This window comes from Phoenix dactylifera, unplaced genomic scaffold (genome assembly GCF_009389715.1).
Source record: "Phoenix dactylifera cultivar Barhee BC4 unplaced genomic scaffold, palm_55x_up_171113_PBpolish2nd_filt_p 000849F, whole genome shotgun sequence".
Lineage (NCBI taxonomy): Eukaryota > Viridiplantae > Streptophyta > Magnoliopsida > Arecales > Arecaceae > Phoenix > Phoenix dactylifera.
In genome coordinates, this window is record NW_024068213.1 from 20,973 (window position 1) to 93,061 (window position 72,089).

General features: G+C 43.5%; 4 protein-coding genes across 4 annotated transcripts; all 4 read right to left on the reverse strand.

The window, feature by feature from the left end:
• Window positions 1–27,903: 27,903 nt before the first annotated feature.
• LOC120107396 (tetraspanin-7-like) lies at window positions 27,904–35,250 on the reverse strand. The gene is made up of 2 exons (XM_039120665.1): window positions 35,014–35,250; window positions 27,904–28,300 (listed from the first exon to the last, which is right to left on the reverse strand). Exons 1-2 carry the CDS (start codon window positions 35,027–35,029, stop codon window positions 27,981–27,983), a joined length of 336 nt encoding a protein of 111 aa, XP_038976593.1. The 5' UTR covers window positions 35,030–35,250; the 3' UTR covers window positions 27,904–27,980.
• Window positions 35,251–38,572: 3,322 nt separating this feature from the next.
• LOC103701184 (tetraspanin-8) lies at window positions 38,573–41,762 on the reverse strand. The gene is made up of 2 exons (XM_008783156.4): window positions 41,135–41,762; window positions 38,573–39,123 (listed from the first exon to the last, which is right to left on the reverse strand). The coding sequence occupies exons 1-2, from the start codon at window positions 41,633–41,635 to the stop codon at window positions 38,812–38,814; spliced, it is 813 nt and encodes a 270-aa protein (XP_008781378.2). The 5' UTR covers window positions 41,636–41,762; the 3' UTR covers window positions 38,573–38,811.
• A 13,817-nt stretch (window positions 41,763–55,579) lies between these two features.
• Window positions 55,580–56,386, reverse strand: LOC120107395. The gene has a single exon (XM_039120664.1). The coding sequence runs from the start codon at window positions 56,384–56,386 to the stop codon at window positions 55,580–55,582; it is 807 nt and encodes a 268-aa protein (XP_038976592.1).
• Window positions 56,387–58,980: 2,594 nt separating this feature from the next.
• LOC103701185 (cytochrome c oxidase subunit 6b-2-like) lies at window positions 58,981–68,726 on the reverse strand. Its single transcript, XM_008783157.4, has 4 exons — window positions 68,563–68,726; window positions 67,493–67,581; window positions 67,277–67,358; window positions 58,981–59,335 (listed from the first exon to the last, which is right to left on the reverse strand). Exons 1-4 carry the CDS (start codon window positions 68,569–68,571, stop codon window positions 59,282–59,284), a joined length of 234 nt encoding a protein of 77 aa, XP_008781379.2. The 5' UTR covers window positions 68,572–68,726; the 3' UTR covers window positions 58,981–59,281.
• Window positions 68,727–72,089: the final 3,363 nt, after the last annotated feature.

Consider the following 72,089-nt stretch of genomic DNA (forward strand, 5'->3'; position numbering starts at 1 on the left):
GAGCCGACCTTAATACTCGAGAGTCATATGTAAATCCCTCCCAGCATGTGCTATTATATAGTGAAATAAAAACTTAAAAGAAATTGCTGCCATAACATCTTCTGAAGTGCATATATTAGAAGAATATCATTGGTCGTCCTTTCTGATTATTGCAAGTAAACGTATTCCATCAATATTTCCAAGACACTCCTATGAAACAATAAAACAGAATAACTATAACAAACTAAAATAACCTATGAAGACTAATACTAATGAATCATACTCAAACATTTTGCCTCAAAAGGTTCTTGGAGTTGAATGAATTTCAATTTAAAATATTCTATTATAGTCAATACTTTGTAAAAGTGTTGATTGATAATTTCTCCCGAGTGTTAGAAGCTCTTGTAAAACCTGACTTCGAACATTATGACTAATGAAATGTGAAAAATGGCCGATAGTTCTTTAACTTGAACATAGTTGTATCACAAAGCAAGACTCTCTCATGCAGGATTTCAACTAATCTAAGAAATGTTGGCTGGCCTTGATAAGTGAAATTGCTTATAACATTGTTCCTCATGCTCATTGAGCACTTCATTTACATATGCAACACAAGTGAGTGCTGAATCATGCAATGGTCTAGCCCTATAATAGTTACCTAAAAAATAAAATAAAAAAAGATATTAGAAGAAAATAAAGTTGCTACAGTATCAAACACTCTCTCTAGAGCCAGAAAAAAAGGAGTTCCTATAGCTACTCATCTTTGTTAAAAGTAATATTTATTTGATAATAAAATAATAGTAGAACAATTTAAGTAAATATGAATGAAAAATTACATATGTAAATAGAAGAAATCACTTAGCATTTGTCCAGTATTACTTATAATTTGGCATACATAAGGATATTTAACTAAAAATATTATAATTTGGAATACAAATGACATCTATCTTACTATAATAAAATAGCATAAAAAACAAAGGGGCTTACGAAAGTTGATTCACTCATTTACTAACTCCTTCACAGTACACTTTTTTCATTTCATAAGTTCCATTACCCAACCAACAAAAGAGATTCTATCCATTGATTCTTGGATTACCAAACATAGATCTTAGTAAACAAACTTATGCCAAATAAAGCACAATAGGAGAAAGAGGCTACATAATCATGACAACAAAATTTTTGCACATCAAAATTTGAGAATAGTCACTTGTCACTAAACTCCTGAAAAGAGAAGAATAATCTTTTCTTTGGAAAGACTAGCTATAGACGATATAATGTCATAGAGACAACCGATATGCTCATTTTTCATCAAAATATTTTAGTTTGTATCACTAGACTATAAAAGTAAAATCATTATAGATCAATATCTCTAGTCATCACCCATGACCATCGGAAACTTCTCTCCTCTTTGGTCTAAAGAAGTAGTATTCCATGTGCTCATCATTAATGTCTTTCATGTTATCAAGTTCCATCAAGCAATTATCAATTAGTTTTCCTTTTTTTACTATCTTCTTCCCTCATCCATGCCCACTACAGGAAAAAAGGGCAATGCCGACGTATAGATGGTGACGCTCGGTAGAAGTGTTGGCAATTTTGGCTCCAGCGCCAAAATTTGGCAACGCTTCTAAGTTGTGTCGGTAGAAAACGATGCGGAATTGAAAAGCATGCCATATGACGATGCTTTTAAGTGTCGTTGGAGGCAAAAAAAAAAAAAACATAGACAATGCCTTTAAAAGCGTCATCGGAGGCCAGAAGTGGGTGGGGAGACGACGTTTAAAAGCGTCGTCGGACTCCCCACGACGCTCAACAACCCCATTATAAAAAAAAAACCCCAATCCCATGGAAACCTAGCCGCTCAGAGAGAGAGAGAGAGGATCCCACTGTCTCTGAGGCCGCAGAGGCGATCCATGCCCCAGAAGTCGATCCCTCGCCACCTAACCACTCAGAGAGAGAGAGAGGATCCCGCCGTCTCTGAGGTTGCAGAGGCGATCCATGCCTCGGAAGTCGATCCCTCGCCACTTAGCCGCTCAGAGAGAGAGAGAGAGAGGATCCCGCCGTCTCCGAGGCCGCAGATGTGATCCACGCCCCGAAGGCCGATCCCGCCTACGAGGAACATAACCAGGTCATCCAGATCCAGTCGGACGCACATCCGACGGTGGGGGAGGCGTCGGTGAAGCCGATCGCGAAGATAAAGAAATCGGTAAGCAACAAGTCAATATTCGCGCACATCGAGGCCAAGGATGCGGAGGTGGTTCCTCGGCCGGCGACGATGAGGCCGAGGATCGGGCGGCAGGAGGCGAAGGTGGAGGAGGAGGATGCCCGTGTCGATGACTTCATCAATCGTTTCTAGCATGAGCTCGAGATGGGGTTGGGGATAGGGCAAAGCATGATGGAAGGTAAATCCGGGGCATCTTTTTGTTGGATGGGTTGTTTTTGTTTGTATTGTGCCTTTTTGTTTGATGGGGTTCTTTTTATTCGAGTTGCATGTTTGGGGAGGGGAGGGGATCTTTTTGTTGGTAACTTGTAAATGGAACTAGATACAGTTTATTGTAATTTGTAAAAGAAATATCATTGATTAGATTATTGTTATTTGTAAAAAAAATATCATTAGCATCTAGATGAGATAATTGTTCTTTTGTTGATGGAGTTTGTAAAAAAAATATTTTCAAGCTTGAATTTTTTGAGTATGATCATGTTACTTCATCGATTGCAGACCCCTAATATTTGAAAAAATATTAGATATGCTGCTTCATCAACAACAGACCCCCAATATTTGAAAGAATATTAGACAGGAGGTTGCTCGGCAAAGGTGAACGCTTATAAGCGTCGGCGGAACCAAGGGAGCCCGATGCTTAAAAGTGTCGGCAAATCTTTCATTTTTGCCGATGCTTTTTAGAAGCGTCGGCAAAAAAAATTTTCACCCCCTCCTACCGACACTTTTACGACGCTTTCAGAAGCGTCAACGTCAAAATTACCAAGCTTCGGTATTGGCTCTAAAAAGTGTCGGAAAAGATAATTTTTTTTGTAGTAGCCCTTTTCTAGAGGCTTCACCAATTTCCTTCAGTGCCAATCAAAGGGTATCATCCGATTGATGTCAAGATTTTTTAGCACTTTTTCTTATAGTATGAAACTCGACATGTATTGGCACATTTTACCTTAAGAATATAATTGAGCAATTTTTCAAGTCCATCATTGGATCCATCAATCAGTTTATTTGTTTATTGTGTCTTCACAAACGGATTCAAATAAGCTAGCACCATCTAAAGACTCCATGCTCACATTTCTTTCAACCTCTAGAATCTTAGAGGAGGTTGCACCATCACCTTTTGCAATTGATGTAAAATATATGGTCCCTAACTCCCTAAAAATATGATACAGATTTTACCTATTGATACAATAGAAGAGAAAGAAGAATTTTCTCAACCCACTGAACTTGAATCTCCAGAAATAAATTTAGAAAAAGATAAAAAAATAGCAAAAGTAGGGTTTAGGTTTGGTTTTCTTTCATTGATTATACAAAAACTGAAGTAGACAGTCTCTATTTATAATGGTGAGGTCTAACCCTGCATAATTTAAGTCGGATTCATCTTTTAGTTCGAATAAAACTAGATTTCAAAAAATAGACATAACTAATAAAAATAAACATGAAAAGCTAAAATTCTATAAGAGGTACTTTACACGAGGTAGATCTCGATTTCTACATGAACTTTGCCTTTATCGCTCTGCCTAATTTTTTCTACATTTGGAGATACGCCTAGGGTCAAATTTATTTGTAAAAAAAAATTATTTGACTAACCTATTTTAGAGCTTAAATGATGGAATTTAGGCTTGATCATAGGGGCATGGCCTTCCTTAGGAGGTAGAACCATATCTTAGATCTCAAAAAGTTATCCGATTTGAAAAAAAAGAAGATCATTCGTTCAAGGATCGTATGACCAAACTATAGCATTTAAAAGTTTGGCGTGCAATTCGGCTTTTTGATGTGACAGATCTTGCTCCTAGACCTCATCTAGCCTTACTTGTAGGAGCCAAAATGGTTCACATCGAGTTTGGTGATTCTCTTGAATTACCCATTAACTCTTTACTTCTAGATTATTCTTGTTCGTCCTTTCCTGTCTATCTAAAAATACGCTAGACAGATCGTTGTTAGAACCGACGAACAAAAGTTAATTTAATTTTACTCTTACCTTTCCTACTCGAAGAATAGTGGTTGTAAGAGGTCGATCCACAGGGAGGCGATTGGAGTTGCATAAAAATCAGAACGTTCACTCGGATTTGAAATCGATTTTTGAATGATAAAGAAAAACATTATTATGAGGATGTTGATGGATTCTCTAGTCTACCGAAGAATTTTCTTTATTTAAAAATAATAAAAAGACAAGTATTTAGAAATCAAAGAACATTTATAAATTCATGAAATGTTTAACTATTCAAAGGGAAATTTTGGCATGAATTGAAAAGGATGAAACTAAGAGGATTGAAGCAAACATAAATTTCATAAAAGAAGATTTAATGTATTGCATAAAAGAAATTAAAATTTCAGCATAAATAAAATCTTAAAAGTAAAATTCTCTACCAAAATAAAATTCTCTAAATTTAAAACTTAAAACATTGTTCTCAATACAAACTCAAAACACATTGCTCTCAATTAAAATTCAGAATCAAACAACACATTGCTCGTAATTAAAATAAAACTAAACAATAAACATTGCTCTTAAAAATAAAACTAAACATGAAAAGAAAAAGAAAAGGAATAAAAAAAACAAAACAAAACACTATGCTCTGTTTGAAAACAGAGCATGAACACTCTTTTCTTCTTCCCCGAACCAGCCGATGGCCTCTTTCCTTCTTCTTCTTTGGACCCGATCCCAGCCGAGCTCCTCCTTTGGTTCCCACCCCAACTGAGCACACCCTTCTTCTCTTCCTCCTTCTCCTTTTATAGCCGCGGACGGGCGCTTGATGCGGAAGGGAGAAGATGCAGTGGGCGGACGGGATGCTTGCAGCGCGTGAAGAACGCGGGCGTTGCTGGCACGGTGGCTGGCAGACGCGGTGCGGGATCGACGGGGTGACTTGGAGGGATCACGGAATGCTTGATTTGTGGAGAAGATTAGACGCTAATCCGCTCTGTGAACGCGGATGGATGAAGCCGGAGGGAGCTAATTGATGGCTCACGGACGGCTGGGATTGGGACCGGACGCGTCATGGGCGGAAGCAGAGGCGGAGGAGCTCCCAACGGACGCTGGGATTCCGGGATTAATGGCATGAATGGAATAAGATGAGATGGATTTCCTTCTTTGGGTGCCGGATTGGGGCATTCGTGGCACGGGAGAGCTGGCAGCGACGCTTGGATGCGGAGGAGAAGATCACGGAAGAGCTGCGGATGCTGCGTCATTGGAGCTTGATGCGTTTGCTGGCGTGGAGGATGCCACGGCATGGATGCGGTGGAGACGCGGTGAGGACGCGGTGAAGGCTGCAGTGGCAGGATCGACGGGGAGGAGGTGGTGTCGATGGCGTGGCGGATTTGGAAGCGGGATCGACGGGGAGGAGGATCTGCGGCTTGGATCCTGGCTGGAGCTGGGATTCTGCTGATGGGCGTTGCTGTCATGCGGGATCGACGGGGTTCCGGGCGTTGCTGGCACGGTGGCTGGCACGCAGAAGGACTTCCTTCTTTGGTTGCTGGGAAGGAGCGGAAGGTGTGGCTGGCTGGCGGGCTGAGGCGTTGAAGACGGGAGAGGAAAATGGATGCGTGATGCTGGGGATCCAACGGGAGCTGGCACGCAGAATCAAGATGCGCGCGATTGGGAGCTGGAATCAAAGTTGGGCTGAGACAACGGTGGGTGGCAGCCAGTAGTGACTTGACTCCATCAGGGTGATGCCCGTGGGAATTAAGACAAGTCAGATGCAGTTGGGCTCGGTTGAACCTGGACATGGAATGTGGGATGCTTGCACAAATAAAACATTAGTTAGTTAATTTTATTTTAAATGATTAGCTAAAATACTAATTAAAATGGCCTGCCGATTGCACTTTTGTGCTCTCATCACACCCCCCAACCAGCTTATTGCTAGTCTCTAGCAATTTAGTGCGACAATGATAAAATGAGAGTGCAAAAGTGTTATTTATTATATAAATATACTAAGATAAATACTCACTTTCGTAGAGCATTACGATTGCACTTAGCATGTGCAACAAGCCTTTAAACCCCTAGGTTACCCTAGTGGACGAGTGTTGTCTCGTGAGGGTTTGCAGTGAAGTTACCCACAAACTTCATTAGTCAGGGATTTCCAAATTTTAACTCGAAATTTGAACAAGTATTACTGTATGAAACTAGGATTGCAAGGACAATAGAGACTTGTTGTTATCATATTTAAACAGACTCTAACTCAAATTTCATTATACCCCATCTATCTGCTAACAAGTCAAGAATGTAGTGAGGTGCAAGATAGTATCATATAAATGAGTGGCTTTTACTTTACTTCCAACATGATTACTTTAGTTTTCAAGACTTTCTAGAGTTAAATGGTAATGAACACCCCGGATTTATTGATTCATTTTTTTTTTTTTTTTTTTTTTTAGACTGAGTGCTAAGAAGAATGACTTGTGCAATATCTAGCCTTATTAAGCTTTCTAGCTAACCCATGTAGCGAGTGTTAGACCAATGACTCCCGATCCAGATGGCTCAGGGCACTAGGTGTAGAGACACCCTAACAGGCTTAATAACTCAGGTTAACTAGGCTTCAAGGCCAAATTAGTCACTCAGAGTTTAATCTCAATCATCCTCACCTTTTTACGCGAACACTCGCTGCTTGCCAGGCAGGAGGCTCGGTTACTCAGTGAGAAGACTTAAATTAAACTCATTATTTTATTTTATTTTATCTCTTTTTTTTTTCTTTTTCTTTTTTTTTTTTGGTTAGGCTAGGGTGTTCATCGCACATATAACTCTAAATTATCCCGAAGATTAAAAGTATTCATATTAGTCGTAAGTTTACATACCCCACTATTCATGTGCTTATGTGTAGGTGCTAACTCATCTTGTATTATGTTAGCAGAAGATAGGTGGGATGACAACTCAAGCTAAAACTGCTATCATATTCCTTAACTCAAAGCTATTGTCAAAGCAATTCCTACTTTATACAGCCAAAAAGATTAGATTTTGAGTTAAAAATTTGAAATCCCCCTTTTTTTATTATTTTTTTTAATTTTAATATATATATATATTTTTTAATTGCATCAAAAATATTCTCTCCCCCACACCTAAATCTAACATTGTCCTCAATGTAAAAGAAAATTTTAAAACAGTAATAGGATAGAGGAGAAGTTACCTGATATAGGTAGGTAAAGTGACAATAGGGGCAAAAATCACAAACCTGCAATTTTTTTTTTTTTTTGAAAATATTTACATGTTGGGTTGCCTCCCAAGAGCGCTAAGTTTTATGTCTTCAGCCAGACAAAATGTAAATCCCCATTTTTTCAACCATTATCTAAGAATGGTTTTGGAAGAGTCCAAGGAAGAACAGTTGGCTGGTGACGATCTATGCTTATAAGAGGAACAGAACTAAGGGGTGCATGCTCGACCACTTCCTCAGAATGGGCAAGGTAAGTTTCTAAAGGGTCCTTATTATAAGTTTGTAAGAAAGTCTCCTGAACCAGACTTTCAATCATGTCAACTTCATTGATTTTTTTGTCGTCTGGTGGTTGTTTACTTATATTAAAGACATTAAGTTCGACTTTCATATTGCCAAAAGATAACTTTAGCATCCCATTTCGACAATTGATCACAGCATTTGCTGTGGCTAAGAATGGTCTACCTAAAATTATAGGTGTGTGATTGTTTGGATGTATTATAGGTTCGGTCTCAAGGATAACGAAGTCCACAGGATAGTAAAACTCGTTTACCTTCACTATTACATCCTCTACAATCCCTTTGGGGTACTTCACCGTCCTATCTGCTAAGGAAAGGGTAATATTTGTGGGCTTTAATTCCCCCAAACCTAATTTTTGGTACACATAGTAGGGAAGTAGGTTTACACTGGCTCCTAAATCTAATAGAGCTCTCTGGATGATCGTCTCTCCTATTTTTATTTCAATAGTTGGGCAACCAGGGTCTTTGAATTTCGGGGCAATCTGTTGTTGAATGAGAGATGAGGCTTGTGCAGCCATAACAGCTTGCCTAGGAATACTGGTTTTTCTTTTGACCGTGGTGAGGTCTTTCAAGAATTTTGTATAGGAGGGAATTTGTCTTATGGCATCGAGAAAAGGTATATTTATTTGAACAGTTTTAAAGACTTCCATGATTTCATCAAAGTTAGATTGTTTCTTGGAGTCCTGAAGTCTACTGGGAAAGGGAACCTTGGGTTTGTATGTTTCTATGGGTTCTTCCCTCTTTTCCGGTTTGTCCTGTTCTTGACCCCTCTTCTGAATAGGGTTCTTATCGGATTCAGTTTTATTTTCTTTTTCATGTTCAGGAAGTTGGACTTTATTGTCCACTTGCTTGCCAGACCTTAAAGTGGTAATTTCCTGGACTTCATAGGTCGGATTTCCATTAGAATTGATTTGATACTGACCTATCTGACCTTGATTTTGTTGTCTACTAGGGTTAGGCACTGGTTGACTAGGTAGTTCACCTTTCTTCCTATCCCCTAGAGAGTTAGCTATTTGGCTCAGACTAACCTCAAGTTTTGCAATTGCTTGCGCATGGAATTGGTTAGTCTGGGCTTGGGCTGTATTGGTCTGTTGTTGTTGCTTGATAAAATCTTGTTGTTGTTTCATCATATTAGCCATCATGGTTTCTAATTGTGAAGGTTGCTGTGGGATAGGGGCATTATAAGGCAGTATAGATGGAACCAAAGGTTGGTTCATTTGTGGTGGACCTATCCTAGGGAAGTTGTTCTGAAAACCTGGTGGACCACCTTGATGCTGAATAGGTTCATTTTGCTTGTATGAGAAATTTGGATGGAACCTATTATCAGGGTGGTAGACTGGGCTGAATGAATTGGGAGTGGGCTTCTTGAAGGCACTATATGAGTTTAGAGCATTTGCCTGCTCAGCCTTAATGTTGGGTAAACTAGGACAACACTCCACTAGATGCTCAGAACTGTTACACAGGATACATAAACTATGTGACTCGTGATCCACTTTCATGATGGGATTTAACTCTTTATATGAACTCGAGCTAGTGGAAACAGTGAAAGCATCAAACTTTTTGCTTAAGTTGTTCATTCCAGTCACCAGATTGGACATGACATTTTTGAGTCTGGGTCTGCTTTCATTTCATAATTACCTGGTTTTCTAGACCCGAACTCATCTCTATTTACTTCCTCACCATAGCTACTCCAATTTTGGGCGTTCTCGGCTAAGTCAACAAGAAATTCATAGGCTTGATCCGGGGTTTGGTCCATGAACCTACCCTTGTGCATGGACTCAATCATGTTTCTATGTGCCGGAGGTAGTCCTTTGTAAAAGAAATGTACTAGATCAGCCTTATCAAGCCCATGGTGTGGGCATTTGACCAACAAGTCATGGAATCTTTCCCAAAGTTGGGAAAATTCCTCCTCAGCTTTTCCTCTAAAAGTTCTTATAGCATCCTTAATTTTTTCTGTTTTAATCATGGGGTAAAATTTTGCCATGAACTTCCTAGATAGTTGTTCCCATGATGTGATAGAATTTGAAGCAAGGGAATACAACTATGCAGCAGCACGATCCTCTAAAGTCATTGGAAACAATCTTAATTTAATACCCTCTTCATCTAAGTTTTGATTTCTAAACGTTTGACAGATTGTCAAAAATTTGTTTAGATGAATGTAGGGTTGTTCACTCTCGAACCCATGAAACTTGGGTAACATATTTATTGTTGCAGCCCGAATCTCAAATTGGGCTGCATTATTAATTGGTAAAACTATGCAAGTAGGGGGACTAGCAGATGCGGGTGCAAACAACTCATTCAAAGTTCTAATATGTTCGCCCATTGTAGAGATTGATGGTTGGTTTACAGTTCGCAAGTTGTGATGAAAAGTTCTTTCAATCTCAGGATCAAATGGGGTTAACTTATCCCTTAATGACCTTCTACCATGCATACATTTTCCACAACTTAATTAGATTCGACTCCTACAATGAACGAAATCCTAAAAGAAGAGAAGGGCTAGACACAGATGACCGCAACCAACACCACACAACAATTTGACCCTATTAGTCTTAGAACTAAGTGAGGTTTAGTAGCTTCTTAAATCTAGTTGCACAGAGATGTATCAGCTTAAAAAGTTCCTGAAATTCTCTCCTAGATTAGACAGCTCCTAATCTCCCTTTCAGATTAAGCTTGAGCTTACCAGTTAAGCAATCCAGTAATCAGTGACCAGGAAAGTCCCGGGGTGTGTGGTGGTGCCAGAAGGGATACACCGATACCACAATACCCGTAACAGTTCTCACTGTTGTAAAACTTTCCTAGACATCACCAATTACTAAATTCTCACTGGAGTGGCTTTCAGCCGCTTCTTTCCAAGAGCCTAATTGAGCTCGAAAACCCTAAGGCCAACGTTTAATTTGATTTTAATTTAATTTGGCTTAGGATAAGTATGCAATGTGGTGATTTTTGGGCTAAGGATAGGTAATGACTTCCCGACCTTATCTTTTTAGTGGGTTTTGCCCTTAAATTATTTTATGCAAATGCTTGATGCAACAAATAATCAATAATTTTTTTTTTTAAAGTTTATGCAATGTCATTAGGTTGTATTGATTAAATGAGCAAGCAAAATATTTTTTTTTACTTTTACTTTTTTTTATTTTTTTTTATTTTATTTTTTTTAATTTTTTTTTATTTTTTTTTTAGCAATAACTTGAATGTAAACTAAAACTAATCCTTATGCGTCACTCAATCTCCGAATGCCCGTTGAATAAGCTCTGGAGATTACTCCGTGAGGAGTCCCAATAAAGGTATGATAACCTCGGGGGATTGCACCTTATCAATTACTAGCAAAAATAATATTTTTTTGAATTTTTTAATTTAATTAATTTTTTTTAAAAACTTTTTTTTTGAATTTCAAATTTCGAATCACAGAATTCAAATTTTGAATTTAAATTTTTGAATTTTTGAATTTTTTTTTAAAAAATTTTTTTTTCAATTTTTTTTTTACCTTTTTTTTTAGAAAACTTTAATTTCGAATTTCAAATTTCAGAATTTAATAACTACGAAATTACTAACTGAAAATAATCAAAATAAGGAAAATTAATAAAAATAAAAACTTACTACCGGAGTGCGTTCACTCCGGGCATCCAAAATCTGATTTGATCTTCGTGATCGTTCTTGCTTCTCGATTTGCCTCCCCGGCAACGGCGCCAAAATTCTGTTCGTCCTTTCCTGTCTACCTAAAAATACGCTAGACAGATCGTTGTTAGAACCGACGAACAAAAGTTAATTTAATTTTACTCTTACCTTTCCTACTCGAAGAATAGTGGTTGTAAGAGGTCGATCCACAGGGAGGCGATTGGAGTTGCATAAAAATCAGAACGTTCACTCGGATTTGAAATCGATTTTTGAATGATAAAGAAAAACATTATTATGAGGATGTTGATGGATTCTCTAGTCTACCGAAGAATTTTCTTTATTTAAAAATAATAAAAAGACAAGTATTTAGAAATCAAAGAACATTTATAAATTCATGAAATGTTTAACTATTCAAAGGGAAATTTTGGCATGAATTGAAAAGGATGAAACTAAGAGGATTGAAGCAAACATAAATTTCATAAAAGAAGATTTAATGTATTGCATAAAAGAAATTAAAATTTCAGCATAAATAAAATCTTAAAAGTAAAATTCTCTACCAAAATAAAATTCTCTAAATTTAAAACTTAAAACATTGTTCTCAATACAAACTCAAAACACATTGCTCTCAATTAAAATTCAGAATCAAACAACACATTGCTCGTAATTAAAATAAAACTAAACAATAAACATTGCTCTTAAAAATAAAACTAAACATGAAAAGAAAAAGAAAAGGAATAAAAAAAAAACAAAACAAAACACTATGCTCTGTTTGAAAACAGAGCATGAACACTCTTTTCTTCTTCCCCGAACCAGCCGATGGCCTCTTTCCTTCTTCTTCTTTGGACCCGATCCCAGCCGAGCTCCTCCTTTGGTTCCCACCCCAACTGAGCACACCCTTCTTCTCTTCCTCCTTCTCCTTTTATAGCCGCGGACGGGCGCTTGATGCGGAAGGGAGAAGATGCAGTGGGCGGACGGGATGCTTGCAGCGCGTGAAGAACGCGGGCGTTGCTGGCACGGTGGCTGGCAGACGCGGTGCGGGATCGACGGGGTGACTTGGAGGGATCACGGAATGCTTGATTTGTGGAGAAGATTAGACGCTAATCCGCTCTGTGAACGCGGATGGATGAAGCCGGAGGGAGCTAATCGATGGCTCACGGACGGCTGGGATTGGGACCGGACGCGTCATGGGCGGAAGCAGAGGCGGAGGAGCTCCCAACGGACGCTGGGATTCCGGGATTAATGGCATGAATGGAATAAGATGAGATGGATTTCCTTCTTTGGGTGCCGGATTGGGGCATTCGTGGCACGGGAGAGCTGGCAGCGACGCTTGGATGCGGAGGAGAAGATCACGGAAGAGCTGCGGATGCTGCGTCGTTGGAGCTTGATGCGTTTGCTGGCGTGGAGGATGCCACGGCATGGATGCGGTGGAGACGCGGTGAGGACGCGGTGAAGGCTGCAGTGGCAGGATCGACGGGGAGGAGGTGGTGTCGATGGCGTGGCAGATTTGGAAGCGGGATCGACGGGGAGGAGGATCTGCGGCTTGGATCCTGGCTGGAGCTGGGATTCTGCTGATGGGCGTTGCTGTCATGCGGGATCGACGGGGTTCCGGGCGTTGCTGGCACGGTGGCTGGCACGCAGAAGGACTTCCTTCTTTGGTTGCTGGGAAGGAGCGGAAGGTGTGGCTGGCTGGCGGGCTGAGGCGTTGAAGACGGGAGAGGAAAATGGATGCGTGATGCTGGGGATCCAACGGGAGCTGGCACGCAGAATCAAGATGCGCGCGATTGGGAGCTGGAATCAAAGTTGGGCTGAGACAACGGTGGGTGGCAGCCAGTAGTGACTTGACTCCATCAGGGTGATGCCCGTGGGAATTAAGACAAGTCAGATGCAGTTGGGCTCGGTTGAACCTGGACATGGAATGTGGGATGCTTGCACAAATAAAACATTAGTTAGTTAATTTTATTTTAAATGATTAGCTAAAATACTAATTAAAATGGCCTGCCGATTGCACTTTTGTGCTCTCATCAGTCCCGCTCGGCCGGGGCCTCGGCGCGTCCCTCCTCGTATCATCCGGAGCCGACCGAGTCAAAGGCTGGGCTGGGGACCGATCACGTCCGACCCGTCCATCTCGGCCGCGCCCGGGTGATGCCTCCGGAGAAACGGTAGTCTCGGCATCGAAGGGCTGATACAGCGTCAACTCCCGGTCCGCGCCCGCGGCGTCCCCCTGATCGGTGGGTCCGGACCCGTCTGTCGGCGTCGGAGTCGCCCGGCGGGACTTCTTCGCCGGTGGGGCCCCGCTCGGAGGAGCTCGTTTCTTCCTCCGGACTGCTTCCAGTAGGGACGTCCTACCAACAGCCGTTGCCTTGTCCGACCGCATGACGTCGTCGATCTCTGCAAAAAGGACGTGGTGGTCGGAGGTTGAGAAACTGAAGAAAAGAACGAGACGAAAGAGGAGAAAAGAGCTAAAAAAGAAATGGTGGCGGGCTCACGGTCAGTGGGGACCGAGCTCAGACCAACGTTCACCAAGGTATCCTCGGAAATAAGGCAAGCCACCGAGGGGAGCCGGCCCTCGGCAATCAACCCCTTCAAGACGGCGACGCCATCGGATTCCTCCCTCGACAACCTCGATAGGCCAATCGGGGACTTCATCGGCGTCTCCCAGGTTGCCCTGATTCCCCAAGAGGGATCTACGTCAATGAAAAAGAAACGCTCCTTCCAGCCGTGAATGGAGGAAGGAGCCTCCTTGACGAGGCCGCACCCTCGCCGCGCCGCAAAGCACCACCACCCTTTGTCCTGGGGTGGCCGCTCAGGCCGTAGCATTCCCAAAAGACATTCAGGGTGGCGGGAACCTCGTGCATGCGGCAGAGAACCTGGAAGGCCGTCAGGGCGCGCCATGAGTTCGGCACCAGTTGCGTCGGCGCCACTCTTAAACCCCGAAGCACCTGCACAACTAAGTCCGAGGAGGGAAAGCGAAGCCCAGCCTGAAGAATGCCCTCATTGATGGCGACCTTCCCTGGAGGAGGATGGGACATCCTCTCCTCAGGCCCCGGGAGCGTAACATTGCAGGCCTCGGGAAGGTGGTATCGAGCCACGAACCTATCTAGGTCTTCAGCGACCAGCTCCGTCTTAATGCGGTCTGCTCTCACTTCGCCCATCCCTAATGGCCAGTGAATCTACGGTCAGGACGGGGTCAAGAAGGGGGAAAGGACCGGAACGACTGGAGTACCCTAATACAAAAGGAGAAAGTATGGAGAGCCTTAAATTGAAGAATGGGGCAACTCACCGGAAGAAAAGGAAGAACGGCTCCGAGAGCGTCAAAGGAGGAGCAAGCGAACAGTCCGACGGCAATGGCGGCAGCGCAAAGGAGAAACTCGAAGATGTCTGTAAAGAGAAAGGCGAACGGAGGAGGGCCCCCGGTTAAATAGGCGGAAAGGTGGGTGACGCCTCGGTGACGCCAGAGGACGTCTGGCTGCCGAAGGGTCGCTCGCGCCCCAAAGGCGAATCGACGCCATTAAGGAGGGATGTCCGCCGAAATCCTCAGACTGCCAGGTCAGCAACAACCGCCGTACGCCATAAAGAAGGCGGGGAGCTCGAAGCGCGCGCGCCTCTCCGAGGGATGGCGGCAATCTCGAAGCATCACTCCCTTCACCCGTTCCCCTTCTGGTTTCAGGCTCGGAAGTGGGGGGCTACTGTTACGGGGGAACTTAGCCACCATGCCCCACGTGACCGGCACGCGCGCCCAGGAAGACTGCGGCAGCCCCTTGATCCAGCAATCCGACCCCGAGTCGGACATCTTCAGCTCCGCAATCCGACCCCGAGTCGGCAGCCCCTTGATCCAGCAATCCGACCCCGAGTCGGACATCTTCAGCTCCGCAGCCCGACCCCGAGTCGGCTGCCCCTTGATCCAGCAATCCGACCCCGAGTCGGACATCTTCGGCTCCGCAGCCCGACCCCGAGTCGGCTGCCCCTTGATCCAGCAATCCGACCCCGAGTCGGACATCTTCGGCTCCGCAGCCCGACCCCGAGTCGGCTGCCCCTTGATCCAGCAATCCGACCCCGAGTCGGACATCTTCGTCTCCGCAGCCCGACCCCGAGTCGGACATCTCTCGACAACGACAGGCTATTTCCCAGAGGCACGCCGCGGCCCTCTGCTCCACTACTCCCTGCAACGGTCGTATCCGGCGCTGCTCCACGATCCCCTGTAACAGCCGTACAAAGCGGAGCTCCACTACGCCCTGTCATGGCCGTACCCAGCGCTGCCCCACGACGCCCTGTAACGGCCATGTCAGTGGCAGCTCCATCGTGCTACACGATGACCAACCCCCCAAAAGGGCCCCCCAGCCTGGTATATATGCGGCTGAGGGGAGAAGGGGGAGGGTAAGCAAGAACTTCCAGAGCATTCTCCTACTTGCTACTATTATCTTTCCTTCTTCTCCAATCTCCTCTGACTTGATCGTCGGAGGGCCCCCACTACCCCAGTGGTGGTGCGAGGCTTGCTTGCAGGTTTTCCGGTGGAAAGTAGAGTGCAATCAACACCAACCAAGGCAACCCAAACGGAACCCCGTTCACACCGCTGTGCCAATCGTTCTCGGTTTGGACCACCAGCAACACTTATGATTATGAATCATTAGGAACTTGTGAATCTTGTCTTATGGGTAAAATGACTAAGGCCCTGTTTGGGGGAGCTTTTGGAGGGCCAAAAAGCACTTTCTGGCCCTCCAAAAGTACTTTTAGCTAAAAAATGGTGTTTGGTAAATTTTTTGAAAAGTTGTTTCAGCTTTTGCGGGAAGCTGAAAACAGCTTTTGGAAGGAAGCTCCAATTTGGAGCTTTCCGAAAATGCTGTTTTCAGCTTTTTCGGAAAGCTGTATTTTTGACCAAAATACCCCCAGGTAAAAAAAAAAATTCCTCCCCAAAAAAGGTTCCTCACCGCCTGTTCCTCTCCCAACCGACCCGCCCCCCCTCCCCCCGGCCCTGTTCCTCTCCCAAACCACCTCCCAACCCACCCGCACCCCCACCCCTCCCCCCCGCATCACCGCCGCCGCTGCCGCTGCTGTGCCTCCCTCTCCCCCGCCGCCGCACCCCGTCCCTCTCCCCCGCCGCCGCACCCCCTCCCTCTTCCCCGCCGCTGCAGTGCCCCGCCGCCGCACCCCCTCCCTCTCCCCCGCCGCCGCCGCCGCCGCACCCCCTCCCTCTCCCCCGCCGCTGCAGTGTCTCCCCGCTGCAGTGCCGCACCCCCTCCCTCTCCCCCGCCGCCGCACCCCCTCCCTCTCCCCTGCCGCTGCACCTCGTCCCTCTCCCCCGCCGCCGTAGGGCCGCACCCCCTCCGGCGCCGTCGGCCACCGAGACTGCCGCCGGCCACGGCCCGGCCCTTGGCCTGGCCCCCTTCCGGTGCTGCCGGGTGCGCGGGAGGAGAAGAACGGAGAAGGGGGCAGAGGAAGGAAGGAGAAGAAGAGAAGAAAAAAAGAAAAGGAAAAAAAAGAAGAAAAGGAAATAAAATAAAAGAAAAAAAAAGGAAAAAAAGAATAAATAAATAAATAAATAAATGCATAAATAAATATTTATATAAATGAATGAATGAATGAATAAATAAATAAGATAATAAATAAATATATTTCAATGGATAAAATAATAAATAAATAAATGCATAAATAAAAATATATATACGAATGAACGTATAAATAAATAAATATAAAAAAATAATGAGTGAGTGGCAAATAATCTGATCCTTATGATATTGATAAGTACGGTGAATTTGTCGCCATTGCAAATAGTTAAGTAAAAAGATAATCTATTAAACAGATAAATAGTTATTTATTATTGTATTATACTATAAATATATTATTATATTACATTATATCATAATACATTAATATGTAATGTTAAATAATTTAATATTATGTTATATTATGAAAAATTAATTTATACTAATAATATATTATTTTATACCTTTATTATTGTATTATACTATACATATTATATTATATTACCTTATATCATAATACATTAATATGTTATTTTAAATAATTTAATATTATGTTATATTATGAGAAATTAATTAATACTAATAATTATATTACCATTATGCTATGCTATGCAATATCATATTACTATATTATAATAATAATATTTTATATTACAGTAATATTATACTATATCGTATATTATGTATTAATATATGTTATGTTTTATCATGCTCTATTGTATAATACTATGCAATGTCCTTTATGGTAATTTTGTCATATAAAAGTACTTTCTCAGTTTGTTTACCAAACATATGTTAAAGTGCCACAGCACTTTAAAAATATAGTTACCAAACAACAAACAGCTTTTTATAACAGCTCTACTTCAGACAGCTCTACTTCCAACAGCTCTACTTCCAACAGCTCTACTGCCAACAGCTCCCCCAAACAGGGCCTAAGTCTCCATTCATTGGACATGGAGAAAGGACAAGAGAGTTATTAGGACTTGTGCATACAGATATATGTGGTCCTATGCTAGAGGTGGATACTTTTATTTCATCACATTTACTGATGATTTATCAAGATTCGGATATATGTATCTTATGAAACATAAATCCGAAACCTTTGATAAATTTAAAGAGTATCAAAGTATAGTTGAAAAACAAACTGGAAAATGTATTAAAATCCTTCGATCTGATCGAGGAGGTGAATACCTTTCTAGTGAGTTTTTAAATCATTTTAAAGAAAAGGGCATTCTCTCTGAATGGACACCTCCGTATACGCCACAATTAAATGGTGTAGCTGAACGGAGAAATCGTACTCTATTAGATATGGTACGGTCCATGATGTGTTTTTTACAGATCTTCCTATTTCCTTCTGGGGTTTTGTCCTAGAAACTGCTGCACTTATATTAAATAGGGTACCATCAAAATCTGTATCTAGTACCCCATATGAGATATGGAGAGGAAAAAAGCCTAATCTTAAGTATCTTAAGATATGGGGCTGTAAAGCTTATGTCAAAAGAAATTTTGGACATAAGCTAAGTGCTAAATCAGATAAATATATTTTTGTAGGTTATCCTAAAGATAGTATAGGATACATCTTCTATCATCCACCGAATAAAAGATCTTTGTAGGTAGACATGCCACTTTCTTAGAGCAAGAGTTTATCTTAGAAAAAGGTAAGGATAGGAGAATTGAAGTTGAAGAAGTTCAAGACCTACAAATGGAAACACAAGATATTCCTCAACCAGATGTACCCATTGATGAAGTACAACTACAGCACACATCTCCTCTCCAAAGGTCAGATAGAGTGCGAAATGCACCTAAGAGGTATGGGTTTATCATTGAGAATGATGAAGCCCACATCGTTAAAAATGATGATCCTCTGACCTATTCGGAAGCTATCATGAGTAATGACTCTAACAAATGGTTAGAAACTATGAAATCCGAAGTAGACTCTATGTATATCAATCAAGTATGGACTTTGGTTGATGCACCAGAAGGTGTAAACCCTATAGGTTGCAAATGGGTCTATAAGAAGAAGATTGGAGCAGATGGCCAAGTAGAAATCTACAAGGCTAGATTGGTGGCAAAAGGTTTCAGGCAAAAGCAAGGAATTGACTATGATGAAACTTTTTCACCAGTTGCCATGCTTAAATCTATTCGAATTTTGCTTGCAATAGCTGCATACTATGATTATGAAATTTGGCAGATGGATGTCAAAACCGCCTTCCTTAATGGTTATCTTGAGGAAGAGGTTTACATGACACAGCTAGAAGGATTTGTCTCAAGTGGGAGAGCAAATCAAGTATGCAAGCTTAAGAGATCCATTTATGGATTAAAGCAAGCATCGAGGAGTTGAAACATCCGTTTTGATACAACAGTCAAAGAGTTTGGTTTTATCAAAAATGTGGATGAACCATGTGTGTACAAAAAGACTAGTGGGAGTGCCGTTGTCTTCTTAATATTGTATGTAGATGACATACTAATCATTGGAAATGATATTCCAATGTTACAATCGGTCAAGACTTGGCTATCAAAAAGCTTTTTCATGAAAGACTTGGGAGAAGCATCCTATATACTTGGTATAAAGATCTATAGGGATAGATCTAAAAGGATGCTAGGCTTGTCCCAGTCTAAGTACATAGATCGTGTGCTGGAAAGATTCAGCATGGAAGGAAGTAAAAGAGGTTACTTACCTATGAGTCATGGCATACGTCTCTCTAAGAAAATGTCTCCTAAGACATCTGAAGAGAGGAATAGAATGAATTCTATTCCCTATGCTTCGGCAGTAGGATCAATTATGTATGCTATGCTATGTACTAGGCCTGATGTTGCTTATGCCTTAGGCATAACAAGCAGATTCCAGGCTGATCCAGGAGAGAATCATTGGATAGCTGTGAAAAATATTCTTAAGTACTTAAGAAGGACTAAAGATATTTTTCTAGTTTATGGAGGATCTAAGTTAAAACTAGAAGGATTTTCTGATTCTAATTTTCAATCAGACCCAGATGATAGCAAGTCCACTTCAGGGTATGTCTTTATCCTAAATGGTGGTGCAGTGAGCTAGAAGAGTTCCAAGCAGCAAACTGTAGCTGACTCAACTACTGAGGCAGAATACATCGCTGTAAGTGAAGCCGCTAAGGAAGCTGTCTGGATGAAGAAGTTCATCTCTGAGTTGGGAGTAGTTCCTGAGATTGCTAGACCAGTTCCGGTTTATTGTGACAACACTGGAGCTGTTGCTCAAGCAAAGAAACCAAGGTCTCATCACAAATCCAAGCACATTCTAAGACGCTTCCACCTCGTTCGAGAGATCGTCGAGAGACAAGGCATAGTCATTGAACGAGTAGACACAAAAAACAACTTAACAGACCCGTTCACTAAAGCTCTACCACAATAGCAGTTCGATCGCCACCTCGATTGTATGGGGATGAAATATAAGGGCGATTGGCTTTAGTGCAAGTGGGAGATTGAAAGAGTAGATGCCCTACAAGCCAATCGCAATATGTATTGTGAAGGATTTTCTTTTGATTTTCCAAATCATGTACATGACATTTAATATAAATAAAGGCATTGTGTTTCATCATATGCTGTTGATTATATTTGTGATGAACCCCTTAGATTAAGGCAATGATTTTGAGGCTATGATGAGATCATACTAGTGAGACCTAAAATCCTAAAATCCTAATCTTAAATATTCCCAGTCATTGGTACATTGAGTCGGGGATCAATGTTTACCGAAAAGACTGGCACATTTTATGTATGCTCGATGCAGAGGGTGATTGATCTCACAATCACTTGTGTGGACACACTAATATAAAGATGTGGGTGCTCATTAGAGAAATGAGTTCACTGAATTGACCTACAAAGAGAAATCTTATGAAGTCTTACTTACATGTCAAAAGATGATTCTCTTAGTGGGAGTTGTGCAACTGATCCTTTGACCTGAGATCACCATAGTATCTTGTGCACATAAATCCATATTTTGGTTTCCACTCATTCATGACAATAAGTTATGTATGAGGTCTTCTGGATATGGTGGATTGTGTACGAAGGTTATGAGTAGGTCAACAAGAAATTAATCACTTCTAGTAAGAGAAGATCGCATCCTATTTATTCTAATCATATGATAATTCAGGAAGCCTTTGATCAAAGCATAATGAAAATTAGAAAGAGTTTCTAATATTTCATTATTCGAATTATCATTAGAAGATTGAGAAATATATGAATATAAAATTGAGTTTGACATATATTTATACTCATATACATATTCGGGATGCAGTTTGATTAAAGGATTGAATTGCATGATAACTTGCCACTGAAGGGTATTTTTGGTATTTTCACCAAATTTCATATTTTCCGGGTAGACATGACACGTTGCTAGATGTCAATCTTGTCTTATAGGTTTGATCGAATTAAAGAGTTTAATTCGATCACCAATTAGAAAGGATTCTAATTGTTAAGTTCGGGTTCGCGCAGTTTGGACTTAAATCGATAAGAAGAGTTCTAATCAAGTTGGGTCAACTCGCACTCACACCTATTGCTGGCTAAGTATAGAACCCAATGGGTCACACACAAGAAAACTTATTAAGGGTTTAATTGGATTAGATCATGTTTGCAAGATAGGCATCCTAGCAGGTGTTGCAAACCCTTAGCTCTTGATTCGAATTGGATTCGAATCTAATTCTTAATTGATCTAATTTGATTAGATCATGTTCTAATATGGGTTAGCCAAGAGTTGGCACCTAATTGGCTTGGTTTGAGTCTAACTGGATTAGATTTAATAAATCATTCAATCTAGACCGTTAGATCTTGATCTACCGTTGGATGAAGACATAATGGAGAGTTGGTTTAACCCAATTGGATTGGGTTAGAGGATGGCTATCATAATTGACCATTGGATCTTAATCCCACCATTGGATGAAGACATAATGGGTCAAGTGAATGGTGCCTTGCATTGGAGCCCTTGGATCATCATCATGAAAGATCAAGAGGTGAGGCGTGATGGACATGTGATTAGCATGTGATGTTGACTTGGTCAAAATATGGCACCACATGAAAGGACATATCATTTGATACACCTCCTCACTTGATCTGCATCTCCTCTTATTTGATATGGCCCTTTAGATGATGCCCTTTCATGAGAGGATGTGTGGATGGGATGCATCCTCACCTATTATAAATAGGCTAGCACTCCATGGGTTTCATCATTCCAACTCCACCCCACTCCTCTCTTCTTTCTTTCTTACATTAGTTTCTTTCTTTCTAGCATTGCTTCTAGTGTGTTCTAAGCCAAGACAAGGTGGTCTTCTTTAGGACAAAAGGATTAGAAGTGATTTTAGAATGTTAAAGAAAAATAGAAAGAAAGGAAAGCAAGCCATTAGAGTTCTTTAGAAGAATTCTGCATTAAGGATCAAAGTCTTTGGAGCTTAAGACTTAAATCAAGTTTTCGTGTGGATCAACGTTGGAGGGTGAACACTTGGGCACCTAGTGAAAATTCTGCACATTGGATTAGCGTTAGAGGTATTCTTCTATTTCTGCATTTATATTATATTATTTGATTGCTTCCATTAAGGTGATCTTGGCTTATAAGGATTTTATGTTAAGAAACTTTATCAAGAAATTTTTAAATTTTCTAGCTTCCGCTGCCCATTATAGCATGATAGAACCCTTCAAAAAGTTGATAGCATTGGGAAGATCAAATTTCAGCCTCAAGAAATTCTGCACAAGCTAGCACTTCCGCAGGATTGGATCTCTCCAGGAACTTCGCGTGGACTTCTCGTAGAGGCCATTCGTGTGCATGGCTACGAAGTCGAGGATTAGATCCACAAGTTTTATCTATCATAAAAGGTATTAATCTTACATTAATCTTTTATTTGGTGTCAGGGTCTAGGTCCGATTCTTCGAGGTTTTACCCTTCTTTGGGGCTCCTCACGGAGATATCTCCTGAATTCATTCGATGGATATTCGAAGATATATCGGAATAGAATGTTTAACTTTCAGATCTAATAGTTAATGATGCATAAAGTTTTAGTATAATTGTTTAAACGATTCCGGCATAATCTTATGTGTTCTTACAATGCTGATTTCTAGATTTGATCTTGTAAGCATGCACGAATTAAATTGTTTGATTCGATTTTTCAGCTGCATTTTTGAAATTTAAAAGAACTACGTATGGCTTGATCTCCCTTATGAAGGGGTACGTAGGCAACCCGATCAGGTTCAGCTATGGTTTTCAAAAAAAAAAAAAAAATTAGCATGCTTAACACCGAAGAACCTAGGATTCACTTTCACAGGAACAGCTGTTGATTCCATCCCGTCGGCGTCTTCTGGAGCAATCTCTAGCCCAGCCCCGGCAGCGGCTTCCACAGCATCCTCACCCGCCTCGGAAGCCCCATCCAGGTCTGGTTCAAGGCTGCTGAGGTCGACTCCTGGGCAAAATTGCTGGACTTGGAGACGATAATTGTCGAAACCTTGGACCATAGCAGCGGTAGCCCCTTCCGCCAGTTCAGTCAGGTACTCCTCCGACTGACATAACTTCTCAACGGCCTCACGGGCGGACGATTCCACCAGGCCCTCGAGCCGCCCGACCTTCAGCTCCCGCTCTTCCGCCTCACCCTAAAGGCGGACCAGAGTGGCTTCAAGCTCGGAGATACGACTTGTAGAGGAGGAGCGAGCCCGAGAATGCTCGGCCTCCATGACTTCGATCTGGGCCAGCCTATCCTTTATTACGGCCTCAAAAGCACGTACCTTCTTTTTGGTCTTTCGAAGCTGCTGTGTGGCGGCAGAAGCTTTCTCTTTGGCCTCGCACCGCTGCTGCTCAACGACGGCTGCCTGATTTTCGGCTTCTGCTGATGCTGCACACCAGATACTGCTCGGGCTTCAGCCTCTTATTCTCGGAGCTCGGCATGCTCCATCCTTAGCCGGAGCGCCTTCAGCTCCTTCCAGTCAACGAGTATGCTGGACATCATCAATGTCGACCATGTGAAGAGACTGGCATGGAAAGAGAAAAGTGTCAGCAAAAACTGGGCATCCACAAAAGAAATAAACAAGGGACAGAAGGGCGGCATTACTTACCTGCACGCTCGCCGAATAAACGTGATGGACGAGGTCGCCAAGGTCCTCCTCCATCAATGTGTGGTCGCGCGGAAGCATGATGCTACGCACGAGCCCGCGAGCAACTTCTTCGAATTTGAAGACCAAATCACCCTCAGATGGACTCGGGAAGCATTGGCTCGATTCTCGCCAAGGCCGGAACTTCGAAGAAGGTCGCAACCTTGGCGCATAATGAAATTGTAGGGGGGAACCGAAGTCCCGGGCCCACACCCCAACTCAGAATTCGGTCCGGACGGCTGGATTATCGCGGTAATCTTCGGAACTTGGTCAGTAAGAGCGACCACCGCTTGGATGGGAAGATCTCTCCCTGCTGTCGATTGGGGTACTTTGGCTTCTGCAGGCCCCCGGCTAGGCCCAACCAGAGCAGTGGCGGCAACCTCGGGCTCTTCTTGCTCGATCTTGAGGCTGGGGGCGACTTTCGCCTTCTTCGGCCTCCCCTCAAGTCGGACCCCTTCAGGGGCAGCCCTCTTCTTCCTATATGCGGCCATTAGCGTCTTGGTGTTGAAGAACATCCCTGCAATATCTAAAGATAAAAAGTCTTGTCAGCATCCCCAACATAAAAAGGAAAGAAGAAAAAGTCAAATTACTCTTACCCTCGGGACGAGCCGGGCTCATGCCAAGATTTACCAGGGCCTCCTCGCTGAGCAGGTCGGGGAGCCTAGGAGTTTCTTTCAGTCCGAGCAAACTATCTAAGATTTTCTGCTCGGACTGCGACAACTGCGGGAAACTATTATTCACTGAAGCCAGCGGAAAGCTCCAGTTCGGATTAAATCCCCATGACCGCTCGGAGGAGATGAAGAAAAAATTATCATTCCATCCATGGATGGAAGTAGGCAGGCCCCCAAACAGCTTGTGACCTCCTCAAGGGAAGAAGAATCACCACCCTTTGTCCACAGGGTTGCCTTTTAATATAAAGCAACTCCTAAAGACATTCACCAAGGGGGCAAGCCGTGTGCCAGGCAGAGGGCGAGGAAGCCGATGATTAGCCTCCATGAGTTCAGGGCAAGCTGCGCAGGCACCAGGCCATACGCCGTCAGAAGCTCACCCACAAATCTATGCAGAGGAAACCTCAGCCCTGCTTGGAGTGTATCTACGTACACTCCGACCCAACCATTAAGTGGGTTGGTGACTCGGCCTCCGAGGTCCGAAAGTTCGAGGACGAACTCCGGAGGAATGAAGAATCGGGCTCGAACCAAGCCCAGATCCTCGTCGGTCATGAGCGAGCCAGTTCCATATGGGCTCGGGCCCACCTCGAGTTCAACCTCTTCCCCCTCGGAAGAAGCCGGAGCTCACGATGGACCTACATCGAACATCGATGCCCTCGTCGGCGAGTCCATTGCCCTGGTCATAAAGATTATGGAAAAGGGGATGGAGGAAAAACGAAAGACTCTCCAAGCGACCGAAAGGAGGGATAAAATGCCTACCCGAAAGCTCGTCGAAAAAGATGGACGGGCAGAGAAGAAGAATATCCGCCGGAAGAGGAAAGCAACAGCTAGTGCGAAAGCTGGCAGAAGGCTCCCAAGAACGTCTGGAAGAAAGCTCCAACACCCCGGCAATGGCCGCTGGAGAAAGAAGATCACGAGTAGGGGAGGGTCAAGTAATGACCCTAGGACCCCCTTTCCAGGTCTTATATAGGCCACTACAGTGGCTCCAATCAGGCAACCTAAATGATCAGACGGCCCGAGATTCGCCACGTGGCGAGCCATAAGACAGCCTCAATAAATCTCCCCGAATCGCCCCACTAATTGCTGATCATTATGGAGGGCGCTCCAGAGCTTGAAATATTAATGATTGACCTCTTGCATTCCGCCAGACGAGACGCTTCGGAGAAGAGAGCATTAATGGCCGGCTTCTCGCGTTCCGCCAGATGGAGTGATTCGGGGGTTGGGAAATTAATGATCAAAATCTTCCTCATCCTACTCCAGCAACCCCCCTAGAAAAGAACACCCACGTGGAACACTGGAAAATTTCCACGGCGGATTCTACTCAAGAAAATCTGGCAGTTCGGACGTCTCAAGTCCGACGCCAACCTCTCGGCCAAGAAATGTGCCAAGGCTCGCCCGATTCGGTACATACCTCTTCTTGCCTTTGTGATTGAAGCACTAGACAATCAGGAGTCTGCCTACTTCCATCGTCCGAGCAGCAAGGCAGCTCGACCGCGAAAGTAGGGGACAAATGATAGGGAGAAAAATGGATCGTTCAGCCCACAACTGAAAGGCCGCCCAGTTTCGGCTCAGTAAACGTCAACGACCATCAGCTGAATCTTCACTTCAGCCCAGAGTCCACTTGACTTCGGGACTTCGCCAAAAACTCCACCAACTTAAGATATTCGCCGACTCCCCCGACCAAGCTCGGGGCACCTCCAGATATTCGCCGACCCGCCCCGACCAAGCTAGAGGCACCAACCCCAGTAGTATGCCCCGACCCTCGAGCTCGGGGCGCTCCACCGAGCACGCCTCGGAGCCTAGGAAGCCGAGCCACTCCCAGCACCAACCAAGCTGACCTTGTCAAACGTATGACGCGACTACTTAACAAGCTCGGCCTCGCCAACGACCACACCCATGTGCGGGCCTGCGCCCATCTATGTGGTCGTACTTCACAAGATTACCGCGTCACATCTCCATAACCATTCTTCAGCAGTCAAACGGCACCTTAATTACTCCAGCTATACCCTGTCGTGACTGTCAACACCCTATCGTTCTGAAAAACGGGCAGTACTGCACGCCACCAGCCAGCCTAAGCTACGCGCCATCCGGCTCAGAGCCACACCCCCTCATGATGAGGGCTGACAGTACCTCTGCCACTTGGGCCACTCCACCAAGACTATAAATATCTCGGTCAGGTAACTTCTAAGAGACTTTTTGGCTAAACTAACTTTATCCCACTCTAGCTTGATCGTCAGAGGACCCTCACCGGAAACACCGGTGAGACTTTGTGCAGATCCGTGGCCGTCGCGCAGGAGGTGGCTCCCGTCTTCTCCTTCCAACCACCGACAGCTCTCTCGGCTCCACCGGCGTGGTCACCCTCCGGCCGAATTTGAACCACAACAGATATTACCATAACTCAGCACGGAGGAGGACCTGTCAAGAACTCTTTTCTTATATTTACAATTATTTACTAGAAGAAAAAATGTCTTTCACTTGGATCACCGTGATGAAAGTTTGAGCATTAAATTCAGCAGGTTTAGTACACATGAGAGGGATCGTCCACAGATGTCATTTGATTGTGGCGATCCTATCAAATGTTGAAAGTGTGGAGGAACAAGTTAAACTTGCAGCAAAAGGCAGTAGACGACTTAAAACAAATTGAATGAAATGCATACAAAAGACCAGCAAGAAAGATGAATTGCATGGCAACCTGAAAGATTTTTAAAAAAAATGTAGAGAACAAAATTGAAGAAGAACTCATGGGTTTAATATACCAACAGAAGATAAATGCTCTTGCAACATTATCCCGCAAAACCAATTTACCATCACAACATGAATTTTACTGGACAAGCCTTCCATGTATCACATATTCACATGCTAATTCGCTGGCTACACCCGACTCTCAGATGCCCTTTTGTTCAATTGTTGCTCGTCAGGCTTCATCGATCAGTCTTTCCACATTTGAATCACTAAGCAAACTTAATGAATTCTTCGAAAAGGTCTAGTCATTAAGTATGCCAAAGTAAATTAACACCAGAAAGCAGCCACAAACCAAGCGCTTCCAGCTAGATTACATAAAAGAAATAGTCACACAAAAATTCCTAAATTATTTGGGAGTTTTCAATTTCCTTCTGAATTTTAATTTAATGCAATCATGTTATCGAACTTTTAAATTCGTTCAAGTTGAACCCTAGCTATGAATTTCATTTGGCAGCCATGACGAAATTGTCATGTGATGTTACATGAGGCATCATCCTCTTCTGCTATATATGCTGGTTACGTGACAATTCCTTCACGACAGCCAAACGGAATTCATAACCAGGGTTGAATTGAACAAATTTAAAAGTTCAATGATCTGATTACACTAAATTAAAGTTCAGGAGGAAATTTAAAACCCCCAAATAATTTAGGGTTTTTTGCATGATTATTGCTATATAAAACCCAAAACAAGAATGTAAATATCTAATTAATGATACCGGCTAACATAACATGAAAAATATGAAACATGGCAGAAACCAGAAAACGTCCTAAGATAACCTTAGTAGACAAGTTGCTAGCACCCAACATGTACAAAGAGAAGAATCAAAAACTTGTGGCAACTGAAGGGAAACCTCATCAAAACCAGCAGCCCTCAAATGGAATACCTTCCATATGTCCTGAGTATTTTGCAGCGTGTTGTTCCTGAAGGCATAGCATCTGATGGAGTAAACAATGATGAGGAAGATAAGGGCAATGATGTTGATGATGTCAATCCTCTTCCAGTCATTCTTGATGTTGTCCAGGACACACCTTGCTGGATTGCAGTCATAGCAGAGGAGAAAAGGATCATTTTGCCACATATCGCAGTCTGTCATTCAAGATCGAACAGTTGAATTTAATCCAGACAGTTTCACTCTGGTAGCTGAAGCCACATAGCATTGGTGGCTTGTGGCATCCAGACTGAGCAAAGAAAACTACAAGGAGAATGTGAGGTTTTTAAGTATACCTCGAATTAACTAGACTTCTATGGTAATATTACACCACACAGTATAATTAAAAGGATATGGAGAAGTGCAAATAAAAATCATAATTCATGATTATATGATGGATTCTATGGTAATATTACACCACACAGTATAATTAGAAGGATATGGAGAAGTGCAAATAAAAATCATAATTCATGATTATATGATGGATTGGTAAGGATATATATATATATATATATATATATATATATATATATATATATATATATATATATCTTTTTTCACATAGAGAAGAGTGAACACCTTTGGGATGCAAAATAAAGATCAACATGCTCTCACCAGATAATATGAAAAACAAAGGCTGGAATGCTCAAGTAATGTGCTTTCTAGTACATAAAGAAACAAAGATACCAGGTAGCGGCCCAAGAAGAGCAGGTGTGTGGAATAGATTACAGTAGATTACTTGTTAGAAGATCGATATGAACTTAATTCATTTTAGTAGGTAAAAAGCCAGGCGCAAGCACTACCACTTGGATACAAATTTGTATGCAATCAAACTCAGTGATTGCTACAAAAAAGTTGGTGCCTACATCACAGAGATGGAAAGGTTTACATAGGTTAGTAACCATAGTGCTTTGTTTCTGTGAGTAGAGACCCCTTCCTGCTTGTGTTACCACAGCCCATGCATCAACCGAGGCATGGTCATTTACAGCAACTCTAAAAAGATATTTCCCAGGTAAGTTAATTTCAATATGTGTATTGAACAAAGATTAAAGTGGACATTGATAGAAGGAATTATGTTACGAACATTATTCGGACCTGAGACACATCAATATATCAAAATAAAGAAATTTTAATTTACTAATTATGAATCCAAATACAAGTGAAATCTATACTGATACAGCAAAAAGCTCGAGGACAAAATTTCATGGAAAGTTTGCATAAGCAGTGCAACAAGAGCACACAAAACTAAAATTTCATGCAAAGCTTTACAAAAATGCCGAGTATCACATATCATCAAACAAACCAGTAATGAACATAGAGAAGAGAAATTTTCAAAACAAAAACTTATAAAATCAGAATTAAGCCCCAATGGACAAGAGCCAGTCAATATGATCACCAAAACCTGCAAACTACCTTTTCCTCAAAAGACATAAAAGACACTGAAATACCAAGGACCCCAAGAAAAGAATATATAAAAGAACAAATTAGCATGTAGACACATTCTCAAGAAAGCCTCCAAAACCAACAAAAACCGAAGGACTAACGGATCTAAGAAACAGTAACCAATATATCAACAATCCATCATACACTTAAAGAAAACCGCTTATTGTGATCGTAAACCAAAAACTCATAATTCAGGGGAAAAACATACAAGAAAAGGTTTCCAAGGAGCAATATTTCAACCAGTGTCTAAAATTCCATCACAACAAAAAAATCCAAACCCACTAGGCAAAAGTCATTAATTTACATTGATGTGGTAGCCGGCAAGTCCCATGGGCATCTTTTGTCTTAAATTCGACATCAATAAGGTTAAAGCAATGGATGAGGTCTGAAACAGTTTTGTAAGCAGCATCATTACAATCTACAGTGAATTTTAAGATTTGTGTTTCATCTATCATGTTTCTTAGTACATTGTAAAGAGATAATCAAGCCATACAGAAATATCAAAGTCTACCAAGTATTAGACTCATGAACACAAAAATAGATACTCAGTTTCCAGTGTAGAGGAATCATACAAAACCTCACTCAAACAAAATTGACAAATGGTCTTTGAAGATGTTGCCATCCTTCCAGTTCCCTTTATTAAAGTTTACAAGCATTTATTGTTAGCAATATATCATCTAACTAAACAAATAAATCTATAAGTTCAATTAATGAAAAATCTTAAAGAAAATAATATACATGCATATCATTCGGCATTCAAATAATTCTATTTTAATGCAAAATAAATCTAATCTAGCACAAAATAAATCTATGCATTTAATAAATTTATATTATAGAATTTCAAATCCTACAAATCTACTAATATTAAATTAAAAAAATAAAAGTAGAAGAAATTAGCCTGATTGAAGGCAAGTCGAAACGCGTAGACGCTGTCTCAAAAAAATATTTGCCTCCACGTACGGGTCTTCCGGTAATCCTCCTCTGAGATACGATGACCCTACAACTTTTTCTTCGACACATCTCGGAAGAAGTCAAAGCGAACCCGATCGAACTTGCAGATCCAGCAAAAAGCGGAATGAAAAGAATAAAATAAATTGAATAAAAATAAAAATCAAAAGTGGCTAAGAGGAGAAAGAATTTCTTCAAAATTTTTTTACTATTTTTTATAATTTTTCGTGTTGAAAAAGAGATGAAATAGAGGAATTTATATAGAGATTTTTAACCGGGGCAAAATGGTTTTTTTCAGACGCATTTTCAAATGCGTCCGCATGACACCCGCGGCCATTTCTTCTTTTTTTTTTTTTTCCCTCAAATGCGCACGCGGGCGCCGGCTCTTTTAATTCTCAGCAAACGCCCGTTGGGCCTTTCCTTTTTTTTTTTTTTTTTCCTTCTCAAACGCGCTGCGCATTTAAGGTTTTTTTTTTCCCAACATTTATATCATACATACTGCAACTTGACATATACTATTCTCCCTCCGACCGGCGATAATTGGGTACACTCTCATTCATACATGTGAAACTTGCTCCTTTCGATATATGCATAGATTTAGGAAGTCTAGCCTTCATACACATGAAGATTTACTATGAAGAGAGCAATGTCATTCCCCAGTCACAAGACAACTCTTCCCAATGTCATATGCCAACAAGTAATCGATCCTATTCTACAAACACCAATTGAACGTCACAATTCAGAATATGGATGTGCCCGAAATTAGTTCACTCACGTTATCCTGAGCAGTGAAAATTAGAGTCATTATTCATGATCACATGATGAATAACTGAAGCAATGCATTGTTTTCTTGGATGATTAGATAAAGAGAACACCTTTGGATACTGAATAAAGAATAACATGCTCTGATTAGATAAGAAAAGAACAGCTGGAATGATAAAAATATCAGCATGGGAGAACCCAGGCACATGAAGAGCAGATATTGCGGAATACTAATTTACTAAAAATATCCCTCTATTCAATATACAAAAGAAAACAGCACATAAGCACCACCACTATGATGTAAAAGACATTTATAGAACCAGACTAAGTCAATGCACTTAAGAAGTTGGTGGTTACATTATAGAGCCAAACAAAACTGGACATGTCTCTCTTGTGCCCAATGCTAAACCACTCACAGTAACCTGACTTTCCAACACAAGATGATTGGAGTAGCAGAGATCAAAAGCAATTTACCAAGTGACAGTAAGCAAAATCAGTAGAAGAAAGGTTATTTAAAACTGCATTATATAAATCCAAAGCAGGTTAAACTACAACCAACATAGTTATCCTAGGTAATATAACATTTTAGATACAAAAGATGCCAGTAACCAGGTATGTCCTCCTAGGCTTTCTAAAATGATGAGAAATCAGCATCTAGAATGTACAGTTAATTTGAGAAATAGCACAGATGAAGGAAGAGGGAGCTGTCAGAAGTCAAAACCTGTCAGCCCTCTCAAGGGATTCACCACCCAAGATGAGCATTCGCCTGCAAGGCATGGAGTACAAAAGAGTAGATGATAATGAGGTAGACAGTAGAAAGAGAGAGTTCGATGAATGTTGAAATCTCATCACCCATGTAATCGTGGGTGCAAAGTTGTATTTATAATCATTGAAATATACAAGGAAGGGTTTTACAAGGCAACAAATAAAACATATTGCAAAAAGATAGGAGAACAATCAGCACTGTTATTGACTTGAGCTGGAACTAGGCTGGTTGGCAACATTGGTGGCTAAAGACCCGGATCTAGCTAACGCTTCAACATACAGCTCTAGATGATTTGAATTTTGAACTGATTTTGAATTGATACAGCTAATATCCTCCCTCAAATTGTGCATGGTAGTAAGACACAATTTGTGTTGCAAGCATTCCAAATCAAGACGAGTTTGAGGCTTGGCGAAGATATCAGCAATCTATGATGAGGTAAGGCACATGACGAGTAACCAATAGCCCAAGAGAAACATGCTCACGAACATAATGATAGTCTAACATAATATGCTTACTACGAACATGAAATACTGGATTGACTGTCATATGTAATGAGCTCAAATTGTCACAATAAAAAAAAAAGGGCATTAGGTAATGAGATATGAAGATCACGAAGTATAAATGACAACCAAATTAATTCAGCTGCAGTTTGGACCATTGCTCTATATTTGGCCTCAGAGCTAGACTGAGAAACAATTGTTTCTCTCTTACCACACCAAGAAATAAGATTACTCCCAAAATAAGTGCAAAAATCAGTAGTTGATCGTCGAGTTAAGGAGAGTCCAACAAAGCATATAAGTCTAGTGTATTAGATGCCTCAATGTGAAGACCCAAGTTGATGGTGTCTTTAATATACCTCAAAATCCTTCTCACCGTCGTAAAGTGACTATTAGTTGGAGCTTGCATAAATTAAGAGACATAATTAACACTGAATGAGATACCAGGCCTGGTTAGAGTCAATATTGCAATGCACCAACTAATGAGCAATAGTGATGTGGGTCTATGTATGGAGTAGAGTTCTGATTTGACTTAAACTTTCGAGACATAGGAGTAGAAATTGGTTTAGACTCATGCATAGGATCATGTTCTAACAAGTCAACAACATACTTAGCTTGATGAAACACAATACCATTGGAGACATGTAAAACTTGAATTCCTAGAAAATAATGGAGGGGATCGAGGTCTTTCATTGCAAACTCTAAATTTAGAGGGGCAATAACCTCATTGAGAAGAGCATCAGATGAGCCTATGAGAATTATATCATCCACGTACAAAAGTAAAATTAATGTACCTACCGCTGAGTGAAGGATAAATAAACTGGGATCGGCTAAGCTGCAGAAAAAATCAGTTCCAAGTAAGAAAGAACTAAAACGATCAAACCAAGCTCGAGGAGCTTGTTTTAGTCCATAGATGGCTTTATGTAGCAAGCAGACATAGTCAAGATGTTCAGAACTTTGAAAGCCAGGAGGTTTGCTCCATGAAAACTTGTTCGGAACACATCATGAAGGAATGCGTTCTTTATATCTAACTGATGAATGCTCCACTTGCAAACAACAGCAATGGAGATAACTAATCTGATAGTTTCGGGTGTGACAACAAGTGAAAAAGTCTCAAAGAAACCAATCGAACTTTAAGCTGTTATAAAGATCCATTAGCGTTGAGTTTAGTTTTAAACACCCAGCGTAAACCAACAACATTCATTGACGAGTCTCTAGGAGCAAGAGTCTAGATCTAATTGTGAGATAGGGCAGCAACTACTTCCATAGCCTCTGTCCAACCATGATGCTTAAGAACAGCTCGGATAGTGTTGGGTTCTTTTGGAATAGGACCGTAGTCATGTAGCAGGGCATAGCAAGGATTGGGCTTGCGATTACATGATTTAGCACAAGTTGTCATATGATGGGAGACAGATATTTGAGAAAAATATGTACCAGTAGCAGATTTGTGAGATAGGACATCATTCATAGGCTCCTGAATTTCATTTGCTACCATGGGTTCAAGAGGTGCATTGGTCAGAGGCAAAATACATGCATTAGGAACAGAGTGTGAAGCATCAGTGAGTAAATCAGAGATGACTATGGTCTTTTGTTAATGGAGCATCAGTTGGTGGAGGTTCATATGAGGGCATTTGTTGAGTGGAGTTTGTTGGAATTGAAGGACCATATGGAGAGGCTAAATTCGAAGGAAGCCATTCTTTAAAGGGAGTGACCATTGACTCAGGAGCACCACATTGAAGAGAGGTTGGTTCTTTAAATGGAAGTGTTGCCTCATCAAATACCACATGGTGAGAGCTAATGGTCCGCCAAGTAGGAGAGTAGTAGCATCGATACCCCTTGTGCCTATCACTGTAATCCAAGAATACATAGGGTAAAGACTTAGTATCAAACATACTTGTTTTAGTATCCCATATGTAAGGAAAGCACCATGAACCCAGAACCCAAAAGGAACCATAATCTGGTTGTTGATTGTGAAGCAAATAAAATGGTGACTACCATTAACTGCTCTCACATATGGGAGCTACTACTTTATTGGACACAACCTTTATTAAACCAAAACTGTGAAGATGTGCTACAATAGATGCTTGATGATGGCCGAGCCGCTGATCTCATAATTCTTCAGTGACAACTCGAAATCTGGTTGAGAAGAAGGCAGCCGACGAAGCATGAATGAAGTACAAGTAACTCTATTTTATTCCCCTCATCAGCGCCTTTTGGGTGACTCGGTCCTTTATGATAAAATCTTGATTAGAGAACTCATAGTTAACTGGATAATCAAAAGTAAGTTGGCCAATAGATAACAAATTTTTCTCTAAATCCAGAACCAAAAGAACATCAGTTAAGGTAATTTGAGAAGAACCAGAATCAAGAGTAGCATCACCAATATGAGTTATACATAAGAAATCCCCATTCCCAATAAGAACATGATTGTAGGGACGAAGATTATGCAAAATACCTTCTTGAGAAGTCATATGAGCTGAAGCCCCTGTGTCCAACGTCTATTCTTCATCATTGGCATCTGAATCAAAATGAAGAGCTGCATATATCTTTGGTAAATTGTCATGATTAAACCTATGCCAGCAACGGAGGGCATTGTGACCTTATTTGTCATAGATTTGACAAACAAAATCACGATTGTTCTCTTGGGAATTGTTAGGTGCAACAGAGGCAGAGCTTAGAATATTTGGTTTGGCCGAAGATTGTTTAACAAGAGCAAACCCCTTAACCTTAGAGGCGAAATTATCTAAGTTTCTTGGCTCTTTGTTGTGTGACTTGGAGTTGTTTTTTTGCCCAAAGAAGACAATGTAGGCAGCCTGATCTGGAGAATGAAGGCTCACACATGCTTTATAACTTTGCAGCAAAGGAACCACTTCGCCATAGGAGGGCATAGGAGGTTTGAGCATTGAAGTAGTAAATAGTTCATAGCGAGCACCAAGACTGTTAAGCAAGAAAAAAATCTTTTTTTTGTCACTTACCGGATGTCCAATAGTAGCTAGGCCATCACAAATACCTTTAAACTTGCAAAGATAGTTGTTGAGAGATATTTCTGGATCTTTCTCTATGTAGGTAAGTTGTTGAATGAGTTGAAACTGCGCTCTTGAGAGGCTTGAGCATAGGCCTCTAAGAGCAGACCAGACTTGTGCAGAAGTATCAAGGCCAATGACAATGCCAAGAGCTTTCTCGGATAGAGTTCCAATGATCCACCCTTTAAGAAAACGATCAGTAGTTTTTCATTTCTGGTACTCAGGGTTTGGAGCAGGGGCAGCATTCGATCCATCTGTTACTGGAAGTACAGCAGTCGAAGATAACATGTCGCCAATGAGACAGCCTACCAACTCTTGGCTTTCTACAAGAGCAAGAACCTGCTCACGCCAAAGAGGATAGTTTTCTGGTTTCAATCTAAGCGTGACAAAATTGCCAACATTAAGAGATGCGAAAGATATGTTTCTTTTTGAAAGAAAAAAGGGCACTCCTCACAATTTGAGTATTCTGATACCAAGTAGAAAGAGAGAGTTCGATGGATGTTGAAATCTCACCACCCATGTAATCCTAGGTGCAAGGTTGTATTTCTAATCATTGAGATATACAAGGAAGGGTTTTACAAGGCAACAAATAAAATAGATTGCAAAAAATTAGGAAAACAATCAGCATTGTTATTGACTTAAGCTTGAACTGTGTTGGTTGGAAATATTGTTGGGTAAAAACTCGAATTTAGCTAAGGCTTCAACATACGACTCTAGATGATTAGAATTTTGAATTGATACAGCTAATATAGATGAGGAACATAGTAGTGTGGTTGCTCACCTCCTTTCGGTCATTCCTAATGCTGGCAATGGTACTGGCTTTGTAACACTCGATGTCGTAGCAGAGGATGGAAGGGTCGTTTTGCCAAGTATTACAGTCGGTATTGTTTGAAGTCAAGGTGGTGGGCTTAGCCCAGACAAGGGCACTCTGGAAGGTGAAGCCACATTCTGCGGGTGGAATGCAGCATCCTGGCTGAGTAGAAAATAAGAAGATAACACAATTTTTTAAGTTGAACAGGAATTAAAGTTGCCTAGTATGGGAGTATTAAACAATGCATATGTTTAACTAAACATAGAATTGTGCAAATTACAAATGGATGATCTGGACAGTATGTTGTTATATTTTATATACAAAATGAACATAACTCTAAGCAAATAAACAGCATACGTTGTGAAGCAAATAAACTAATATGTCTCCGTTCAATAAACTAAGAAACTGCATGAGAGAGAGAGAGAGAGAGAGAGAGAGAGAGAGAGAGAGAGAGCACATGAAGGTGCAGAAACACTTGGATACAATATTGCAACAAAATCAAGTTTAACCACCACCTAAAGCTCAATAAGAAAAAAAAATCTGAAGGACTACAATAAAACTAATATGCCTCTGTTCAATAAACTAAGAAACAGCATAAGAGAGATTCTCCTCAAAATCACTGCCTTTCATAGAAGCAAAATTTTAGACTTGTTGAAGAAAATTTTGATCCATTATTTTCTCTCTTTTTCTGCCTAGATTTTCTCTTTCAGGTGCCAAAAAAATGAAAAAGAAATTTTCATCTAATAAACCTTTTCTTTCACTTTCTTAGCAACAAGTAGAGTCTAAATAGCACAGCCACAATGCATTTTTTATTTTTTAAACTCATTTGTCACAATTTTACATCCATAATTTGATCTAGAAGTATGTACAAAAACTTATAATATCAAAACTTACATAGCTAGTAAAGTCTCGTGGTAGTTAGTATTTGAGCAAGGATTGGGGAGCCACCTCTGTCTCGGGGTCCCCCGGCGGGCATCCCCAACCACACATGAACCAGCCATAAACTAGTGATTGTATGGTGGAGGGAGTTCATCCTTTCCTTGTTGTGTAGGATTGGAGAGAGCATTTGATTGAGATTTGTGTCATGATTTCTTCTCATCCCCATCTATTTGCGCACATATCCCTTATTATGCTGTCATACAAGCACGCAAAGAAGCTTCTTGGATGCTCCGCGACCCACTCTACCCGCTCCCGTTCCCAGCTGTATTCCTGGGCATCTCGCCGTAGATCTGGCAAAAGCTTCCCAAACAGGCCATCCATGTGTCAAACTTTTCTTGAGATATATTTCCGAACAAATTAGGGAAGGCTAAAAAAATTCTTTCTCCAAAAAATAAAAGCTCGAAAGAATTCAAAAAATTATTAATATATAATGTAGGCTGATATCTTATGACGTAATCAAACTATACTAACTAAAAATAATTAGGATGGAGATTTTTTTTTTTCATGTTAGCGCTGGATAACCAATATCGGTACAAATTAATAAATTCTAATAATATGAAAACCCTGGATGGTAGGCAGTGTCATAATCTAACCAATTCTTCCTACATTTTGTTTGACATCTTCTTCATGAAACTTGCGCTTCTTCCATACATGGAGAGAGGTAGAAGGCCTAGCCTTTTTTTTTTTTTAATATATCGGCTGCCCACACTATTTTCGCATAAACACAGCCAGTTAAATTTATAAAAAGCGTGCCAAGTCTAAAATATCCCTACAAAATGTTGGGCAGTAAAAGAAGCGACCCAATCAATAGCTCTATTTGCCTCTCGAAATATATGCAAGGCCTGAAAAGCACAAAACTCCTTCAGCATCAGCCGGATGTCACCTAGAAACAGGTGCTCCGCTTCTTTCTAGCGTTCAATCACTACGGGTGAGTTCCCCTAAGGATGATACATCCCGTCTCTAGCACATCTCGCCCAATCACCTAGGCTTCGCACATCAAGCAAATAATGTCATTCCTCAGCCACATGATAACCTTTTACCAAAGTCATAAGCTGATCTCGTTCTCTGACCACCAATTTAGCAATCACCACACGAATTCCTTCCGGCCAGACTTCATTGATACTATTTCCCTTTCTTTCCACCACTGAATTATTGAGAGTATACGAAAGAAGGCATCAAGAATGATAAGAGTTCTGTGCACTAAAAGCAACCGCAAAACCAAGTGATAGTGAACAGTAATATAGAATAAGGGGTCCTAACCGCTTTATATATGAATTCAACTAGACAACCTCCAGCCAATATAATGATCCCAACACGACATGAAAAATATGAAATATAGTAGTCACTGAAGATGTCCTAAGCTAATCCCAGTGGAGTAGCAGCTAACATCCAGAATGTACAGCAAGAAAAAAGAAAAGGAAAACTAATCAAAAACAAGGAGCAGCAGAACGAAGAGGCCTCATCGAATCCTGCTGGCCCTCTATGGGTATCCTTTCCATCCGCCATAAGCATTGTCCCGCCTGTTGTTCCTGAAGGCACAGCAGCCGATCGAGTAGACAATGATAAGGAAGACAAGGACTATGATGTTGATGATCGCAACCTTCTTCCAGTCATCCTTGATGTTGGCCAGCACACCAGCCTTGCAAGATTGGCAGCTGTAGCAAAGGATGGAAGGGTTATTATCCCACGCATTGCAGTCTGTGTTGTTCGATGTTGAGTTGTTGGATTTAAGCCAGACAGTTTCACTCTGATAAGTGAAGCCGCATGCTGTGGGTGGCTTGCAGCATCCAGACTGAATAAAGAAAAGCATATAGAGGTCATAAGGTTTAAGCAGACCAAGAATCAAGAATTATCAAAAAGAAAGAAAAAAAAAAGGTAGACCAAGAGCATCAAGAGATTCATCAAGAGATGCTAAGCAAATATAAGACAATACAGTATGTGTACAGTAAAATATGAAGCGGTGCAAATTACAATCGTAATTCATGATTGTAATGGATCACCATGACGATACATTGTTCTATCAGGAATTTTAAAAAAAAAACACCTTTGGAATGTTAAATGAAGATCACTGTGCTCTTATAAATAAGAGAAACACAACCAAACTGATAAAGTAACATGCTTTCTGCTATGTAAGGCAACAAGAATACTATCATGAGAGGGCCCAGGCACATGAAGAGCAAATGTTCTGGAATCATAAATTACTAATTAAAAAGTTCAATACGCAAAACAAAAACAGCACAAAAGCACTACCACCTGGATATAAGATATATAAGACCACACTCTGCGATTGCATCGAAGAGGTTCGTGTTTACATTATAAAGCTAAACAAAAAAATAAAAAGTGTAGTAACCCTAATGCATGCATTATTTTTGTGTTCAAATCCCCACATGTTTGTATTCAATCACCCAGCACGTATGCTACAATCAAGGGTAGGTAATTGACGATAACTCAGAACCACACATTTTTCCAATGCAAGTTAATATCTGCATATAAAAGAAAGTTTGAGAAACAATTAAGTAGACCATGATAGAAGGTATTTTGTTAAGTCACGCACTTAAAACACGTAAAACATGGGGAAAAAAATCAGATCAGGAAGAAAAAATCCAGATGGAATTGAGATGCATCTGGATATAATAAAGAACTCAAGCAAGAAACTTCATGGAAAGTTTACAAAAGCAGTGCATGGTGAGTCAGCCTATGACTGACCACACATAGTCAAACAAACCAGAATCCAAGGTGTTGGATTTTGGAACCAATCAAGAAGAAAGGTGATAAAAAAAACACAGCAAATTAGTCACAAGTCTAGTTGAACTGTTAAAGATTGCAAGGAAACAGAACATTTATCTGCAAGAAAGAGGTAATATTTCTCTGCAATCTCTATAAGAGACATTTGGATTTACTAACAACCCCTAAATCAAGAAACCACAGATGATGATTGAACCAAAAGACAGGTTGAAAGATTCAAGAAAACAGATAAACCCTGCAATTCAAAAGGAGTTGATTGTGAAAAGGCACCTACTTCTCAATCCAGACGGCATCATCTATGGGTGGGAAAGGAAAGAATGTTAATATCATGAAAACTAACAGACTGATAAACTGCCTGGCAAAGTTAATTTTCTTAGAAAATCCAGTTTTTCATTTGTTTGTTCCAAGAGAAACTTAACAAATTTGAAACTTTCATCCCGAATATCTGAAAAACCAACGGAAAAAAGTGGTAGTTTCCGTTTTCCTTTTCCCTATATCTAATTGCTACCGAACAAACCCTAAAAAGGAAAATAATTAATTGCAGTTCCCGAAAGAAAAGAGAAAAGTGCCCCTTTCCAACCGTCTAAAACGATACAGAGAAAAGAAGACATATGGCAGTTACGGACTGTCTAAAAGACGAATTAAATTAATGAAAGCCAAACATGGAGCCCCAACGGACATGAATCACTCGATTTAATATTCAAAATCCGAATTTTTTTGTTTTTTTCTAGAAAGAAAGCTCGAAAAAAGAAGGATCTTAAGAAAGGAAGTATTGCACAAAAAAAAAAAAAAAAAAAAAAAAAAAAACTGGAACCAGCGTGAAAAAAAATGTCAAGAGAACCCCAAACCAGCGAACCCCTAATAATGGGGCAAACGGATGAAAGAAACCGTAACCATATACTCCGAGAAAACCACCGATTAAGATCTTATACCAAGCAAGACCGAAAATTTCATCACGATCCAATTCTTTTAGAAGCCCAAAATCTCCAGATGAAACTAATTAATCTATAAAGAAAGACAAGGAAAACAAAAAAAAATTAATGTTCAAATCAGTATACCTGAATGGGAGAGAGGCTGCCTTGGATGAACTGATCGAGGGTCTGGTTCTTCGCCTGCAAACGCTGGCAGACCTTGCTGTCCTGGAGGCAGCTCCGGATCTTGGCCCAGTTTTTGCCGTTGTTGACCCTCTTCTGAAGCCAGTTGGAGTAGTCCCCGAGGCGGTACTCCTTGTAACCCCGGCCAGAGACGACCTCACCAGCGCCCTTGTTGGTGACAACGAAGGCGAAGACGGTGAAGCAGAAGAGGAGGACGATGAGGAGGAACATGCAGAAGAGGTAAACCCAGAGGAGCCAGGAGACGCGGCAGCAGGCGCCGACGAGCCCCGCGAGAGAGACGACCATCAAGAACACGCCGACGGCGATCACCGGCCCCTGGAGAAACTTCTCGCAGTCGGTGCTCCCCCTCGTCGCCAGCCATATCCCGCTGCCGAGGATCGGGATCGACAGGAGGAACGTCAAAAAGTTCAGGATCCCGATCAGGTTGTTGCTCAGCCGAAACATCTTCTTGATTTCTTCTTCACCTTGGGCCTATACCCACCGCGGAGGACCAGAACTCAAAGGTAGAGTTGGGGAGGGGGAGAGGGAGAGGGAGAGGGAGAGGGAGAGGAGCGGAAATGAGGAATGCGTTGAAAGGGCGAAAGACAAGCGTAGGCATAAATAGCGACCGGGGAGTCGGTAGCGTGAGTGTGTAATTGGGGAAGGCCGCGTGGGAGTTCAAACAGGAAACAGCGAACCGCGTGACGCAACGCGTACATCAGTTTCCAGGCAATGGATGTCGTGGACCTCGTGGTCGAACGGATAAGTTAAGCCTTTGGATGAGTTTTTAGCGTAACGGGACGAGGGGATGGGGATATTTGAACCAGATAGCGATGGCTGAGGTCATTTGACTGGTGGCAAAATAAAATTTTGCTACAAGCTTTAGTGAAGGCAACGAGAGCACAAGGACAGTTTCATTAATTAATAAAACACGTTTAAGCACACAAGTACTGTAAAGGAATCAAATTTTTAAAAAAAGGGCAAAGGTAGTAGGAACTATGCACAATCTACAGAATTCGACACATCCGTCTCACATAACCTTCAAATTCAACATGTGAGCAAACCATAAATGAGAGCCCTGCATATAGCGAAAGAGTGTCTGCTTTGAGATGACCGCATCAAGTGAATTTCGATTGATATCAAGGATTAATCCACACTTCAAGATGTACTATGAGATAGAAGTCGTTCCGCAAAATATTATAAAATTTGAAAAAAATCAAAATTTAAAATTAAAACCTTTTATAGTGAGAAATGGGTTTGAAAATTGATCCAGCACACTTTTTTATTTTTCATAAGTATCCAGGCTAGCTCACTCAAAAACTATTTTTGAATATTTATGAATACAAATCTAACATATAATTTTATAATTTTGCAACCATTTTGCTGGTTGCATTGCTCGAATTTATTAATTTATAGAATTTTTAGCTTAATTATTTAAATAAATGTTTAATTAGATTTGGAATTGATTTGAATTGTAAAAATTTAAATGGGTTGGGCACGGAAAAGATAAATTTTATGGATATTCTAATCGGTTTCTATTTGCACCAGAGCCAGCGTTCAAGGAGGAAATCGCTGTGGAGCAATGATGCTACCTCCCATGTGAAACGTTCAAACTGTCCAGTTGTAATTAAATCCAATAATTAGGTGAGAGCGCACCGTCCATTATTCTACATTTTCGACGTGACTTGTACGCGACCACGGCAGCCCGAGCACCGCTGAGTCGAAAAAGTCTTCTACCTTTTAGAAGGAAGGAGGTATGAAGTATCGGACACCCTTCGCCGCATGCGGTTAGGCTGTCGCTTCGTTCGTAACCGCGGCGAAGTTAACACATGGCGCAGCGAGTTCGTCTTAAGCAATCCTGTGGTTTTTTTTTTTTTTAAGCCTGTGCCTTATTTATATATATATATAAGGCATGAAAACATTAAAAAAAGTGCAATATATAATCTCCTATTCTAGCCACAGTTCTTTTTAGAATGATTAGCTATATACAAAGTTACCCAATCTGCTAGTTCTTTGAACTCACGATATATGTGCTTTGTCTATAAAACTATTCCATTATTGATCATAATTTGAATATTTTTATTTTTTGGCCAACGAATTAAACCATAGGTGGCAAGACGATGAGAGCAAGTTTTCAGTCACCTCACTTGCCAATTTTGATCGACTCCCACTCCATCAATTAAATGCGCCTCGTATTGCATGTATAATTGCCAGGAAATCGGGGGCGGACGCGGAGAGCGGACACGGTCGAACAGTTTGCCCACGCGTAGGAGTAAATTCGCCTCATATTGCATGTATAATTGCAAACGCGTTGTATTGGATGTATTAAAGGAAGGAAGCGCCTCGTAGGTTGACCACCAGCGCCAAGCGCACCACAAGATGCTTCCCAGAGTTGATTTGCTTTCTAATGTGTAAAAATAAAGAAGCTTGCATGAGCATTAGTAGATATGAAGCCACAAATTCATTTGATTATTTTTTTTGAATAGCAAAATAAATATTTAAAAAATAATTTTTAAATAATCAATTTTTATCTATGGTAGATACAAAAGGAGTAGTCTATGATGTTTCTCCTTTGGAGTGGTTGTGCCTGCCACATGCAAGTTTGACCGGCATATATTTGTTTCTTGATTACGCTCTCTCCCAATGAAGGCACAAGCTTTAATATCTACTTCTTTCCCTTCACAAACAAACAAACGTAGCCAAAAATGACTTGTCTGAACAAATAAAATTTTGCATATTTATTATTTTTATCATAGTTATTATTGCTGGAAATTGGACCCGGGGGCGACCGTCGGCCGGAAGGGGGAGGCTCCGCTGTCTGGGTGGCGGGCGGCAGCACGTCGGCGGGCAGCGTCCTCCTGGAGTCCTGCAGGAAGCCGGTGGCCGGGCTGTCCGGCGCCGGCCCTCCGATGCTTAAGTCAGCGGGGAATAGATATGAGGAAGATGGAGACAGCCAAGAAGAGAATGCTCAGAGAGTGAGCCAGCCGGAATCCCCCTTTTGAGTGGGGGAATTTCCCCTTTTATAGGGAGGCCGGATTACCTGTGACGTGACAGAACAAGTTGTCTGTCGTACGATTGGTCATTAATGTCCGATTATGTAAGTCAATGTTATCACTGCAGGAGATTAGGCCGAAGCCCAAGTTGTCGCAGGGTCGCCATCATCTGCAGGCATGCGGATTCGCCGTAGGACTCGATGTCCGTGGGCAACGGGAGCCATACGCTTTAATTGTTGAGTAAGCGGAGGGCCTGCGGAGGCCATACGCTTTAATTGTTGAGTGAACCGGAGGGCCTGCAGAGGCCATGCATATTAATTGTGACTAGAGAACGTAATCTTTTGACCGTGCCGCGGTAAGGCGTGGTTCCAGCGTGCAACTCAGGCGTCCTCGAACCAGTCAGACTACGGGCCAAGTCGGTCGACCCCGCTCGGAGGGGGTCTGCTCGGTCGACCCCGCTCGGAGGGGGTCTGCTCGGTCGACCCCGCTCGGAGGGGGTCTGCTCGGTCGACCCCGCTCGAAGGGGGTCTGCTCGGCGAAGCGCGGCGATATTTTTCCCCCCTAACACTACCCCCCGACTTCCGAGCTCGAGCTGCTCGGGAGTTCGAGCGCGGGAAGTAATTTTGGCGGCGTTAATGCGTTTTTTAAGGAATTTTGAATTACCGCGCGCTTCGAGACGCTTTTAATAGGCAGCGTCTCGCCTTCTGGGGTCATTTCATCATCCCCCCCTTTTCGTTTTTCGAAGCGTCCTCGCGTCGTGGGCTCATGATGAGACCACACGATCCGACGCGACGCTTCTGCGTTCGGGGTGTCGGTTTGGAGTGAATGCGGCGCCTTTAATTTTTTAAGCTGACACGTGTCACGATCCAAGCGGAGGGGGAGCGTTCCGGTTCGTCGATCTGGGCCGTCGGTGGGGGTATATATATATATATCCCTTCGACGGTCATCTTCCCTAGTTACCTGTCTTCCTCCTGTCTTCTCCTCAGTCCGAATCGTTCTCCGGTGAACTTCCAACAGGTCCTCGTTTATTTAATCTCGCTTTTCCTTCTTTTCTCTCCTTTCCAATGGGTTCTGGTCCAGGCGAGCTCGGGTCCACCATGAGTGAGGCTGAGGTGGAGATGGCCGAAGAGTGGTTTTTTCCGCAGCGAGGGTTCCACTTGGAGCCCGCCGGACTGGGGGATCGGGTAACGAACCCCCCGGTAGGCCGGATCGGAGTGTACCGAGAGGCACTCTGGGCCGGCCTTCGGTTTCCTTTACATGGGTTTTTTGAACGAGTTGCTCACGGAGTACCAGCTGGTCCCGGCGCAACTCGCTCCGAACGCATGGAGGACCATTGTCGGGTTCCTATCGCTGTGCCTGTTGCACGGGATCCCGACCTCTGTGAACGTCTTCCGGCGACTTTTCATGTTAAAGTCGAACCCGGGAGATGGAGAGTGGCTCTACGTTGCCCTTCGGTCGGGTCGGCCACTCTTCCACGGTGCCCCGTCGTCCATTCACGACTGGAAGAAGAAATTTTTCTTCTTGGGTTCTGAGCGGACGTGGGGGTTCGACCCCAGGTGGAGGCCGAGCCTGCTCAAGGCTATCAACAAAATGCCAAGGCTTTCGACGCGCGAGCAGAAAGTCCTCGACGCCATCCGCCGCCTCGGAAACGGTATTATCCTGAGCGGCCTCATAAGCGAGGACGCTTTGGTGAATGTGGGCCTGAGCTCGGCGCGTCCTCAGGGTAAGAGCAATAATAGGAAGCTTCTCTCTTTTTTTTTTTTTTTTTTTTACGTTCCGCGTCTTATTCTGCTCGTCCTTGCAGATATCGCGAAGATGGTGACCAAGAGCGAGGCATTGTACGCTCGGTTCCGGAAGAGAGCGGCTGAGCTCGGAGGGGAGCCGCTTGAACCGAAGAAAAAAGCCAAGGTCGCCGCCCCCGGGTCGGCCCTTCCGAGGCTGCCCGAAGGGGAGAGTCAAGCTCCGAGCCTGCAGGCTCGGGGGGGCGGCATTGGCGCTTCCGTGTCCGGCGCCGATTTCCCAAATCCCTAATCGGCCTCCCGTCCGTCCTGAGGGGCCGGCACCTGAGCCGGGGAGCAGTCAAAGGGCTGCGAGGCCGGAGGCAACTGGGTCCGGCCGTCCCGACCCGGCGGGGGGCCACGAGCGGCGGTCCTACGTTGTGGAGTGGACGCTATTCGAGGACGAGTCGGCCCTCGAGAATATTGAGACGGCGCGGCAACTTTTCCGCGTCGCGCTCCTTCCGGCCGACAGGGCGAGGATCCAGTCGATGAGCCAGAACCAGTTTCTGGACTCGGTCCGCTTCTCTGCCGTTCGGGTAAGTTATTTGTTTAGCATTCCTTGCACCTTTGGTTCTTTGGTCTAACTTTTGCCTGTTTACAGCACCTCCACGAGACCGAGACCCTGATCGCCCTCAACGCGGACTACCGAGACCGAGCTCGGCGGAGCTCCCAAGCGCGGGAGGAGGCCGAGAGGAGGGCGGCGGAGGCCGAGAAGAGGGCGGCAGAGCTCGAGCTCCACAAGAAGGAGCTCTTGCTTAGAGTGGGCGCCATCGAGGATGAAGTCAAGCTCGTGTCGATGGCGCTCGACGACGAGAAGGCCGCCCTGAAAGTGATTCCTAGGTTCTTCGGTGTTAAGCATGCGGATTTTTTTTTTTTTTTTTAAAACCATGGCTGAACCTGATCGGGTTGCCTACGTACCCCTTCATAAGGGGGATCAAGCCATACGTAGTTCTTTTTAAGTTTTAAAACGCAGCGGAAAAATCGAATCAAACAATTTAATTCATGCATGCTTACAAGATCAAATCTAGAAATCAGCACCTTAAGAACACATAGGATTATGCCGGAATCGTTTAAACAATTATGCTAAAACTTTCATGCATGATTAACTATCAGATCTGAAACTTAAGAACTCTATTCCGATTAATCTCCGAATATCCATTGAATGGATTCTGGAGATATCTCCGTGAGGAGCCCCAAAAGAGGGTAAAACCTCGGGGAATCAGACCTAGATCTTGACACCATAATAAAAGATTAATGTAGGATTAATACCTTTTATGATGGATGAAACTTGTGGATCTGATCCTCGACTTCACAGCCACGCACACGAATGGCCTCTACGAGAAGTCCACGCGAAGTTCCTGAAGAGATCCAATCCTGCGGAAGTGCTAGCTTGCGCAGAATTTCTTGAGGCTGAAATTTGATCTTCCAAACACTATCAACTTTTGATCCGCCTTCTTGGAAGAACTTGGAGGAAAGGTTTAAAGGGATTGAAGAGGACTTAGATCTGATCTAAAGACTCTTATCAGGGACCCCTAACACTAATGGCGCGATGGACTTAGAGGAGGAAGAAGTCAGCTATATTGAATGCAGAATTTTTCCATGCATGAACTAGGGTTCCTCTCTTTTCTTTTCCCTTTTTTCTTCTTCTTTTTCTCTCTTTTTTCCTTGAATTCGACCACCAGATGATGGAGGTCCTTTTAATGTTGCTCTCCTACCTAACTTCATGCCAACCATCCCATATTTGTGGAGGATTTTGTGGGGTTTTGAATTTTGAATTCAAAATTCAAGTTCATGTGCCATTACATGATGAAGCTTGATCTAATCTAAACCATTCATCATGTTGCCACTTCCCTCTTTCAATTTCGAAATTCCCATGCCCCTAATCAGATTAGAGGGTCACGTGGTGATTTTGTGGTGATTAAATTCGAAATTCAACCTTAATTAGAAGTGAGATAAAGATAAGGATGGCATATGTCATGAAGAGAGAGAATTTGATCTTATCCAATTCTTTTCATGAATTTATCTCTCCATTTCGACCCATCTAATGATGAAAGAGGTCCCTGATGTTGCCAAGTGTCCCATGGCACCATTAAATAAATTAAATTAATTTTTAATCATATTAAAAATCAATTTATGGCGCCATGCATGGATATGTGACAAGTGGATTTCAAGATCCGAATAGTTTCAGATCAAACCCATTTAATTTAATTAAATCCTAACAATTAGAATGATTCAATTACCATGGGTTGAACCTAATCCAATTAGGTCAATCCCTAATTAAGCACAAATTTAATCTAATTTAATTTGGTCAACCTAAGTCCTCTTGATTCAGACCTAATCCAATCAGGTCAAAAACTCTGATTGAGCCCAGAATTGAATCTAATTCAATTTGGCTCATCCTTAGTCTAATTACTCAATCCAATTGAGTTCATTAGCAATCTAATTACTAATTAATCCTCCGATAATTACTTTAATTATTTTATAAGATAATTTGCCAATCGAATTGACCAAATTACCCCTGAATGATTCTTAATCATTCATCAGCCTTCTTGATCAATCAGGAATCTTCTATGCGTGTGACCTCATAGGTTCGAACCTAAGCCGGTAGTATAGGAACGACTTCCTACACTAATCGATGTGACCATCTAGCAATGGTACCCGACGTCCGAATAGGCCGAATATATGCGAAGCAAATATTCTGGAACTCTGAACTATGGTTACTGTATAATTCAATCCCTTTGACTCTTAATGCCAGGATGACTTAGAGCTCACTGTCAACCCTATAATTAGTACATCCATTATGTGATTAACTTTAGATATCCCGTGACTCCTCACTGAGATTACCCTGGCCAAGGTTTTGCTAAATTAGTCACAAGACATTATCTCCTGTTTGCAGGAGGGGTCAATTCCATCTTGACTCACAACTGACTACGCAAGTACTTGACTGCACCCAGTGACCTTCCGTCACTGAATTAGAAATTCAGGTAGTCCGGTACCAAAGTACAGTGAGTTGCTTGCTAGTCACAGGTTGCGGTCTCAGGTCAGAGGGCCAAACTTATACCCATATCCACTCGGAACATCTCTCGACAGTAGAGCATTCCGGAATTGGTCACGTTCAGTGAAATGTACTCCTACACTTCACCTGTATGGCATACCAGTGTCTCCACACTCCTTGGTTAAGAGGACAACCAACGTATATGTCACACAACGACCTAATCTCGATAATGTTGTCGTCCTAGTAATAATATATCATTTGGTCGCGAACAAGTTTAAGGACTCAAAGATAAATCCTCCTTTATCATAACATAAGTCCTAAGGACTTCATCATATAAGAGTTCATTTGAAGATGAAATGATGAATAATGCCAAATAATACTTTATTAATTTGTCAATTTATTTACAATATTCAATCATCAATATGCTGACGATTGACATTTAGGATACAATTCCCAACACGCCCATGCTCTAACTAGATCAGAGCTGCGGGCCGTCGAGGCTCGCCTTGCAGATGCGCGATCCCTGCTCGCCATTCGCGAGCAGGCAATAAAGAATGCGGAGCTCAAGGTTGACGAGCTCCGGGCTCAGCTCGGAGCCCAGGAGGCAGAGGCCCAGGCGCGAGCTCAGAGCGCCGTACAGCTTTTCCGAGAATCGGAAGAGTTTCAAGAGCTGCTCGAGGAGGAAGCCGTGAACGGCCTGATTCAAGGGTTCAACGACTTCCGCAATCAACTGCGCCAACTCTGTCCTGATTTTGATCTCAACTTACTTTAGCCCGGGGCCGGAGTCGAGGGCCTCGGGGCGGAGCCGGCCGAGGCGACCGGAGAGGCAGCTCCGGAGGCCGCCACGGAGGCCGCTCAAGGGGCCACTCCCGAGGTCGCGTCTAGAGGCATTGAAGACGGCGAGCTCGGGGGCGCTATCGGAGGGACTGGAGCTGGGGCCACTGAGGTCGAGCCCGGGGAGATCCCGACCGAAGATATTGCGACGGCCACTCCTTAGCTGCATTTTTTTTTTTTTTTTTTGTAATGAAGTCGGCTTGCGCCCATCGCACGGCCGCGACAATTTTGTACTTAGTTTTGATTTAATGAAAATATTCTTCAATTTTCACTATTCCAACCTGACTATTTCCTAGCCAGCGTTTTTCTAAGGCTTTGTTGCTCGGACTTCCGAATTGTTAAAGCGCTGGGTCGGACACTCGAGCTCGTCGGGCTCTTAGGTAGAGCTTCACGGTCGCAAGGCTCAAGGCCTCGGCCGTGGGGCGCCGCGACCTAATCATCGTATCGAACAGCTAGCTTGCAGCCCGAATCGGACCCCCCGAGCTCGGGGCTAAATCTCGCCGAGCGGTCGAAGGATCGACTTAGGGCTTAAGTAGGCGCGTTCAACTAGATTTAATTTGTAATCGACTCCAATATTGGCCGTACTTTCCAATAAAAGCAAACGACGAAAATGAATGTGTAACGAGGTAGGCGCTAATCAGAGCGTACCTTGTTGGGGCTGTACGCCCCGAGCCGCGAACTGTTCGTGGAGGGCGGCCCCGAGCTTAATTTGACGGGGTCGTCGCCTTTTGAGCTTGCACATGGGACTGCCACTGGCTTCGGGGTGCCCAGATCGATGGTCGGCGAGGACCGAGCCGAGCCCGATGGCTAGCGGAGGTCGAGGCGAGCTCAATGGCTGATGGAGATCGAGCCGAGCTCGATAGAAACTGCATCTCGAACTGTTGAACAACCACGAACATTTTTGGGGAGACCACGAGGGTGCTCCATCATCCCGAAGTATCGGGGCATCCCGACCGTAGTCGGGGTATTGGAGATCGAGCCGAGCTCGATGGTCGGCGGAGATCGAGCCGAGCTCGATAACTGATGGAGATCGAGCCGAGCTCGATGGTCGATGGAGATCGAGCCGAGCTCGATAACTGATGGAGATCGAGCAGAGCTCGATAACGGATGGAGATCGAGCCGAGCTCGATAACTGATGGAGATCGAGCCGAGCTCGATGGTCGATGGAGATCGAGCCGAGCTCGATAACTGATGGAGATCGAGCCGAGCTCGATAACGGATGGAGATCGAGCCGAGCTCGATAACGGATGGAGATCGAGCCGAGCTCGATAACTGATGGAGATCGAGCCGAGCTCGATGGTCGATGGAGATCGAGCCGAGCTCGATAACTGATGGAGATCGAGCCGAGCTCGATGGTCGATGGAGATCGAGCCGAGCTCGATAACTAATGATCGATGGAGATGGTGTTCCGAATTTCGGCCGAGGTGCCCGGCTTTGCTCGGTTTTATTTGTGCCCGAGCAGAATCGTATATACGGGCTGGGCCAGGTCATCTGGAAGCCAACATGTAGGCATCAGGGGAATTTTATCAAAATTGAGCAATTGCGAACAAATCTTTGCAGCAAGATGAGAATTGATATGGAAAGCCCCTTGGAATATTATTGGTAGTACACCCGGAGGTTTTCGGAACTCCAGCTGCGCGGAATGGGAGTCCCATCGAGGGATTTCAGCTTGTACGCTCCAGGTCGCTGAACGCGCGCGATCTGGTAGGGTCCCTCCTAATTCGGGGCCAACTTTCCTTGCTCGGTCGGCTGGGAGGCTTCTGCCCTCCTGAGGACAAGGTCCCCCACTTTGAAGGTTTTGACCTTGACCTTGGCGTTGTAGTATTGCGCCGTCCTCTGCTGGTACTTTGCCATGCGAACTCGGGCGGCTTCCCTAGTCTCCTCGATTAGGTCCAGATTGTTTCTGAGCTGCGAAGAGCTGGAGCTAGCGTCGTAATGCTCCACCCTCGGAGAAGGGAGTCCGATCTCCAAGGGGATGAAGGCTTCCGTTCCGTATGTCAAGTTGAAAGGAGTCTCGCCGGTGGGTATACGGAACGTGGTCCGGTAAGCCCATAAGACATTGTACAGGTCTTCGACCCACTGTCCCTTGGACTGGTCGAGCCTGGCCTTGAGCCCCTGCAAAATAGTACGATTTGTTACCTCGGTTTCTCCATTTGTCTGAGGATGCGCAACCGAGGTGAAGCGGTGGTCGATGCCAAGCTCGGAGCAGAATTCTCTGAAACGGGCGATGTCGAACTGACGACCGTTGTCTGATATAAGGATGCGGGGGAGTCCGAATCTGCAAATTATCGACTTCCAGACGAAGTCCCGCATCTTCTGCTCGGTGATCCGGGCCACTGGCTCGGCTTCCACCCATTTAGTGAAATAGTCGATGGCGACGACCAGAAATTTTCTTTGTCCGGTTGCCATGGGAAATGGTCCCAGGATGTCAATCCCCCATTGGGCGAATGGCCAAGGGGAGTTGATCGAGGTCAACAGGGACGAAGGCCGACGTTGAATATTGGCGTTTCTCTGGCACCGGTCGCACCTCCGGACAAAGTCCAGGGTGTCCTTCTGAAGTGTCGGCCAGTAGTATCCTCGGCGCAAAATCTTGTACGCCAATGCTCGTCCCCCAGATGATTTCCACAAATTCCCTCGTGGACTTCGCGCATTGCATAGTCCGCCTCTGTCGGGCGAAGACACCTGAGGAGAGGAGAGGTGAAAGATCTTCGATAAAGCTTCCCTTCATATAGTATGTACTGAGCGGCCAAACGCTTGACTCGCCGAGCCTCGCGTTCATCACAGGGGAGGATCTCATCCCGCAAGTAGTTGACGAGCTCGTCCATCTAGCTCGGCTCGATCTCGACGCAAAGAGCTGGCTCGGGCTCCTCGGTGCTGGGTCTTTGAAGGTACTCCAGCGCTGCTGTTTTTGGGAGCTCGCTCATATGGGAGGACGCCAACTTCGATAGTTGGTCTGCTCTGAGATTCTCTGTTCTGGCAATATGTTGGATGTGGAAGGAGCTCAGAGTCGAGGTGAGATCCCGCACCTTCCGAAGATATTCTTGCATTGTGGGCTCTCTGGCCTCGAAGTCGCCCGAGATCTGGTTCAAGACCAACTGGGAGTCGCTGAAGGCCCTCAGGTCCTTCACTGCTAGCTCCTTGGCCAACTTGAGCCCGGCGACGAGTGCTTCGTACTCCGCTGCATTGTTGGAGGCGGGGAACTCGAAGCGCAAGGCCTGCTCGGCGACCACCCCGTCTGGGCTGGTGAGGATGAGGCCCGCTCCGCTACCCCCCGAGTTCGAAGAACCATCAACATGCAGGGTCCATGTCGGGCTCGGGGTCGGCTCCGCTGGTGTTGGCCCGGGCTCGGGTTCGTCCGGCACACTGCATTCGACTATGAAGTCGGCGAGCGCCTGTGCCTTGATCGCCGGCCTGGGTCGATACTCGAGGTCGAACTCCCCGAGCTCGATGGCCCACTTGGTGACCCGACCGGCACGATCTGATCGCTGCAGGATCTGCTTCACCGGTTGGTCGGTCAGCACGGCCACAGTGTGAGCTTGAAAGTAGGGCCGGAGCCTCCGGGCTGAAACGACCAAGGCGTAGGCTGTCTTCTCGAGCTTGGTGTATCGGGTCTCAGCATCCCTCAAGACCCGACTTGTGTAATACACCGGCTTCTGGAGCTTGCTCTCCTCCCGAACCAGGACCGAGCTCACAGCTATAGGGGAGACGGCTAAATACAAGTAGAGGAGCTCACCCTGTTGAGGCTTCGTGAGCAGCGGAGGTGAGGCGAGAAGACGCTTGAGCTCCTCGAAGGCGTGCTGGCATTCGGCCGACCATAGAAAGTTTTTTGGCTTCTTGAGAGCTGCAAAAAACGGAAGGCAGCGCTCGGCCGACCGGGAGACGAACCTTCCGAGGGCTGCAACTCGGCCTGCAAGCCGCTGCACTTCCTTCACTGTCCTTGGCGGCGTCATTTCTTGAAGCGCCCAGATCTTCTCAGGATTGGCTTCGATTCCCCGCTGTGTAATTACGAAGCCGAAGAATTTGCCGGAGGTGACTCCGAACGCGCACTTGGCCGGATTGAGCTTCATCCGGTATCTTCGGAGTGTGGAGAACGTTTTCTTGAGGTCGGTCACATGATCTTGCGCCATTTTGCTTTTCACCAACATATCATCAACATAGACCTCCATGTTTCGGCCTATCTGGTCTTTGAAGATCCGGCTGACCAGCCTCTGATAAGTTGCTCCGGCATTCTTTAAGCCGAAGGGCTCACCTTGTAGCAATAGGTACCCCCGTCGGTGATGAAGGCCGTCTTTTTCTTGTCCTCCGGTGCCATCCGGATCTGGTTGTATCCGGAGAAGGCGTCCATAAATGTCAACAGCTCGTGTCCCGAGGTGGAGTCCACGAGCTGATCGATGCTGGGAAGTGGGAAGCTGTCCTTTGGGCAGGCCTTGTTCAGGTCGGTGTAGTCCACGCACATGTGCCATTTCCCGCTGGCTTTTCTAACGAGGACCACGTTGGCGAGCCACTCTGGATAGGATATCTCCCGGATGAAGCCGGCCTTGAGGAGTTTGTCGACTTCCTCGGCGATCGCTCGTTGTCGCTCTGGGGCGGCGCTTCGCTTCTTTTGCCGCACGGGCTTGCAGGGCTTCACCTGGAGCCGGTGGATCGCGACTTCAGGGTCTATCCCTGGCATATCTGCAGGCGACCAGGCGAAGACATCCATGTTGCTCCGCAGGAAGCTGACGAGGCGATCCCTCTCACGGGCGTCAAGGCCGGAGCCGACCTACACGGTTAGTTCGGGGGAATTTTCTTGCAAGGGAATTTGAATGAGCATCTCACCAGGCTCTACCCGATTCTTCTGAGGGCCGACCCGTGCCTCCAGGGTCTCGGCCGAGGACTTGTCTGTTGTTGAAATCGACGCCTCGGCCGGCTGCTTTGCCTCATGAGTCGCCATGTAGCACCGCCTGGCTATCGTTTGGTCCCCACGAACTTCGCCGACCCCTTGGCTGGTGGGAAATCGCATGAGCAAGTGGCGGATCGAGACTATGGCTCGGAGAGCGTTGAGTCCTGGTCGCCCAAGGATGGCATTATAAGCTGAGGGCAGGCGCACCACGAGGAAATCCATCTTCATGGTGCTTTCTCGGAGGGCGAGCCCGACTGTGACCAGGAGGTCAACCTCGCCTTCTACTGCGACCGAATCCCCAGTGAAGCCAACCAGCGGGGCGTTCATCCTCCGCAGCTGCTTTTCCGTCATCCCCATTCTGGAATAGGCGTCAAAATACAAAACGTTCGCCGAGCTTCCATTATCAATCAAAACACGTTTTACATCAAATTTGTTCACAACTATAGAGACGACCACAGCGTCGTCATGGGGAATTTCAACTCCCTTCAGGTCCTCGTCTGAGAAGGAGATGGCCTCCGAGGCGCGCAAGCGCTTCGGGGTGGTTGCTTCCTCTGAAGCTTCTCCAACCGAGGCCCCGCCTCGGATGGTGTTGATGGTACCGGCGATGGGCCTGTTAGCATTTGGATCTTCGGGCTGTGGGGGATTCTCCACTGGCCTTCCTGCGGGCCGGTTCCGCACGAACCGGTCGAGCACTCCTCGGCGAATGAGTGCTTCAATCTCGTCCCGGAGCTGGAAGCATTCCTCCGTGTCATGGCCGTGGTCCCGGTGGAAGCGGCAGTACTTCCGGGGGTTATGCCAGGCTCCGGGATCCCGCCTCGGGGGCGGGGGTCGGAAGTAGTCCCGACCCTCGATCTCCATGAGGATCTCGGTCCGGGGAGCGGTGAGGGGAGTGTAATTTTCGTACCTTCCGTTGGGTGTGCGGGGCCGTTATGGCGGCCTCGGGCGAGAAGGGGACCTTTGTCGAGGCGGTCCTTGCAGCCGGGGCAGGTGCCTCAGACGAGGCGGGTTCTCGGCTCGGCGCGGGGACGGGCTTCCAGGGCGGCCTCGGTCCTCGCGACGCCTTTTCTGCTTCTTAGAGGTCTGCTCGGCCCCGCTCCGCCTGGAAGCCACCGCTTCTTCGGCCTTTGCGTACTTGCGCGCCCGAACCAACATCTCTGTGAGGTCAGCGGGAAAGTTCTTCTCGATGGAGAAGAGGAATCTATAAGACCGGGCCCCCGTCTTCAGTGCTGACATGGCGATTGACTGGTCAAGCTCCCGGACTTCCCATGTTGCAGCAGTGAAACGGTCCAGGTACTCCCTGAGAGACTCTCCCTCCTTTTGTTTTATGTCGAGGAGGGAGTCAGAGGTCCGCCGCTGAGGTCGGCTGGCAGCAAAAGTGCTGGCGAACTGCCTGCCGAGCTGTTCGAAGGAGGAAATGGTGCTAGGCTTTAGCCCAGTAAACCAGAGCCAGGCTGCTCCTCGAAGTGTCGCTGGAAAGGCCTTACAAAGTAGAGCCTCCGAGGCTCCTTGCAAGGCCATTAAGGCCCGGTAGCTTTCCAGATGGTCAAGGGGGTCGGTCCTGCCGTTGTAGGGCTCCACCTGAGGCATCTTGAACCTTGGTGGGACCGGCTCTTCTTCAATTTGCTGGGAGAAGGGGGACCTCGTGGTGAACTCGAAGTCACCATCGCGTCCTGTCTTCCTGCCACGGAGCGCCTCAATCTGACGCTCCAGGTTCTCGACTTTCTTGTCGAGCATATCACTCGGAGGGACCGCCGCAGCGGTTCGCCCCGGCGCCAGTTGCCCTGGGATTGACTCGGCTTCTGACGGTTGCGGCCAGTCTCCAGGACCCCTCACCGGGTGTTCCCCCCAGGGGGAGGCCGGAACACGGTGATCTTGGCCTGGAAGGGGCGATCCACTCACAGGGGGCGCCGGTTGAACTGGGGCCGGAGGGAGTGGTGTCGTTGGGACGCCCCTAGGTTGCAGGCCTTGGATAGCGGCAGCCAAGGCCTGAACCTGCTGCACCAGGACGTCAAACTGCTCCGGTCGAACTTGGGGAGTCGAATCGGCCGGAGGTGGCGAGTTTCGGACGGAATGTTCGGGGCTAGGTGGTGGACGTCGGGAGGCATTGGAAGCTCCCCTTGCTTCTCAGCTTCATGGTCGCGACTCGGTCCCTTCCTCTAGCGCCAACTGTTGCTGGAAATTGGACCCGAGGGCGACCGTCGGCCGGAAGGGGGAGGCTCCGCTGTCTGGGTGGCGGGCGGCAGCACGTCGGCGGGCAGCGTCCTCCTGGAGTCCTGCAGGAAGCCGGTGGCCGGGCTGTCCGGCGTCGGCCCTCCGATGCTTAAGTCAGCGGGGAATAGATATGAGGAAGATGGAGACAGCCAAGAAGAGAATGCTCAGAGAGTGAGCCAGCCGGAATCCCCCTTTTGAGTGGGGGAATTTCCCCTTTTATAGGGAGGCCGGATTACCTGTGACGTGACAGAACAAGTTGTCTGTCGTACGATTGGTCATTAATGTCCGATTATGTAAGTCAATGTTATCACTGCAGGAGATTAGGCCGAAGCCCAAGTTGTCGCAGGGTCGCCATCATCTGCAGGCATGCGGATTCGCCGTAGGACTCGATGTCCGTGGGCAACGGGAGCCATACGCTTTAATTGCTGAGTAAGCGGAGGGCCTGCGGAGGCCATACGCTTTAATTGTTGAGTGAACCGGAGGGCCTGCAGAGGCCATGCATATTAATTGTGACTAGAGAACGTAATCTTTTGACCGTGCCGCGGTAAGGCGTGGTTCCAGCGTGCAACTCAGGCGTCCTCGAACCAGTCAGACTACGGGCCAGGGGGTCTGCTCGGTCGACCCCGCTCGGAGGGGGTCTGCTCGGCGAAGCGCGGCGATATTTTTCCCCCTAACACTTATTATTTGTCCAGATGCATCATAATAATCATTATTACATAATCAAGGCGTTAGATAGTTTGGCTATCCCTTTCTTGGTGTTTTAAAGATTAATTTTGATAGATCTGTATGTGGTGACATAACTGCAGTAGGTTTTGTGATGCGAGATGAGCATAACCGTCTAGTGAAGGTTGTAGGAAAGCAGCTTATATCTTGTGTCATGCCATATACAGAGTTGGTATGCTATTATAGTAGACCATCATAGAAATCATCATAGATCTTGTAACTGTCACAATCTATCACAATCTAGAACCTCACCTAAAAAGACCAACCGAAAAATATTATTTGGATTTCTTGATCTTGTATAAGTACCCAAGATCTACCTAGCAAATAACTGATGTGAAACTAAACACACGCCCATACAAGTCCTCACATACTTTCTCCGTTTAAGCTCTGATATTCTAATCAGGCTAAGAGTTCAAAACCATTCAAATCTAATCATAAACACTACAATCAGTCTGTGGTCAGCCTCAATAGATCCGTACTGCAATGTCCCAAGTCCACATAAGTTATGGGCTGGATCCGTTCTAACACTATTTGTAACAACTCAAAAACCTCACCCAAAATGACTAGCCGAAAGATATTATTTGGATTTCTTGATTTTATATAAATATTCAAGATCCATCCAACGAATAACCAATGTGGAACTAAACACGCCCCCATGGATCCTCATAGTAACAACTATTATCTGCTTCATAAAATATCATTTTATTTTTATATTTAAATAATTATCACTATAATAATTGTTATAATAGATAATAATATACTATTATTATTATTATTTATTTTATTGGCTTTTGACTAGTGATAACTTGATACACCTCCTTTCTTCACCTGAAACTTATTGAGAACCCACCCAATCTGGGCCAATTAAAATTAGACAAAATAGGATTATGGCAAACCTCCAAGTCTCACCAATGAAATTTCTATCCATAAGGCATGTCGCACTTCATCGTTCATCAATATAATGGCCTAAGGTTTAACAGGTAAGAGTTCCCTTGACGCAGGAATCTAGATAAGCTGGCCTTGCTTTGATATTATGTCCGACGGCAGGCCATACCAACAACCACTAAGAAGTGATCCGCAGCCACAGATTTGCATGCAGTACTCCCCGAGAATGACAAAAATGGCCACCTCTCCAAGTTCTTCTAAAAATCTTCTCATGTCGATTATCCTCGATCCAATGTCCCTATCATCTTTCTCTATGATGGCTGGGCGGACCCCCACCTACATGATAGAGGAAATCCTTTTCCCTCAATGGAGATTCTCTCCTGTGTTTTTCTCTCCATTAACGGTGGGCCTCCTTCCATGTCTCAATAATGCAGCAGGTCAGTGCCTCTTCAAAAGAATTCCATTGCAATCCGATGGGCCAGACTTATTTCCACCAAATCCAGCAATGATGAAAGGATAACTCCCATAATTTCACATTTTCACTGCAGATAGTTCTTGAAGCTAAACATAGCGAGGTGTATATGGGATAACCAACACAGAAACCAACATGAAGACCACTGAGTTGGTTTGCAAGGAAATAATTTGCTGATAAAGTTGTATCAACGCATTACCAGTCATCCTTTTGTTCAAGCAAATGTTAAAAATCATCACAAATAAAAGTTGTCATGCAATCAGCAGCAAGAATTCTGTAACAGCACTAGGAATCTAGGAAGAGTGGTCAAGAGCAGCAAAGTTCTAGGCATTGGTCACTTAGAGGGGGGCCGGAAAAGTGCCACTCTCCTTTTGCTCATTCCATTTCTCAATCTGGATCAGTCAGGAAACAAAAAAGGGTCAATAGAAAGGGGAGAGACAAATCAAACATGACAGTTAGTAATACATAAGGTGCAAAAAGGCTGTAAGTCAGATAAGAAGGTTGGATAGGCCTATCACCACTAACAGAGATAAAAATAATGATAATAAAGTAAAGTAAATTTAAGAAGAAAGGAAAGTTCCAAAAAGCATAAGAAAGAGATGAGAAAACATAACAGAGTCGCAACATGGTTCCATTGACAATAGGCACTACAGTAAAATTAGAAAAAGCCGGCCCTTTTTTGCCGACGCTAGAAAAAAGCGTCGGCAAAATTTTCTGCTGCGCCAAATTTTGCCGACGCTTTTTAAGAGCGTTGGCAATTTGAAAGAATCGACGACGCTTAAATGCATCGTCACAGTCCTCTAGCGAAATCGTTGCTGGAAAGCGTGGGAACTGGACCTAGGACGATGCTTTTAAGCGTCATTGTTGTCCCCTGCCTAAGACGATGCTTATAAGCGTCAAATATACACGACACGTATAAGCACCGTCTAAGGCTAGAATCCCTCAAAACCCAGTGCCCGAATCCGATCGAGCCCTTATTCTGCCCTAGCTACTCCCCCTATTTCTCCTCTCCGGCTTCCGTCTTCCTCCTCTCCGGCACTGCCCTAACTTCCGTCTTCCTCCTCTCCGGCGCTGCCCTCGTCACCCGTCTTCTTCCTCTCCGGTGCCGACCGTCCGACTCCAACCTCCTCTCCTCCTCCCTCCTCTCCGGCGCCAACCGACCAACCCCGACCTCCTCCACCTGAGGTATTTTTCTCCTCCTTCCTCCTCTCCCTCCTTCTCGCTTGTTCTCCTCCTTCTCCGCCTCTTCTTGTTCGTGTGTTCGTGGGTGTTTTTTTCTTTTTTTTACAGAGACTCTAGCTTTGCCTTCGCCCGAGGATCTCCTCCTCCTTCCTCCTCTCCGGCGCCGTCCGAGCAGCCCTCAAACCTCGATCGAGCGGCAACCCTGATAAGTATGATCGTTGATGCACAATGAACAATTATTATTTTTTACTATTTTGTTGCTATTTGGCTAAGTTAAAAAATTGAGTATCAAATCAGTTCTCCTAAGAGCCTATTTAGATAATCTATCAAGATTTGGACTGAACTTTCTACTGGATTTATAGGCTTGTAAGCCCATTTGAGTACCGTTTTTATCAACCCAACACTCTCCGGCCTGAATCATGTGGGACTTTTTTCCTCCTTGGAGATTAATAGGCCTAGGATCAGTTAACAAATCCAACCCCCCAGCTTCCCCAAGAACCTTTAATCAAAGGAAGGAAACATCTCCAGCAACTTCCCAAGAAATCAGTAATTGTCTTACTTCAAATGAAAATTCACATATCCATACCATTGATCATGATCTCCAATATCTAAATTGCATAGAACTGAATGTTTTGAAGGCCTCTTATGCATTGATGTGAATGTCCAGAGATGCAGTTTTACCAAACAATATGTGCACTCAAGAAATTGAATTTCTTGACATAGGCATGTATGGCGTGGGTGCTAAGTGTCCAGAGTGTTTAAGAACTGTGACATGGGAACACTTGTGCAATATAATTTGTAGAAATAAAAATGTATTACCTTAAAAAATATGTTAATCACTAGCATAATTTGACAGTCAGTAACATTTTTTCAACAGAGAACTTACAAATAGGCTATAGGTTTGATGCTTCACCATAAGAGCCTAGACATTTTACTAGTATTTATTTGGTAATATAGTTGAGAATTAAGTGCCGACAATTGCTATGATGTTTCTTAGATCCTCAAAAAAAAAAAAAGAAAAAGAAACATGCAAATGCTCACACTTCTCTGAGTAGGATGCTCCATTTTTTCCAATATTGTGTTGTCTTGTGTTGGCTTGGACGTATGGAGTGATATTGAAGGTCTTCCAATTTTTAAGAGTGATTATGTTTATTTTGAATATTTTGCATGATTTTGGTGCTACAATAGAGCAGAATTCAGGATCTTTCTATTTTTTCGTGACAAGAAATTGTCTACACTTTTGCTGATATGATTTTACAGTATCTTTTATGTAAAGCAAGAAAGTTAACAGGTAAGCCTCCTGTTCTTTGGCATATGTATACTTCCTCCATGGTAGTAACTGTAGATAATTGTTAGCTTCTGAACTCTATGTGGTGATGTCTGATGCACTCCCACTTGCGCTCAAGGAACAATCATAAAATATTCTCATTTACAGGTTATGTTGATTCTTGAAATGATGTATCTCATGATATGGTAGGGCTCAAGGAAAGCCAAACCAATACCGGAGCCCGTATCGATTGGCGACCAGCATGGTACGGTACGGATCCATACCATACCACGTCGATAAAATCATATTGGAATTTTGTTTAATCAATATACTAAGCAGCAATGCATGGACTTCGATATAGATATATATTGATTCTTTTTTTTGTATACTAGGTAACAATATGCCCCGAGGGAGACGATTTAGAGATGTGGAGTTCCAGCATTCTCAGGTGGGATCTACTTCTGATCAGTCCCTGCAGTCCCAGCAGCCATGTGAGCACCAGCAGCACGAGTCAGGATCTCAGCGTGAGCCTCCTGCTAATTGCCCGGAGGATGAGCTTCGGATCTAGGGTAATTCGATTTAAAGTTCATATTTTATGTTCATATTTGTCTTCAACTTTTTAAGACATATTTTATTTAATTTTAATAGATGGACAAGGGACGGTGAGGACGAGATGGGGACCCACTCAAGCAAAGGATGTGTGGAAGCTTCCTCCGGGTGAGAAGATCATCATCCGATGCAACGAATTGGGACAGCCCATCAATAGAGCTAGAAGTCTTCTATCAAGCTTTTTAGGATCGGTTGCACGCAAGGGTCAGCTGTGTCTAACTTCTTTATTAATTTTACTTCTTTAAAATATTAATGTGATTGTTTTTTTTGAGAGAGAGATAGGAAAGAGCTACAACTCTTATTTCAGAGCGCGTCGGGGAGTCATCATCATCCGACGTGGCCAGTCGCGTCGAGGCTCAGGTCTATGCCGAATTGATGGACCCAGAATGTTATGGTCGCGTGAGGGGTTATAGTGTCGGAGTCACCCCCAATCAGCTGTCTGCAGTGAGCCGATATACCCAAGATGCCAAATAAGGTACTAGCACTGCAAAGATTTGTAGTTTGAAGACAGAGATGGCACAGATAAAGCAGTCATATGAGACAAGGATAGAGGAGATGAGGCAGAGTCATATGACTGATATAGCGGAGTTGAAGCAGAGCCAAGAGTTGAAGATACAATCTTTGCAGGATCAGCTTGACCATATTTCATCTTTTTTGCAGAGATTTGCTTCTCCGGTACATAACTAAATCTATTTGAATATTTTATGTAATTATAATTTATTCTTGTATGAGCGTGATGACTTTCGTATTTTTAGCTTCTAAAGTATTTTTTTTCTTGTAGGTTGCTGATACTTCATCTACTCGTAGAGATGATGATGCCGTCGACTCTTGATACATCGTAGATTGTATACTTAGGAATTTGAGATGTATGTTTTTAGAATATTTTTAAAGTACAATATAATCAAATATGATAATATGAAAATTTTGAATGAAAAGTTCTTGTTTGCGACGTGTATTTTGTTATCTATGTGATTTAGGCCCTGTTTGGGGAAGCTGTTAGTAGTAAAGCTTTTGGAAGTAGAGCTGTTGGAAGTAGATCTGTCTGAAGCAGAGCGTTTATAAAAAGCTGTTTGTTGTTTGGTAACTACATTTCTAAAGTGCTGTGGCACTTTAACATGTGTTTGGTAAACAAACTGAGAAAGTACTTTTGTGTGACAAAATGACCATAAAGGACATTACCAGTATTATACAACAGAGCATAATAAAATATAATATGTATTAATACATAAATATATGATATAGTATAATATTAATGTAATATAATATAATATTATTATAATATAGTACTATAACATTATCTATTATAGAATAATAATTTAATATAATATTAAATTATTTAACATAACATATCAATGTATTATGATATAATGTAATATAATATTATATTTATAGTATAATACAATAATAAATATATTAAATATTATAATTATTAATGTAAATTAATTTTTCATCCTTCTAATGATCATTTATCTCTCTAAAAAATAGAGAGAAAGGAAGAAGAAGATAGAGAGGGAAAGGGAGAAAGGAAGAGGCGGGATAAGAGTTTTGGGGAAAAAAGTGTGATTTAAATGGGGGTATTTTGGTCCAAAAAATAGCTTCCCGACAAAGCTGAAAACAGCATTTTCGGAAAGCTCCAAATTGGAGCTTCTCCCCAAAAGCTGTTTTCAGCTTCCCGCAAAAGCTGAAATAGCTTTTCAAAAATTTTACCAAACATCATTTTTTATCTTAAAGTACTTTTGGAGGGCCAGAAAGTGCTTTTTAGCCCTCCAAAAACTCCCCCAAACAGGGCCTTAGTGTATTTGTTTTGTTAGAATTTAATGTATACAGAGTATTAAAAATTGCTTTTACGAAAAAAAAATTTTAAAAAAAATTTCTATTGCCGACGCTTTTAAGCATCGGAAATAGCAAGTGGCACGAAATCTGGCACGCCTTTAACGACGCTTTTAAGCGTCGGAAATAGCAAAATGGCATGAAATCTGGCACGCCTTTAACGACGCTTTACAGCGTCGGTCAAGAACCATAAGCCGACGCTTTTAAGCGTCGGCCTAGTCCGACAAAAACCAACCGTTTGAAGCGTCGGTCCAAGTTCACCGACGCTTTTAAGCATCGGTTACCTCGCGGATGAACGATGCTTAATAGCGTCGGCATAGATTGACGACGCTTTCCTGACGCGTCGGCCTAAACCGAGCCCACGCCCACCTGCCCGACGTCTTACCCACGCTTTGGGGGGCGTTCGCAGGAAATCTACCGACGCTTTTACCAAACAAAGCGCCGGGAGATATCGACAGCCTGTGCATTGGAATGAGTGTCTAAAACCTTACCGAAAGTGGTTTGCCCCAACTCATCTTCTGGCTTCTGCAGTTGAACCTGTTCTAAATTTAAAGACAATCTATTCTTGTTTAGCTTGTTTATGAAATTTGCTGGGTCTTGATAGTAGCTGCTTATAGGCATGATAGTGTTCTGAAGATTTTTTACAATCACATTGCATCTTAGTAGGACCAGCAACACATCAAATGAATCCAACTGGCCACTAAGACCACCAGATTAAAGCTCAAAACAGCCATCATCGACCACTATTTTAAGTACCAGTTTGGGTACCCATACTGGCACCCAGCTGGTGCAGTATCATTATAGTACAGATTTTGCACAGGACATACCGGGTGTTGGTTTATTGGCAATAAAGTATAGTATGCCCAGTACAGACCAGTACTCAAAAACATGTCCCAACAACCGATGAAATGCATCCACATGAACAACATACTGAACAAAATTTCGCAGTATTTAAAAAGATCTTAAGCATAATCGAGAAAGCGTATGTGCAGAAGGAAAAAAAAGCAACACTTTGTGCCCTTCATTTCCTCTATTCAAGCATGTCAACTTTAAGATGCCAAGTTCCCAACCATATTGAGTTTCAACTTGTTCATAATCTCTTGAACAACAAATCTCATAAACTATCAATGTTTGTAAAAATAATGTGCATATTTCGATGAACCATGATATGTCCATTGATATTGGACAGACATTAATCGTTCTCTTCAACTGATACAGTGTTCATGGTGTTCATGCATCTAATAAGCAAGGTTTCTCCATGATGATTCCATTTTATATTATCCTTAAACATTTATGATCACAATCAAATTTAGATAAAAGCACTTTCAATTTCCTGACATATAGATGATGACCATACTATCGACAAATTAAGAGATGTGATTATAGCACAAATGCTCAAAGCGGAATTATGATGACATCCTGGACACTAGGCAAGCTCAATGGGTCCATCATGCATTTGGAGCTTCATCAACCTTGAGCAATAGGTGGATTAACAACTCTGAAAGTAAGCTTCTTGAGGCTCTCAATCCAATGGTTGAAGTATTCAGTCACAAATTTGACCCTCAAGTGTCCATGCTAGCTATCACATAACCAGTCCTTATGCTCCCATTGCTTCTCTACCTCCAACAGCAATCCTATATAAAATTATGTCTAATTGGGATGCACTTGGACTGAACTAAACCCACAGCCACAACATGCAAATATATCAAGCTAATATTTGCTGTTCTAGATCCTGTGCTCCTCATTGCATCGAGAGATCAAGTTCTTCCATGTCGTCCTTAAATCGAATTTCTTGCTGGAGTTTGTACATTTGAAGAGGAGAAAATAGAGAAGGTATTTATCAGGTAGGAACAACGTTCACTAAAGTCCATCTTCTCCAGTGAAGTTTAAGATGTTTATTCAACACAAGATGCTAAAAAAGAGAATGACCAAAAAGGAAGTCAACGAGATCATATGGAAGCGACAAAATTAGTTGCTTACTGAAGAATGTTAAAGACACAGTAAAACCTCATTCACGATCAAGGTTTGAGAATAAAGAAATGGCAAAAGACTAGCATGAATTGCCGATGTATAAAATAAGTTAACAAGAAATTCAAAACAAATCACAGAAAATTTGGTTAAGACTGAAACTGAAAAGTTTCAATTATGCTGTCAGAGTTCGAGAAACTTTGAGACATCCTTCTCATTATCTTGGGTTAAGTCAGGACAAATGGCCAGCAATCTCTCATCACGGTCTTATATCTTAAGCCATGTTCTCAAGGTTCTCTTTCATATTCTCAACTACTATCTCCTACATCCACGACGCAGCAATCTAATACCCACCACTCACCAGCATATCCTCTTACCCAATCCTCCCAAAAAAGAAAAGAGCTTGCCCAACAAATCTTCATTTACTCTTTCTACTGAATATATTTATAATGCACTGGCAATTATAAGGTGCACATGTCCTTAATTCATATATGCTTTAAACTCTCATGCATATCATAATATTCACTTATCCACACCTATGCAAGTACCAGTTACAATACTCTTCTTTCCCAGGATTCAGATGCCAGGTGGTCCAATTCTGAAAATGCAAGTTTGTAAACCCCTTCTTTTACACAATTTCAGCTGGCAATGATCATCAAGTAATACTACTCTCCACTCCCAATTATGTTTACATTCTCATTCCTTAATATGCAATCCATTTTCTTTTTTTTTTTTGCATCACCTAGCATTGAATTCACATCAATTTGCTAACAAATTTCAATCATCTGGAATATGTAATCTAACATAACCATAAAAAATTGACTTAACAAACTTGAAACATATAAAACTTGTACCTCATTTAAATCCAACTGGAGAAGAAGAAGCTAGAGGAGCCTTAGATATTATTAATTGCTGAGAAAATGAATAAAAAATAATACCAACAGATAAAAAGGAAAGAAAGGAAAATCAAGAACTTTCTTATGTTTAATTGGGATAAAAAAACTGCAGTGGAATTTGTAGGCAAAATAGTCAATATATAATTGTCTCCTCCTAGTCTACTTGCCTATCTGTTATTTTCCCTTTAAAAGCCTTCTTTTGGAGAGAAAAAATTCTAGGTTTCTTAAAGAAAAAATGTGGGTATTACTATCTACTTAAATTTGATCTTACAATTTTGTTTTTCATTACTAAAGAATGGTATAGGTCATTCTCCTTCTTTCTTCTCTCTTACTTTCTTAGCAAACAAATAGGGACCCTAGATTTCATATTAACCCAAACAAGGGAATGGCCACCAAGTTTATATTCCATATTAGGTTGTACCAAAAAACTTCTCAAAGGACTCCCACACAGGATAAACTTTAAACAACAAGGGAATCTGTACTGTAACATGAAAATAATGGTTCTGTGAGGCTGATGATAAATATTAAAGTACAAATTAGACTGAAGATAAGTGTGCTAGAACAGGAGCATAAGCACTCACCCATTCCAGTGGGCACAAAGATCTATAGTATCTGGCAAACTTTTGACAATCAGCAGCATCTTCACCTTTAGCCTTCAAACACCTGAATTTGCAGTTATACGTCTGGCTAATTACTTTTACAATATGAATTGGCATGGTCAATAGAAGATGCACCAAACAGACTGTAAGCGGTCAGCATGCTACTTGCATATTAAATATAGATTAAAACAACCATACTTGTGATATTCAATGTAGCGAGTAAAACAATGCCTTGTCTGATTTGCTGAGGGAAAGCAAAAATCTGCTGGTGCAGTTTTCAACTCAATCTAATAAACAGACGCAATAATATAAAAAGATTAGCATGAAATATTCTCCACAGGCATTCTCATACTAAAAGAAGGAGAAGTGTTGAGATAAAGCTATCAAGCAACCTAATAGGAAACTAATGTTTAAGCACAAAAAATCAAATGAAAAAACTAGATGCAACAAAATTTTAGAACAACATTATTAGGTACAAGTTACGTGACCATCCAAGCATCTAAGAAATTCTGAGATTGACTCGCAAGTTATGCAATTCTGAGATTATATTCACAATTCTCGGCTTTGACTGAGCAATTTCATAAAATTATACACAAATGAAGCATTCGATATAGTATGAATAAGTTGCTTATGGCAACTAGAACATTTGTTACTCATGGAATTAGATGAAAGAGATTGTGTATTTGTAGATGAAAAATTGCAATGTATTTATATATTCTACTTCTTTTATTCTTCAGTGCGCCAGAAAAGAAAATGCCACAACCAAAGGGAACATTCTTTCATCAGGCAGCATAAAAGAAGAAAAAAAAACAAAAATAAAAAGCATGGTAACAAAAGGAAAACAAATGAAACTACAAAAACGTGAAAATTACGTGATGATCCCATCAAGAAAACCAAAAAAAATGGAACTGAAATTATAAAACAAAATAAAAAAAACCTTGGTCAACGGGTTACCCCATATATTTACAGTGAAAAAAACAAAGAAGCCCTTGTATAAGAAGCGCTGAGAAATTGCTTGGATCAAAGATAAAAGAAAAATAGATAGAAGACCATCTAAGAAGCTAAAGGAGAGAACTTTTGACAAGATCCCCTAAAGCATCAAATATTTAGAAAGATTCTTGGCCGATAAAGATTAGCAGATCCGTAAGCGATCTCATATACATAAATAAATGGAGGGGAAATAGGAGAAAGATCGGGTCAGCTAGGGTTAAATCGAGCGATCGTAACATCGATTGGTCGATAGAGAGAAAGTGGTGAGGGTCGTTTACCTCCGCCATCGGTAGCTTCTTGGCCGCACGAGACGAAGCTCCGGAATGCGGCTCACCCCGGAGGCCGGACGCCCTTGTTCGAACGTAATAAAAATGGATCCCCGTTGTCTCCGTAGATTTTCGACCGTTGCATCAGAGTCGACAGCTGACCGTACTGGGACGGAAAGCTGAAACTTGGGCCAGGCTGCATTCCGCTACAGGCCAAGCTGATTATTTTTATTATTATTATATTATTATTACTACTGAAATAGATGCATTATACATAGCAGGTACGAATATATTTAAAAAAAAATCAAAAGATAACAAGTTCCACAGGCACCAGATAGTCCCCTCTTCCGCATAGGAAGCTATCCACAAGGTCTCTTCAGAATGGTTAGCCGCATAGGAAGCTATCGACAAAGTCTCTTCAGAATGGTTAGCCACATAGGAGGCTATCCAATCTGCTGCCCCATTGGCCTATCGATATATATGCTTGACCTACAAGACCATCCCACCCCTCACCATCTTCTGAATATCCTTAAGGAGCAGATGGTAATCACCCGCTTCTCCCACACTCTACTGGATCCATTTAATAATAGTTGCCAAGCTGCCCTTAAGCATTAAGGTATTGGCCTGTAACATACGCCAGGCATACCTTAGGCAAGTTCAGGCAGCCCTCAACTCTACTCCGGCACAGAAATATCGAAAATCTGGCAACCACTAGCTGCAATCACTCTAGAATTTAGACCTCTAAGAATGAAACCCGCTTTCTCCCCTGCTACCCGCCATGGTACTCGTTTTCCCGCCCGAACTAGCTACGGTCACATGGCTTCAGATATCACTGAAGAGACACTGCAATGAGTACGTAACCTGCGATGAATACTAAATACCTTAAATATTTAGTAGGACATGTGTTATTACGGTTATCAATTAATCATTACAGGAAAAGTATATGCAAACAATATAAAACTAGACTCTTTTGGTCGTCCAAAGACACGAGTTACAAACAGGACGTAGCATTATGAACCATGGACTTGTATTTCTGATATCATGTGCAAGCAAAGCGAAACCAATTCTTCAGGGGGGAGGCTTTGAAGCATATCAGTTCATCTTAAACTAGCTCTTGTAAAATTTTCACCATGTAATTGAGTGGGGATTCGATTACTACAATGGCGGTTGATGACTCAGGTTAACCTCTAATGAGATTCCAGTACAGAAACTAGCATAAAGATGATCAGCCTCTCACTACCATATATGAGAGAATGCATGGTTGCTTAACATGGCATAAAACTATAGAAGAACAAGAGAACGAGGGCATGTTCCGTTTGCAACTATAGAACAAAACAAGAGAACAAGAGAAATTTGAAGTGGTGCATGGATGGCATGAGGCATAGTGATTTGTGATCGGCCTATATTTGTAGAGCTGATCATAGGTCAAGCCTTGGGCCTAAATTTTATTTATTTTTAATCAGATTTCATGCCGAATCTATTTTAAAATTTGATATTTTTGTACCAAAGTCCGGCCCAAGACATAAAGGGAGCAAAATAAGTTGTGAAAAATGTCACAGAGACTGATTACATTTGCGGCAGGCCCCGCTAACAGTGGAATGGGCCAGGCCTCAGGCCTAAAATCTATTCATTTTAACCAGGCTTGGGCTGATGATATGTAATATTTAATATTTTTTATGCCCAAGCCTGGCCCATAATCAGTTTTGGCGTTGATGCAACTTAATCCTTTCCCATGTAGATGACCCTTATCACGCTAGATCTTCCCCAAAAAGGTTTTGAGTAGCCCAAATTATTTCATAGCCAGGGGATGATTACTTATTGAATCAGATTTTGACAAGTGAACCGTAAATGAAGCCATTGTTCTATTCATCCATTCAGGTGTTTGTATGATTATTTGTAAGAGTTCAGTCCTTTCCCATTTGTAGTTGGACTAGAAAAGACCGGTATGCTGATAACAGGCCATCTATGCATTATGCAACGGTCTTGGTTTGAGGGGATCATGGTGTGGATATCATGCCATTGGAGCTTTTCTTTTTATAAACCATATTTATTAAACCAATCTAGAATAAATATATTTATGGGAATCAAAAAATAAAATGTCTAAAAATTTAGCAGGAAAATCTAGCCAACCAAGAAATATGGCTTTGTGTTACGGGGAACTAAGCCGCCATGCTCCACGTGACCGGCACGCGCGCCCATGAAAACTACGGCTGTCCTTGTGATCCAGCAATCCGACCCCGGGTCGGACATCTTCGGCTCACACAGCCCGACCTCGAGTCGGCTGTCCTTTGATCCAGCAATCCGACCCCCGAGTCGGACATCTTCGGGCTCCACAGCCCGACCTCGAGTCGGCTGCCCTTTGATCCAGCAATCCGACCCCGAGTCGGACATCTCGGCTTCGCAGCCCGACCCGAGTCGGCTGCCCCTTAATTCCAGCAATCCGACCCCAAGTCGGATGTCCTCAGCGACGCCAGCCCGACCCCGAGTCGGCTGCCCCCTGATCCAGCACTCGACCCCGAGTCGGAGATCTCTTGATAACGACAGGCTGCTTCCCAGAGGCACGCCGAGACCTCCTGCCTCCACTACTCCCTGCAACGGCTGTATCCGATGCTGTTCCACGATCTCCTGTATCAACCGCACAAAGCGGAACTCCACTACGCCCTGTCATGGCCGTACCCAGCGCTGCTCCACGACGCCCTGTAAACGGCCATGTCAGTGGCCACTGGCCATCGCGCCCCACGATTGACAACCCCCCTGAGGAGACCCCCAGCCAGGTATAGTATGCGGCTGGGGGGAGAAGGGGGGAGGGTAAGCAATATCTTCCAGAGCACTCTCTTGCTTGCGATTATCATCTCTCCTCCTCCTCCAATCTCCTCTGACTTGATCGTCGGAGGGCCCCCACTACCCCAGTGGTGGTGCGAGGCTTGCTTGCAGGTTTCCCGGTGGAAGGTGGAGCGTAACCAACACCAACCAAGACAACTCAGACGGAACCCCGTTCACACCGCTTGTGTCAATCGTTCTCGGTTTGGACCACCAGCAACAGTTGGCGCTAGAGGAAGGGCCCGATCTCAGAGCGATCGTAAATGGCACGGCGAGGCTGGTCGTGGAGCTTCCAATGCCTCCGGTCGCGGGGCCTCTCGCGCCTCCGGCCGGGAGGCCACTGCGTCTCCAACACAATTCTCAGCAACACTCCACCGTTCCACCCCCGATTCAAATTGGTCGAAGCCGCTCAGTTCGACCAGTTAGCCCAGCAGTCCGCACCCTCGCGGAGGCGGTGCAGAACCTGCAGGGTTGTGATGTCTCGGGCGCCGCAGCGGGCCCAGGAGCCGCTGCTCCCTGAGCGCTCACCTGTCCTCCTTAACCCGCGCTCCTTCCTCTCCCATGGGGAGAGCGCCGGCGCGAGGGAGATTCTCGAGCACGGTCCATCTGCCGGGACCGTCCCATCGAAGCTGCGCGGGGTACAAGAGGCGGGCCGGGCGCGTTCCCAAGACCCCCCAGTCACTCAAGGAACCCCGCGCTCCAGTCGGTCCCCCCTCTCG

What these genes read in the sequence shown, in the direction of transcription:
- LOC103701184 (XM_008783156.4), bottom strand. Translation starts at nt 41,635, where the DNA reads ATGTTTCGGCTGAGCAACAACCTGATCGGGATCCTGAACTTTTTGACG. An exon ending in GCAGCCTCTCTCCCATTCAG is followed by an intron (nt 39,124 to 41,134) that starts GTATACTGATTT and finishes TTCTTTATTCAG; the next exon opens with TCTGGATGCTGCAAGCCACC.
- LOC103701185 (XM_008783157.4), bottom strand. An exon ending in CGCTACATTGAATATCACAA is followed by an intron (nt 67,359 to 67,492) that starts GTATGGTTGTTT and finishes CTGCAAATTCAG; the next exon opens with GTGTTTGAAGGCTAAAGGTG. An exon ending in CTTTGTGCCCACTGGAATGG is followed by an intron (nt 59,336 to 67,276) that starts GTGAGTGCTTAT and finishes TGACTGATCCAG; the next exon opens with ATTGAGAAATGGAATGAGCA.
- LOC120107395 (XM_039120664.1), bottom strand. Translation starts at nt 56,386, where the DNA reads ATGCTCGACAAGAAAGTCGAGAACCTGGAGCGTCAGATTGAGGCGCTC.